Raw genomic sequence first — 59,404 nt, forward strand, 5'->3', positions numbered from 1 at the left:
AAAGAGGCAACCTCTATGATGATCTCTAACCAATCTAAGCATGGTTACCCCCTAAAGAAAAAAACAAAGAGAATAGAAACTTCTCTGTCTAAAGCTTACAACAATATCCTCCTCTCTCTCGTCACAGACTCAATTCTTGATTATCATCCTTTTTTTTTCAACTTTTCTTAATTGTGTTGGTTTCTTTATTTGATCATAACTAAATAATTAGATACTTTCCAATTTGATTGATTATTTTTTGGTTAGGATGATGTTTTATGAGATTCTAATAAATAGACAATTTGGGTCATTGAAGTTGAGCCTCAAGTTCGATTAGAGATCAGTTTGCACATATGCGCTCGTGTGACGAGCCGTACATCATGAGCCGAACTGTAGCCTCTAAATAGTGGGCTACTAAATTTCAAAATTTTTGTCACCATGGTATATGGTCAAAGTACAAAAGAATTTAAACTAATAGGTGAAAATTCGGGGATTTATTTATCCTAACACCCCCTGTTTCGTGTTTTCACAAAACTCCCTGAGGTCCTAATAAAAATTACACAAACACCCCTTATGTTTCAAACTGGTTTCACATAACTCCAAAAATCCAAAAGAACCTAAACCCTGATATAACAATACTTTTGCATGGACTAAAATAACCTTCATATAGTATTAGAATACTGTTTGGATAGAATTGTACCCTAATCTCTACCCAATATTATACTACAAATAAAATAGTAAAAAGAAAAAAACCAACCCATCAGACACGCATTGTACGCTTGCCCCAAGGAAAAAAAGATGTACGCTTTCCTTCATCCTCTCCATCTCTTCCATGCCTTCTCCAATATGTTACCAATCACCCCAAAAAAAAAAAAGATCAATCCTAACTCAAACCAAAAAATCAAACTAGAGCAACTTCTTCACAATGGCTGAGTACCAGCTTCTTCGTTTGCTATATGAGTTTTGCTCACAATGTCTTGACTTGGAGCAAGACCTTGACTTCCTATTTCTTGGCTTGTTGGATTAGCACGTCCCAACTTAAATCGTAACGCTACAAAGCAGAAAGATTAAGGTGCAATGAGATGGCCGGATATGAGAATTCTTTTTTCAAAACAACAAAGGATTTTGAAGATGGAGCAAAGATGGAAGAGATGAAGATATGGAAGAGAGGAAGCGTCTTCAATTTTTCTCATGAAATAGTACGATGCGTCTTATGATTTATTTATTATTATTTTATTTTTGTTAGGGTTTAGGGATTATAGTGCGACTGTATCCAAACAGTTCTGATATCATGAAGGTATTTTAGTCTATGGAAAAGTCCTATTACATCCAATTTTAGGTTTTTATTTTATTTTTAGAGTTATGTGAAACCATTTTAAAACTTGAGTGGGTGTTTGTGTAATTTCCAAGACCTTAGAGGGTTTTGTGAAAACACGAAAAACTTCAAGAGGTATTAGTATAAATAACTCGAATTCGAGACAATCAGCCAAAGGACTACAAACAAATGAGTTTCATAATTATGCGGATGTTGACACTCATCAAAGGACTAAAAATCAATGTTTAATTTTACAAGGAGGTTGAATGGAATTTTAATCTTATACAAGGACTAAAATTGAAAACATTGAATGTACACAAATTAGGAATTCTAATTTTGTATGTACAAAAATTTGGAATCCCTAGTATTATTGTACATACATAAAATTCACATTATTGAATTAAATACAAATATTGAATGACGAATATGATTTGAAGTTTTCAATACTTCTTAAGGAAATTTTTGAACCAGTGCGCCGAGAGTTTTGGGTGCCTTTTAAGCCCATCATTGTAATCTACATAGGTGATACCAAATCGAACACTGAATCCCGAACTCCATTCAAAATCGTCTAGCAATGTCCACGGAAAGAATCCCTTAACTTTGACACCATTGCTAAAAAGCAATAAAACGAAATTAAATATATTAATGTCAATAATATGAATCAATAACTCAAAATCTAAAGCTATACCATATACATATATATTTAAATATTATAAATGAATTTTTTAATACACTTACTCAATAGAACTTTGAACATAATGAAGGTGGCGATTGTAGTAGTCAATTCTATGGGTATCATTAAGGGCTTCAGCAAGTGATAATTTCGGATCATTCAACTCATCCACACCTACAATATATAATACATTATTATGTAGTTACAAATTTAGACTTTGTACCACTTGTGCATGTTTTACACCAAAAATATGTGAAACATTGATCATGCAATTACTTAAGGCTAGACAAAATTGCAATTACTTAAGGCTAGAAAAAATTACCATTTTCAGTGATGTAAATAATTGGATTATGATACTTTTTCTTTGTGTAGAGTAAAAGATGTTGAATTCCTCGTGGATAAATATTTAACCATTCCGAAGCACCCTACACCAAAATTTGAAGATTTTTAGATTTTTAGGAGTCACATTTGTAAGTGCAAAATGATTAATGGTCAAAATCAAAAAGGCTTAATCTAGTAATTTGATGTGTACCTTTGGACCGATGGGGACGCCATTACGCTCAGCTGCCACAACACATATGAATATCAGAATCTAATTAGTCTATAAACTTAAATTGCTTCAATTAAATTTTGAATTTGTACTCACATGAAATATTAACACCAGCATCTGTTGTGTAGCTTGCGTATACCGAGTTATTTTGAGGTGCATCACTTGCATAGTAACCTGTATAGTAATTTAGTCCAAGAAAATCAAATGACCCAATTAGCAACTTAGATTGTTCTTTCGTGAATTTTGGTAATCGGCTTCCGACAAGAGATCGCATGCTTTGCGGATAGTCACCACTTGTCAATGGCTCGACAAACCTATAAGAATGTAAAATTTTCAAGGATTAACTTGACATTATATTATGTATTGCTCGCTAGGAAGTAGTAAATATTATATTCATAATAAAATTCGAAATTCACTTGCCATCCGAACATAAAATCCAAAGCTCGTAATGCAGCATTTTTATTTTCTTTTTCTTCCGATAGGGGCTCATACCAATCTGAATTTAGGGTTATCCCTATCACTCCATTTTGAGATGCCTGAACAAGAACATTTAGTTAGTTTGTTTTAGAGTCACAAAAGGGTAAAGTAGTCGCTCTCTTGTTGCAACAAACTAATTAATTGTACCTGGTATCCATTTTTGTACAATTTTACGGCAGCTGCATGAGCAAGGAGTAGGTGGTGTGTTACCAAATATGGTTCAACGGATGAATCTCCACCTGTGCAGTTTAGCTGCTGCCAAGTGGAGCATCGTCCCGGTGCTTGGGACCCGGTTGCATAACCATAGTTACTGAAGGTATACGGCTCATTCAATGTGATCCAATGCTTTACTCGATCACCAAATTCCTTATAACAAAGTTCTGCGTAATCTTGAAAATGATTGCTGTATATACACATTTCAGAATGTAAATGTCACAATTGTATTTATTAATTAAATTATCAATACGATTCAAAGGACTAATTTCTTCACTTACACAATATGAGGGCTTAAGAAACCACCATATTCATCTTCTAACGTTTGGGGAAGATCCCAATGGAAGAGTGTCACAAATGGCGTTAAACCTATAAATAGCATCGTCAATAAAAGCGAGTTATAAGTTTGACAAAATGACTTTTTTTTATGAGTGCATGTAACTCTTATTTTGTATAAATTATTGATCATATAAGGTGGGATGACTCACCATTGCGTAGGAGCTCATTGATGAGATTGTTGTAATATTTGATTCCTTCCCTGTTCACTCCTCCACTTAACTTTCCATCTAATAATTAAAACAAAATCAGAAAATAAAGAAATAAGTGCACCGATAACATTTCAACTCATGAACTTTAAAAAAGTTGGACTATATGTTATCGAACTTGAACTTCGACTTCTATTTAATTTATGTTTGTAAAAAATATTATTTTTGCTTAAGTTATTTCAATTAAGTATTTTAATTGACGCAAAAAAAAAATTTGTTATATTATTCAGTAGACAACTTGGACACATTAGTTAAGTGAAATCCATGAAAGCAGAAATATTGAAGATTGGTCACAAATGAACTTACTTGGTAACAATCTTGACCATGAGATAGAGAATCGATAAGCATCCCACCCCATATTCTTCATAATCCCCACATCTTCCTACAGTGCATAACAAAAAAGAAATCAGATAAAAATTATCGGGAGCATCTTCAATGTGATGAGTTTTTCTTCATGCTTCAAAATTTAATATGTGCATATTGGGTCATGAACCTTATAGCGGTGATATTGATCAACAGTGATATCTCCATTGCTACTATCGTTAATCTTTTCTGCAATTAATCATAGAAAATTTATTTATTAGAGCATAAGAGTAAAACTAGCACGATTTTGTTATTTTAACTCATTGATGATTTGATTGGACAAACCTGGATATTTGTGGGTGAAGGTATCCCAAATGCTTGGTCCTCTACCACCTTCTTTTGCAGCACCTTCATACTGAAATACACAAGAGACACAAGGAAGAAGATGTCAATATTCTTGCTTGGATCGATGCTTAGTCTGAATTTGAAAGAAAACCCTAATCAAAACTCAAATTAAAGCCCAAAAAAGGACTTACTTGGTAAGATCCAGAACCTACACCAAATATGAACCCTTTTGGAAAACTGCTCCTATTGAGAGAAGCAGTGTCAAAATGTGTGGGTGGAGCTCTAATATCAGCTTCGCTATTCGTCAAAGCAAAGCCAATTAGTAGCAGTATGCCTAAGAGAAAAGAACGTAATTGCATTGCCATAACTTGAGGTTTTTTTTTGTTGTTGTTGGTAATAATCTTGAGAAGTATAAGTTGGCTCTGGCTGGCATGCTGCATGGCCTTTATATAGAGGAGGAAGTACGTGCTGCGCATGAGAATAGTAAACACACATGGGCATTGAATGGGTTTGAGGGGGCAACTACGTAGAATGTCATGGTACAAAGGGAAATGGCAAGTTTCATATTTGAATGAGTTTGTCTCCTTCCAAAACTCAACTGCTATATTCAAACACGCAATATAATGGTGTATATGTGTGAGTAGCCGCAAAGTGGAGTCTCCTAATAGCGGTTTGGGTCAAACTGTGAAAAGAAATTTGACACAGAATTGTTTTCTTCACAATGTAAATATAATATTTGGTGCATATGTGCGAGTAGCCGCTAAGTCTGATTGAGTCTCCTAATAGCCATTTGGGTGGAACTGTGAAAAGAAATTTGACACAGAATTGTTTTCTTCACAATGTAAATTTGTAGATTGTTTAAATTCTTGGGCATAGTATGTGATTATCTTTTGTGTTTGACGAACTAGGAAGCGTATAATAGAATTTTACTTTTATTTCTTTTAAACATCGAAAAAACATGTCCAATTGGTGGGGTTTTCACAAACGATCTTGAGGTTAGTTGAAACTTGAGCAATAGTTGGGCACCATTTCGGTGAAATACCCTAAATATATGTATATATATATATAAAGAAAATCCATTTATGGGTAGATGATAGATACTTTGTAGGGCCTACTCCGCAATTTATTTGAAGAATACCTTATAGGACCCACTTCGCATTTAACTTTTATGATATAAATGTTTGTTTTGTAAATATTCATGCATACATGATAGGTTGACTAATTTTTAATAAAATAGTTAAATGTTACATGGTCTAATTTATAAATAAGAAGCTATTATCTTCAAGGTGCGAAAAAAGAGATAGTTACTGAAGCTATTATCTTTGAAACCGTCAAAAGAACACAAGAAAACGTTGTGAAGACGTTTTAACTGCTGCAAGAAAAATAACGTAATGGCCAAACTCATCTTACATATTTATGGTCAAAGTAATGACATTGACAGTGTCAAGAAAATAATGGTCCGTCAAGTTCTTTTCAAAATTTGACCCATGTGGTTAATTAGGAGACTAAATCAGAATTTGCTGCTACTCACACTATTCGTGTTTGACTATTCAACCAAATATGAAACTTTCCCATTTGTACCATGACATTCTACAGAGTTGCGCCCTCAACACCCTTCTAATGGCATGCACAAGTGTTTTGCAAAGAAATTTATTTCACCATGCCAACCAGAGTCAACTTATACTTATCAAGATTTCCAACAAAAAACGTCTCAAGTTATGGCAATGCAATTAGGGTCTTTTCTCTAATTTCTATTTATCAATTCACTTATTTTCTCATTTTATGATGTTGGATTCATAATTAGATCTAATTATAACAATGAAGGAATTAAATATCAATGAGCTCATTCGCAATGGTGACTTTACATGATTAATCATCTATACAATAACATTCACATGCAATCATAAATAATCATTTAAACAAAACTTTAATATGCTTTTATTGATCATATTATTTATAGGTTTAACATCATTTGCGACACTCTTCCACTGGGATCTTCCTCCAAACTTTAGAAGTTAAATTTGGTGGACATATATAGCATACGATATTCAGCTCCTTATATTTCACATGAATCAAGGAAAAGATCTTGATCACATATTGGATAATAATTAATTAGAGAACATAGCACAGCTTACCACATTTAACTCTTGAGATTAATTTGGGTTCATGTAGCAAGTAAATTACATTGATTCAAGGAATGCTTTGAAATATTATATGAGATTTCCCTTCATGTCCTAATTCAAGGTACATCGTCTTTTGAAAACGTCAAAAGAGTAGCAAAAAGGAAAAAACGCCTTGAATTTTATTTTAATTTATTTAAAAAAGTCATCACTGCATGTTTATCTTATTGGACTATAAATATGCAAGGATGAGTTTTCCACGTACGCTAACTACGCAAATGTTCAAGCACATCTGAAAATTATTATCACTTCTTCACGTTCTTCTTTCATTCCAGATTGAAACTTACCATTCAAAATCATTTTTTTAATATTTTTTTAATATCCTAGAATTTTATATGGAAGACAGGCATCTACATGTAGAATAAATTTATTTTGTTACGACACAAAGTCATTTTGGTCCATGTAGCTTACCACTTTTACCACTAAGGTACATGTAGTTTTAATTCCGAACAATGCAAGGAAAATCCCCAATTTTTGTCAAATTACTCTAACATGGAGGGGCATTTCAGTCCAACTAACAGACCCTCCACAACCACCCCACAGCCACCCAACACCCCTCCCCAACAACCTTCTCCCATCCCTCCTCCCCCTCCCCACCCAACCTCTTCCTCCTAACTCAACCCACTCCCTACCCTATAGCGACAATCAACCCACCCCACAACCACCTATTCCCCCCCCTCTCTCTCTCTCTCTCTCTGGCTAGGGAATGGTTGTGGAGGGGATGCAAGATTGGACTGAAATGCCCCTCAAACTACAGGGACAAAATTGATCAAATTAAAACTACAGGGACCTTAGTGATAAAGGCCAAAAATGACTTTTTGCATTTTGTTAATATTAAATATTAAATGTAAAAGCACCGGTAGAAGATGGATTGTGAGCCTATGTAGTAATCCAAGTGTTCAGCTTCTTTGTTTCTCTTTGTGCTCTATTGTCTGCAAATTTCTTCTTCTCGCATTGTTGTCTCTTTTTCTCTTTTCATATTCCATCTCAATTTCACATCGTACCATTATGTACTGAAACATTGAAAATTCTCTAATTTTTGTTGCTGCCTAGATTTCTGCGTAATTCATGTAACATCAAACATGCATGACTCGAATAACTTAAGATATTTTTGTCTTCATCAATTATAAGATTAATACTCTGAAACACTGTGGCCTTCTGCTTGCTTTCACATCGTCATAGGCTTCTGCTTGCTTAGGCATTGTCACAGGCTTCTAGTTTTTTTATTACTCCTTTGTCTTTTAGAATTGTGCTTTTGTAATTGGTATTCGTTCCTCGCCCTGGTTTAATGATGATATTACCAGATTGACAAAAAAAGGGGCAACCTCTATGATGATCTCTAACCCATTTAAACATGGTTACCCTCTAAATAAAAAAACAAAGAGAATAGAAACTTCTCTATCTAAAGCTTACAACAATATCCTTCTTTTTCTCGTCACAGACTCAATGATTATCATCCCTTTTTTTTTTTTTTTTCAACTTTTCATAATTGTGTTGGTTTATTAATTTGACCATAACTAAATAATTAGATAATTTCCAATTTGATTGATTATTTTTTGATTAGGATGATGTTTTATGAGATTCTAACAAATAGACAATTTGGGTCGTTGAAGTTGAGCCTCAAGTTCAATTAGAGATCAATTTGCGCATATGCGCTTGTGTCACAAGCCTTACTGTAGCCTCTAAACAGTGGGCTACTAAATTTCATAATTTTTGTCACCGTGGTATATGGTCAAAGTACAATAGAATTTGAACGAATAGGTGAAAATTCGGGAATTTATTTATCCAAACACCCCATGAGGTTTTTCGTGTTTTCACAAAACTCCTTGAGGTCCTAAAAATTACACAAACACCACCTTATGTTTCAAATTGGTTTCACATAACTCCAAAAATCCAAAAGAACCTAAACCCTGATATAACAATACTTCTGCATGGACTAAAATACCCTTCATATAGTATTAGAATACTGTTTGGATAGAATTGTACCGTAATCTCTACCCAATATTATACTACAAATAAAATAGTAAAAAGAAAAACACCAACCCATCTTACACGCATTGTACGCTTGCCCAAGGAAAAAAAAGACGTACGTTTTCCTTCATCCTCTCCATCTCTTCCATGTCTTCTCCAATATGTTTCCAATCACCAAAAAAAAATTTGTCAATCCTATCTCAAACCAAAAAATCCAACTAGAGCTACTTCTTCACAATGGCTGAGTACTAGCTTCTTCGTTTGCTACTTGGGTTTTGCTCACAACGCCTTGACTTCTTATTTCTTGGCTTGTTGGATTAACTCCTCCCAACTTAAATCCTAACGCTACAAAGCAGAAAGATCAAGGTGCAATAAGATAGCAGGATCTGAGAATTCTCTTTTCAAAGCAACAAAGGATTTTGATGATGGAGCAGAGATGGAAGATATGAAGATATGGAAGATAGGAAGCATCTTCATTTTTTCTCATGGAATAGTAAAATGCGTCTTATGATTTATTTATTATTATTTTAATTTTGTTAGGGTTTAGGAATTATGGTGAGACTATATCCAAACAGTTCTAATATCATGAAGGGTATTTTGGTCTATGCAAGAGTCCTTTTACATCCAATTTTATGTTTTATTTTTTATTTTTGGAGTTATGTGAAACTATTTTGAAACCTGAGGGGATGTTTGTGTAATTTCCAAGACCTTAGAGGGTTTTGTGAAAACACGAAAAACCTCAAGAGGTGTTACTATAAATAACTCAAATTCGAGACAATCAGTCAAAGGACTACAAACAAATGAGTTTCATAATTATGTGTATGTTGACACTCATCAAAGGGCTAAAAATCAATGTTTAATTTTACAAGGGCATTGAATGGAATTTTAATCATATACAAGGACTAAAATTGAAATTATTGAATGTACACAAATTTGAAATCCCTAGTATTATTTTACATACATAAAATTCACATTATTGAATTAAATACAAATATTGAATGACGAATATGATATGAAGTTTTTAATACTTCTTAAGGAAACTTTTGAACCAGTGTGCCGAGAGTTTTAGGTGCCTTTTAAGCCCATCGTTGTAATCTACATAGGTGATACCAAATCGAATAGTGAATCCCGAACTCCATTCAAAGTCGTCTAGCAACGTCCACGGAAAGAATCCCTTCACTTTCACACCATTGCTAAAAAGCAATAAAACGAAATTAAATATATTAATGTCAATAATATGAATCAATAACTCAAAATCTGAAGCTATACCATATAAATATATATTTAAATATTATAAATGAATTTGTTAATACACTTACTCAATAGAACTTTTAACATAATAAAGGTGGCGATTGTAGTAGTCAATTCTATTGGTATCATTAAGGGCTTCGGCAAGTGATAATTTCGGATCATTCAACTCATCCACACCTACAATATATAATATACATTATTATGTAGTTACAAATTTAGACTTTGTACCACTTGTGCGTGTTTTACACCAAAAATATGTGAAACATTGATCATATACAATTACTTAAGGCTAGAAAATATTACCATTTTCGGTAATGTAAATAATTGGATTGTGATACTTTTTCTTTGTGTAGAGTAAAAGATGTTGAATTCCTCGTGGATAAACATTTAACCATTCTGAAGCACCCTGCACCAAAATTTGAAGATCTTTATATTTTTAGGAGTCACATTTGTAAGTGCAAAACAATTAATGGTCGAAATCATAAAGGCTTAATCTAGTAATTTGATGTGTACCTTTGGACCGATGGAGACCCCATTACGCTCAGCTGCCACAACACATATATGAATATCATAATCTAATTACTCTATGAAGTTAATTGCTTGAATTAAATTCTCAATTTGTACTCACATGAAAAATTAACTCTAGCATCTGTTGTGTAGCTTGGGTATACCGAGTTATTTTGAGGTGCATCACTTGCATAGTAACCCGTATAATAATTTAGTCCAAGAAAATCAAATGAACCAATTAGCAACTTGGATTGTTCTTTCGTGAATTTTGGTAATCGGCTTCCGACAAGAGATTGCATACTTTGCGGATAGTCACCACTTGTCAATGGCTCAACAAACCTATAAGAATGCAAAAATTTAAGGGATTAACCTTACATTATATTATGTATTGCTCGCTATTAAGTAGTAAATATTATATTCATAAGAAAATTCGAAATTCACTTGCCATCCGAAGATAAAATCCAAAGCTCGTAATGCAGCATTTTTATTTTCTATTTCTTTCGATAGGGGCTCATACCAATTTGAATTCAGGGTTATCCCTATCACTCCATTTTGAGACACCTACACAAGAACATTTAGTTTGTTTGTTTTAGAGTCACAAAAAGGTAAAGTAGTCGCTCTCTTGTTGCAACAAACTAATTAATTGTACCTGGTATCTATCTTTGTACAATTTTACAGCAACTGCATGAGCAAGGAGCTGGTGGTGTGTTACTAAATATGGTTCCGTAGATGAATCTCCACCGGTGCAGTTTAGCTGTTGCCAAGTGGAGCATCGTCCCGGCGCATCGATCCCGACTGCATAACCATAGTAACTGAAGGTATATGGCTCATTCAGTGTGCTCCAATGCTTTACTCGATCACCAAATTCCTTATAACAAAGTTCTGCGTAATCTTGAAAATGATTGCTGTATATACACATTTCAAAATGTAAATGTCATAATTGTATTTATTAATTAAATTATCAATACGATTCAAAGGACTAATTTCTTCACTTACACAATATGAGGGCTTAAGAAACCACCGTATTCGTCTTCTAAAGTTTGGGGAAGATCCCAATGGAAGAGTGTCACAAAGGGAATTAAACCTATAAATAGCATCATCAATAAAAGCGAGTTATAAGTTTGACCAAATGACTTTTTGTTATGAGTGCATGTAACTCTTATTGTATAAATTATTGATCATGTAAGGTGGGATGACTCACCATTGCGTAGGAGCTCATTGATGAGATTGTTGTAATATTTGATTCCTTCCTTGTTCACTCCTCCACTTAACTTTCCATCTAATAATTAAAAAAAACCAGAAAAAAAAGAAATAAGTGCACTGATAACATTTAAACTGAACTTTAAAAAATTTGGACTATATGTTACCGAACTTGAACTTTGACTTCTATTTAATTTATGTTTGAAAAAAAAATTATTTTTGCTTACGTTATTTCAATTAAGTATTTTAATTGACACAAAAAATATTTGTTATATTATTCAGTAGACAACTTGGACACATTACTTAAGCGAAAACCATGAAGGCAGAAATATTGACGATTGGTCACAAATGAACTTACTTGGTAACAATCTTGACCATGAGATAGAGAATCGATAAGCATCCCACCCCATATTCTTCATAATCTCCACATCTTCCTATAGTGCATAACAAAAAAGAAATCAGATATAAAAATTATCGAGAGCTTATCTTCAATGTGATGAGTTTTCTTCATGCTTCAAAATTTAATATGTGCTTATTGGGTCATGAACCTTATAGCGGTGATATTGATCAACAGCGATATCTCCATTGCTGCTATCGTTAATCTTTTCTGCAATTAATCATAGAAAATTTATTTATTTAGAGCATAAGAGTAAAACTAGCACGATTTTGTTATTTTAACTAATTGATGATTTGATTGGACAAACCTGGATATTTGTGGGTGAAGGTATCCCAAATGCTTGGTCCTCTACCACCTTCTTTTGCAGCACCTTCATACTGAAATACACAAGAGACACAATGAAGAAGATGTCAATATTCTTGCATGGATCGATGCTTGGTCTGAATTTGAAAGAAAATCCTAATCAAAACTCAAATTAAAGCCCAGAAAAGGACTTACTTGGTAAGATGCAGAACCTACACCAAATATGAACCCTTCTGGAAAACTGGTCCTATTGAGAGATGCAGTGTCAAAATGTGTGTGTGGAGCTCTAATATCAGCTTCGCTATTTGTGAAAGCAAAGCCAATTAGTAGCAGTATGCCTAAGAGAAAAGAACGTAGTTGCTTTGCCATAACTTGAGGTCTTTTTTTTTTATTGTTGGTAAAAATCTTAAGAATTATAAGTTGGCTCTGGCTGGCATGCTGCATAGCCTTTATATAGAGGAGGAAGTACGTGCTGCGCCTGAGAACCGTAAAGAAACCCCCCAAAACTCAACTGCTATATTCAAACACGCAATATAATATTTGGTGCATATGTGTGAGTAGGCGCATAGTGGAGTCTCCTAATAGCCGTTTGGGTCAAACTGTGAAAAGAAATTTGACACAGAATTGTTTTCTTCACAATTTAAATTTGTAGATTGTTTAAATTCTTGGGCATAATATGTGATTGATGAGATCGTTGTAATGACATTATGGTCAAAGAAATGACATTATAACCGCTGAAAGAAAAATAACGTAATTGACAAAGTAATGACATTGTCATTGCATGTTTATCTTATTGGACTCTAAATATGCAAAGGATGAGTTTTCCTCCTACGCTAGTTACAGACTTGTTCCAGCACATCTGAAAATTATTTTCAGTTCTTCACGTTCTTCTTTCCTCTTAAATTGAAACTTACCTTTCGAAATCATTTTTTAAATATTTTTTGTAATCTCCTAGAATTTTATACGGAATCAGTGCTATTATTAATTTTGACATGCATCTACATGTAGAATTAATGAATTTATTTTGTTGAGGCAGAAAGTCATTTTGGTCATTATAGTTTACCACTTTTACCACTAAGGTCTCTCTGTAGTTTCAATTCTAAGCAATGCAAGGACAATCCTCAATGGTTGTGGAGGGGATGCAAGATTGGACCGAAATGCCCCTCTGTATTAGAGTAATTTGACAAAAAAAATTGAGCCTTGTCCTTGAATTGCTCAGAATTCAAAGTACAAAGACAAAATTGATCAAATTGAAACTGCAGGGGCCTTGGTGGTAAAAGTGGTAAACTAAAAGGCCCAAAAATGACTTTTTCCCTTTTGTTAATGTGAAAATTTTAAATGCTAAAGCACCAGTAGAAGATGGATTGTGCGCCTCCATAGTAATCCATGTGTTCAACTTCTTTGTTTCTCTTTGTTTCAAGCACAAATTCTCTATTGTCTGCAATTCTTCTTCTTGTATTGTTATCTCTTTTTCTCTTTTCATATTCCGTCTTAATTTCACATCTTACCATTATGTACTGAAACATTTGAAGTTCTCTTTCTTATTTTTTAGATGCCTAGATTTCTCCGTAATTCAATATAAAATCAAACATCATAACTCGAATCACTTAAGATATTTTTTTCTTCGTTAAGATCAATACTCTGAAACACTGTGGCCTTCTGCTTGCTTTCGCATCGTCATTCTAGGCTTTTGGTTTTTTTTTTTTTTTTACAAGACCCGCCCTAGCTTTCCCCTCGGAATCCGTGACGAACATTGCTTCCCTAAAAAGCTACGTAACCCAATTTTAAAGGATAAACTATTTGACTCCTGTCGAAAATTCGGCAGAGTCTCTTCTGTAACTCGAAGGATTCCCACATTTTAAACCTGTAGAAAAACAATAAAATAACATCCCAACTTTCAGCGAACCAAGACTACCAACCATGCACAAATGCAAGCAATTCTAAAGACTCAGGCCAAAATCAATCATCAATCCAAAATAGGTTTCAGACCCGTCATAGCCACAAACACATATTAACCACATCCGTTCAGTAAAACTGGAATATAAACAAGCATTTAATCTCATCTAAGTTTCAATCGGGCTTCAGGCCCACCTACATAATCAAAACCAAACTCAACAAAAATAATAATTTAATTCACAGCTGCACCTAGGTGGAACCCCAGGCTACCTACGTACCCCTTTGTGAGGGATCAAGCCACACATAGTTCTTATGACAAAAAAAGGGATCTCAATTCAGAAACATACAGATATTGTCCAAGTAAAACCAACAATTAAATTTAGATTCATTCTGAACTTCAATTACCACAAGGCATATAACTAAATATTTAATAAATTCCTTTTTTCCCATGATTCATAACTCAAAACCATTTCCCTGTAAAAACTCACATGTAATATGCATAACTCTTTTAAAACTAACCGTTTACTCTAAACTCAAATTACTTTTCCAAAATCATTTCTTTCCGGCAACCATACCTTATCCAAGGCGTATATTACAACAACAAAAAACCTGTCCAAAAAACATCATGACAATGATCACACCTGTGCAGAGCAGTCACCATGCACATGCTCAAGAAACTCCAATCCGGAAATAAATCCACATATTTTCCCACATATATAAATATATATACACACACCCCACACCATCATCATGTAATAGGGGAAAACAATCCAACACGGGGATTGTTTGACTAAATCACATGGAAGAATCCTCAATTGACCATGTGGCTAAGGACTGAGCCGTCCAACAAGGGGGACTAGGCTCACCAGCCCGCACAACAGAATTCTCAATACTCGTGCGTCTGTGAAAAGTCCTACGCCCGCAGACTGCCCAGCTAAGGGCCTTCGGTAACACCCCGCCAAGGGTGCCCGGGACATAACCACAAACCAATCAATTCCATCATTTCCGATGTGCGTAACCAAGTAACCAAGTGCATGTGGAGGTACATATGATGGTGCAATTCACAAACCCATATAATATAAAATAATATACCCTCCCTTAATTCAATTTCCCAAATTCTCAATTATCTAAATAATCTAAATTATATAAATATGCAAGACAATTCAACACTTTAATAATCAAACCCCATATCACCCAATCCATATATTTTAATAATAATCATAATAACAATAAAAATTCATGGAAAACCCATATCACATTCCGATAAAGTCATAGTCAAAACTAGGGCTGGCAATGGGTCGTGTTCGTGTCTGGTTTGTGTCGACCCATTTATTTCCCGTGTCAATTTCGGGTCAACCCGCTATAACCCGTTTAATAATCGTGCGGGTTTCGTGTCGACCCATTTATTTCCCGTGCGGGTTTCGGGTTAACCTATTAACCCGCTAACGGCGCTAAGTAATAGCAAATTTAAAAAAATAAAAAATTCTAAATGTTGATAATTTAATCAAGTAATTATATTTTTTAATATATAAAATAGTTATTTCATTTTGCCTCTCTCTATATATAAAGATTGAGAAAGAGAAATTAAAAAATTAAAAAAATGAAGAAAATGAAGAAGGAACAAAGAAAATAATTATTGCATTTTGAACAACGCCATCAATTGTTTTTTTAGTGGGAGAAATCAAAGAGAGAACCTAGTGTTTAACTATTATAAATAGCCTTCTCCAACAATTCGGCAAGGATGACCATGAACTTATTTGGATTTTATTTGTGTATTCTTCACATATCAATGCATCACATACTTATTGGGGTTTTTGCTAAGCTAATAGAGTAACGAAATTATTAAATATCCTCACTAGTAACATGTCCTTGATTAATTTCGTTTGCAATGTTCACAAAAGGATGTGTTACATGTCCTTGAGGGTTTAGGATTTAGGGTTTAGAGTTTAGAGTTTAGGGTTTAGAGTTTGGAGTTTATGGTTTAGGTTTTAGGTTTAGGGATTAGAGTTTAGGGACTAGGGTTTAGGGTTTAGGGATTAAAACATTAAACCCTAAATCCTAGATACATAATTAACTCAAATTATAAGGAATAATTACTAACAAATATAATTTAGGGATTAAAATGTAATAATTAAGTGCTCATCAGTTTGTAAAGACATTATAAATATCAAATGTTGTAACATATAATCACAAAGTTATCAGCACCAAGATGGATAAGGTGCAAGGAGAGGTGGAATTGGCTGGGGTTCGAAACCCATTGGGTGTGCTGAAGCTTCAATTTCTTTAATTTTTTTCGCGGGTTGGCAGGTATTAAACGGGTTGACACGACCCATGACACGACCCGTTTAATAAACGGGTTAAACAGGTATTTAATCGGGTTGACGGGTTGACTCGAAACCCACCCGTTTATAAACAGGTGAACCATGGGTTGACCAGAAAATTACCCATTTATAATCGTGCCGTGTTTTTCCCGTGCGGGTTTCGAGTCGTGTAACGGGTCGAGTTGGAAATTGTCACCCCTAGTCAAAACATATATATATATATAAAACATCAATAAACCAAATAAGCCAAGTTCTAAATCAAATCTCATTTATGCATGCAATTCCATATTGTTAAAGTAACACTCAATTAAAATAGTGTCCACTCACTTCTTAATAATCATAGCCAAGTCCCAAGACTCGCTTTCACAACCAATTAATTAAGCATCCCACAATCATATATTCCATAACTTCAAATACCAAATATATAATCTCATAATCCCAACAAAATCAAAATAACCCAAATAACAATCAAGACTCATTTATAAGGTCATTTTAGTACTTTTCGAAGGGTGAAACTACCTCGGAAGACTCACAGTCAACCAAGGGGTCAAACTTCCCATATTGGTCAATCGGGCCCACGGGGCCCACGACCTCCGATTTCCGATCCGAAAGTTCATACGAGTTCAACAAAGCCTACTCAACACGTCTTGTAAGTTTGGTCTCGATCGAGTTGTCGGATCTAAGCCAATCGCATGATCGGACGGCGATCGCTTCACCTAACACTAGAATCATTGATTCAAAGTAACCGGAACTCCGATTCTCGATCCGAGAGTTCCTGCACGATCCTAGAGATACAGATGACGACATACTTGAAATTGGGATCGATCGAACGGTCTGAACCTATTGAATCTGGATATCGCATATTAGGTGCAATATCCGTTCGACTGTCAAACGGTAACCCATTCAAAATCTGAGCATACCGTCGTGCTCAGGACGACAAGGGGAACATTTTAGAACCTAATGGGCCGACACCTAGTGGTCCACGGGCCGCCACCCGCCGCCGGCAGCGCATGGGTGCCTTGAGTAATTTTAGGCAACCAGAAAACTCCAAATCGACATGCAATACCCATACCATTAGAATCATAACCTAGGAGATCAACTTTTGCACTTGGACCAAGGCCAAAAACTAACCGGAACTAGCCGGAATGAAGCCGAAATTGTCGGCCAAAAATGGGTATTTTGAACTATATGCAAAACCTCAAAATCGATCTACAATACCTACATAAATAGATAGAGCATGATGAGGGGATGAATTTCCATACCTCACTCGATGAAATTGGTTGTCGGAATCACCGGAAAATGCAAGAATGCCACTGGAAAAACCTAACCTTTCTCAGCTTCAAATCGAGCTCACCATCAACAAATCTAATCGGGTTTTGGGTGAGTTTTGTAGAGGAGGACGAGAGGAACATTTTTTGTGAAGGTGGCTCAGTCAACCGGTGCATGGCGGCGTCGATTGGTGGCCTGGAAGTCGAACAGTCACTACTGCTATAATGATTGTAGCGAATGACAGAAAGAGAGAAGAAAGTCGTGGGGGATAAAGAGAATTGGCCCACTTACGGTAGCAACGGCACTGTAGCGGTATTGTTTGTACAGTAACAAATTTCAAAATTTCCTTTTTGCCAATTTCGTTTCTAGACCTTTACGCGGTCAATACAACTCGAAATTGAGCGTATCGTCTGTCTGCGAACTCATATCGACGAGCTCTATGCAATGGTGCCATTCATTTCCCCAAAATCCTTCCGGAACAAAAAGTGACTAAAGTGCCCCAACCACCCAAGAGCAAAATTTTAATTTCACAAATAGATAAATTGAATAAAACGATTTAATTGGGTCAAGGGTGTTACATTTTTATTGCTCCTTTGTCTTTTAGACGTGTGCTTTTGTAACTGGTATTCGTTCCTTGCCCTGTCTTAATGATGATATTACCAGATTGACAAAAACAAAAAAAATACAAAAACAATACAAAAAAAGGGCAACGTCTATGATCATCTCTAACCCATCTAAGCATGGTTACCCCCCTAAAGAAAAATACAAAGAGAACAAAAACTTCTCTATTTAAAGCTTACAACAATATCATCCTCTCTCTCGTGTCACAGACTCAGTTCTTGATTATCATCCCTTTTTTTCTCTTCAACTTTTCATAATTGTGTTCGTTTATTTATTTGACCATAACTAAGTAATTAGATAATTTCCAATTTGATTGATTATTTTTTGGTTAGGATGATGTTTTATGAGATTCTAACAAATAGACAATTTGGGTCATTGAAGTTGAGCCTCAAGTTTGATTAGAGATCAATTTGCGCATACACGATCGTGACTCGAGCCATACTATAACCTCTAAATAGTGGGCCACTAAATTTCAAAAATTTGATCACTGTGGTATAATGGTCAAAGTACAATAGAATTCCTAATACTCGTTGAGGTTTTTCGTGCTTTCACAAAACTCCTTAAGGTCCTAGAAATTACACAAACACCCCCTCATGTTTCAAATTGATTTCACATAACTCCGAAAATCCAAAAAAACCTAAAACCTGATATAACAATACTTCTGCATATACTAAAATAACCTTCATGGTATTAGAATATTGTTTGGATAGAATTGTACTGAAATCTCTGCCCATTATTATACTACAAATAAAATAGTAAAAAGATAAAAACCAACCCATCAAACACGCATTGTCCGCTTGCCCCAAGGAAAAAAAGACGCTTTCCTTCATCGTCTCCATCTCTTCCATGCCTTCTCCATATGCCAGATTCGGAATTAATATGTTTCCAATCACAACAAAAAACAAAAAACAAAAAAAAAGTCAATCCTTACTCAAACTAAAAAATCAAACTAGAGCAACTTCTTCACAATGGCTGAGTACCAGCTTCTTCGTTTGCTACATGGGTTTTGCTCCCAACGTCTTGACTTGGTGCAGGGGCTTGACGTCCTATTTCTTGGCTTGTTGAATTAACTCCTACCAATTAAATCCTAACTCTATAGAGCAGAAAGATTAAGGTGCAATGAGATAGCAGGATCTGAGAATTCTCTTTTCAAAGCAACAAAGGATTTTGATGACGGAACAGCAATGGAAGAGATGAAGATATGGAAGAGAGGAAGCGTCTTCAATTTTTCTCATGGAATAGTACGATGCGTCTTATGATTTATTTATTATTATTTTATTTTTGTTAGGGTTTAGGGATTATGGTGCGACTGTATCCAAACAGTTATGATATCATGAAGGGTATTTTAGTCTATGCAAAAGTCCTATTACATCCAATTTTAGGTTTTTTTTTTTGGATTTTTGGAGTTAAGTGAAACCATTTTGAAACTTGATAGGGTGTTTGTGTTATTTCAAAACCTTAGAGGGTTTTGTGAAAACACAAAAAACCTCAAGTGGTGTTAGTATAAATAACTCAAATTCAAGACAATCAATCAAAGAACTACAACCAAATGAGTTTCATAATTATGCGTACGTTGACACTCATCAAAGGACAAGGGGGTTGAATGGAATTTTAATCTTATACAAGGACTAAAATTGAAATTATTGAATGTACACAAATTTGGAATTCAAATTTTATATGTACACAAATTTGGAATCCCTAGTATTATTGTACATACAGAAAATTCACATTATTGAATTAAATACAAATATTGAATGACGAATATGATATGAAGTTTTCAATACTTCTTAAGGAAACTTTTGAACCAGTGCGCCGAGAGTTTTGGGTGCCTTTTAAGTCCATCGTTGTAATCTACATAGGTGATACCAAATCGAACACTGAATCCTGAATTCCATTCAAAGTTGTCTAGCAATGTCCATGGGAAGAATCCCTTCACTTTGACACCATTGCTAAAAAGAAATAAAAGGAAATTAAATATATTAATGTCAATAATATGAATCAATAACTCAAAATCTAAAGCTATACCATATACATATATATATATATATATATATATATATATATATATATTATAAATGAATTTTTTAATACACTTACTCAATAGAACTTTGTACATAACGAAGGTGGCGATTGTAGTAGTCAATTCTATGGGTGTCATTTAGGGCTTCAGCAAGTGATAATTTCGGATCATTCAACTCATCCACACCTACAATATATAATACATTATTAAGTAGTTACAAATTTAGACTTTATACCACTTGTGCATGTTTTACACCAAAAATATGTGAAACATTGATCATATACAATTACTTAAGGCTAGAAAATATTACCATTTTCGGTAATGTAAATAATTGGATTGTGATACTCTTTCCTTCTGTCGAGTAAAAGATCTTGAATTCCTCGTGGATAAACATTTAACCACTCTGAAGCACCCTGCACCAAAATTTGAAGATCTTTAGATTTTTAGGAGTCACAATTGTAAGTGCAAAACGATTAATGGTCGAAATTATAAAGGCTTAATCTAGTAATTTGATGTATACCTTTGGACCGATGGGGACCCCGTTAAGTTCAGCTGCCACAACACATATGAATATCATAATCCAATTACTCTATAAACTTAAATTGCTTGAATTAAATTCTTAATTTGTACTCACATGAAAGATTAACGCCAACATCTGTTGTGTAGCTTGCGTATACCAAGTTATTTTGAGGTGCATCACTTGCATAGTAACCCGTATAGTAATTTAGTCCAAGAAAATCAAATGAACCAATTAGCAACTTGGATTCTTCTTTGGTGAATTTTGGTAATCGGCTTCCGACAAGAGATCGCATGCTTTGCGGATAGTCACCACTCGTCAATGGCTCAACAAACCTATAAGAATGTAAACATTTCAAGGATTGAATTGACATTATATTATGTATTGCTCGCTAGTAAGTAGTAAATATTATATTCATAAGCAAATTCGAAATACACCTGCCATCCGAACATAAAATCCAAAGCTCGTAATGCAGCATTTTTATTTTCTTTTTCTTCCGATAGGGGCTCAAACCAATGTGAATTCAATGTTATCCCTATCACTCCATTTTGAGACGCCTACACAAGAACATTTAGTTTGTTTGTTTTAGAGTCACAAAAAGGCAAAGTAGTCGCTCTCTTGTTGCAACAAACTAATTAATTGTACCTGGTATCTATTTTTGTATAATTTTACGGCAGCTGCATGAGCAAGGAGCTGGTGGTGTGTTACTAAATATGGTTCAGTAGATGAATCTCCACCGGTGTAGTTTAGCTGCTGCCAAGTGGAGCATCGTCCTGGCGCAAGGGACCCGAGTGCATAACCATAGCTACTGAAGGTATATGGCTCATTCAGTGTGCTCCAATGCTTTACCGATCACCAAATTCCTTATAACAAAGTTCTGCCTAATCTTGAAAATGATTGCTGTATATACACATTTCAGAATGTAAATGTCATAATTGTATTTATTTATTAAATTATTAATACGAATCAAAGGACTAATTTCTTCACTTACACAATACGAGGGCTTAAGAAACCACCATATTCATCTTCTAAAGTTTGGGGAAGATCCCAATGGAAGAGTGTCACAAATGGCGTTAAACCTATAAATAGCATTGTCAACAAAAGCGAGTTATAAGTTTGACAAAATGACTTTTTTTTATGAGTACATGTAACTCTTATTGTATAAATTATTGATCATGTAAGGTGGGATGACTCACCATTGCGTAAGAGCTCATTGATGAGATTGTTGTAATATTTGATTCCTTCCTTGTTCACTCCTCCACTTAACTTTCCATCTAATAATTAAAACAAAACCAGAAAATAAAGAAATAAGTGCACTGATAACATTTAAACTGAACTTTAAAAAAGTTGGACTATATGTTATCGAACTTGAACTTCGACTTCTATTTAATTTATGTTTGAAAAAAAAAATATTTTTGCTTAAGTTATTTCAATTAAGTATTGTAATTGACACAAAAAATATTTGTTATATTATTCGGTAGACAACTTGGACACATTACTTAAGCGAAATCCATGAAGGCAGAAATATTGAAGATTGGTCACAAATGAACTTACTTGGTAACAATCTTGACCATGAGATAGAGAATCGATAAGCATCCCACCCCATATTCTTCATAATCCCCACATCTTCCTACAGTGCATAACAAAAAAGAAATCAGATAAAAATTATCGGGAGCATCTTCATTGTGATGAGTTTTCTTCATGCTTCAAAATTTAATATGTGCATATTGGGTCATGAACCTTATAGCGGTGGTATTGATCAACAGTGATATCTCCATTGCTGCTATCATTAATCTTTTCTGCAACTAATCATAGAAAATTTATTTATTAGAACATAAGAGTAAAACTTGCACAATTTTGTTATTTTAACTAATTGATGATTTGATTGGACAAACCTGGATATTTGTGGGTGAAGGTATCCCAAATGCTTGGTCCTCTACCACCTTCTTTTGCAGGACCTTCATACTGAAATACATAAGAGACACAATGAAGAAGACATATTCTTGCTTGGATCGATGCTTGGTCTGAATTTGAAAGAAAACCCTAATCAAAACTCAAATTAAAGCCCAGAAAAGGACTTACTTGGTAAGATCCAGAACCCACACCAAATATGAACCCTTCTGGAAAACTGCTCCTATTGAGAGAAGCAGTGTCAAAATGTGTGGGTGGAGCTCTAATATCAGCTTCGCTATTCGTCAAAGCAAAGCCAATTAGTAGCAGTATGCCTAAGAGAAAAGAACGTAATTGCATTGCCCTAACTTGAGGTTTTTTTGGTTGTTGTTGGTAATAATCTTGAGAAGTATAAGTTGGCCCTGGCTGGCATGCTGCATAGCCTTTATATAGAGGAGGAAGTACGTGCTGGGCATGAGAATGGTAAACACACATGGGCATTGAATGGGTTTGAGGGGGCAACTACATAGAATGTCATGGTACAAAGGGAAATGGCAAGTTTCATATTTGAATGAGTTTGTCTCCTCCCAAAACTCAATATAATATTTGGTGCATATGTATGAGTAGCCGCTAAGTCTGATTGAGTCTCCTAATTGCCATTTGGGTCGAACTATGAAAAGAAATTTGACACAGAATTGTTTTCTTCACAATGTAAATTTGTAGATTGTTTAAATTCTTGGGCATAGTATGTGATTATCTTTTGTGTTGGACGAACTAGGAAGCGTATAATAGAATTTTACTTTTATTTGTTTTAAACATCATAAAAACATGTCCAATTGGTAGGGTATTCACAAACGATCTTGAGGTTAGTTGAAACTTGAGCAATGGTTGGGGGACCATTTCGGTCAAAAATCTTAAAAATATATATATAAATAAAGAAAATTCATTTATGGGTAGATGATAAATGCTTTGTAGGGCCCACTCCACCATAAACGTCTGTTTTGTAAATATTCATGCATACATGATATAAATTGACCAATTTTTAATCAAATAGTTAAAAGTTACATGGTCTAATTTATAAACAAGAAGCTATTATCTTCAAGGTGCGAAACTCATCCTTACTCATCCTTACATATTTATGGTCAAAGTAATGACATTGACAGTGTCAAGAAAATAATGGTCAGTCAGGTTCTTTTCAAAATTTGACCCATGTGGTTAATTAGGAGACTAAATCAGAATTTGCAGCTACTCACACTATTCGTGATTGAGTATTCATCCAAATATGAAACTTTCCATTTGTTGTACCATGACATTCTACAGAGTTGCGCCCTCAACACCCTCTAAGAGCACCTCCAGCGCTCGACACCAACCCGGTCAACAGCCCCCCCAAGCCCAAGTTAGGTCCTCCAGCGCACAGCCCCAAGCCCGAGCAAGCCCTGGGTCCCACCAGCTCGGGCAAGCCCAAGGGCAATTCTTGACTGGGCTCTTGCCCGACTTTGCTAATGTCTTGCGTGACATCACGATGACGTCAGAAACCAAAAAAAAATGGAAACAAAGTTGGAAAAAATACCAAAAATTTCATAATTTTGTTTAATAAATACCTGGCCATATTCTTTACTTCCCACACCAAAAAACTCTATACAAATTCATCTCCTCATATCTCATGTGAATAGTAATTGCTCTTGTCCTTATCTTTTGGGGTGGAACCAAAAAAGGCAAGGCTGTCAGTATTCACATGAATAGTGTCAAACCTTGCCTTGCCTTGCCTTTGCATTGCCCTTGCCCTTTGGGGTGGAGGTGCTCTAATGGCATGAAACTTTCCATGTGTTTTGCAAAGAAATTTATTTCACCATGCCAACCAGAGTCAACTTATACTTATCAAGATTACCAACAAAAAAACATCTCCAGTTATGACAATGCAATTAGGGTCTTTTCTCTAATTTCTAATTATCAATTCACTTATTTTCTCATTTTCTGATGTTGGATTCATAATTACATCTAGGGTTAATTACAATTTAGTACCCTGTACTTACACTCTTAAGGCATGTTAGTCCCCGTCTTTTCAATTTTAACAATCGCATACCCCAAGTTTGTAAATTTTTTACAATCTGATTCCACCGTTAGGTTTCCGTCAGATTCCACCGTTAGTTGCCTACGTGGCACTATGAGTCCCACTTTTTTTTAAAATTTAAATTTTAAATTGATTAAAATATGAATAAAATATTAAAAACCATAAAACCAAAAAAAATTAAAACAAAATATCTCTCTTTCTCTCTCTCTCTCTCTCTCTCTCTCTCTCTCTCTCTCTCTCTCTCTCTCGATCAAGCTCCAACACCCCAACCTGCAGCCATATCCCACGAACCCAGAAACCCAGACTCCTCCCCCCTTTCTTCTCCATTCCTATCCCGACCAGCCTCCACCCCACCATCATACCAACCACGAAGACCTTCCCCATCTCTCTTTCAACTAATCTGCAGAACCCATCACAAGCGCTCCCCCCCCCCCCCACCCCCCAAAAGACGATTTCTTGCGATTTTTTCTCCCCCATCACAAACCCAGACCCATCCCTCCTCCCTCCTCCTCCACCCCCCCCAACCTCCGAATTTCTTCTCCGCAACCCTCAATCTCCACCTAGCCCCACGAACCCAACCACCAACCGCATCTCTCTCTCTCTCTCTCTCTCTCTCTCTCTCTCTCTCTGACTCTCTCTCTCCGATTCTCTCTCACAGTCACCTCCCAGATCTAGGCACCATCTCACTCATCGGATCTCGCCGAAGTTGTTTTGAGTTATTGGGTCGGGTATGGGTGCACTAGGGACCTGGGATCTGGAGTTTGAGTTCGCAAGGGAGGATGAAGAGTTTGACCTCTCTCTCTGAAATTTTTTGCGTTCAAATTAAACTGCTGATGATCTTTCTAGGCTAAACACGTTTAGGAGTTGTTAGGAAATGGGTTCGCAGTTAGTTTTGATGCATGCTTCCTAACAACTAATAATAATCTATGTCGCAAGTTTCTGGTTCCCTTCCCCAAATTCTTTGATTTCTGGGTTTAGTTTTTGCTTCCCCATTGCTTGAAAATAGGGGAAATAAAAAGAGTCTCTGGAAAATTAGGTCTTGATAAAAAGGTTGCTTCTGACAGAGAAGAAGAAGAGGGTTCAGATATGAGGAGAATGATAAAAAGGTTGAAGAGGGTTCAAATCTGAGGAGAATGATAAAAGGGTTGCAACTGACAGAGAAGAAGAAGATGGTTCAGATCGGAGGAGAAAATGGGTGGTGTGGTGTTGGTGATGAAGACGAACACTTGTTTCTTTCTTTTTCCATTGGACAATGAAAAAAATGGGTGGTGTGGGTTTTTTGCCCAATTTTTTAATTGATTTTTAAAAATTATATGAATATTTTATTACACCTAAATAAAAAAAATTAGATTTTTTGAGAGATAAATTTTTTGATTTTTAATATTTTATTCATATTTTAATCAATTTTAAATTTTAAAAATTTTAAAAATGTGGGACCCACAATGCCACGTAGGCAATTAACAGAGAAATCTAACAGAAACCCTAACGGCGGAATCACATTGCAAAAAATTTACAAACTAAGGGTATGCGATTGTAAAAATTGAAAAGACAGGGACTAACATGCCTTAAGGGTGTAAGTATAGGGTACTAAATTGTAATTAACCCTTAGATCTAATTATAAAAAGGAAGGAATTAAATATCAATGAGCTCACTCACAATGGTGACTCATCCCACTTTACATGATTAATCATCTATACAGTAACATTTACATGCAATCATAAATAATCTTTTAAACAAAACTTTAATATGCTTTTATTGATCATGTTATTTATAGGTTTAATATCATTTGCGACACTCTTCCGTTGGGATCCTCCCCAAACGTTAAGAAGGTAAATTTAGTGGACATGTATAGCAAACAATATTTAGCTCCTTATATTTCACATGATTCAAGGAAAACATCTTTATCAAATATTGGATAATAATTCATTAGAGAACATAGCATAGCTCACCACATTTAACTCTTGAGATTTGTGTTCATGTAGCAAGTACATTACACTGATTCAACCATAATTACCATGATAATTATACTTAATATCAATTAAGATTGGTGAGCAAAAATGCTTTGAAATATTATATGAGATTTCCCTTCATGTCCTAATTTAAGGTACATCAATTATCTTTTGAAAACGTCAAAAGAGTACCAAAATGAAAACGCTTGAAGACAAGAGTGTTAACTTTTATGGGAAGAAAAATGGCCTATAAAATTATAATATAATTTTTCGGGAGTGCTGCTATTTCCACCTACTTGTCCTATTTCCCCACCCACCTTATTTTCAAAATTTAAAAACAAATTTATTCATTTGTAAAATGACTTTTAAGGACTTTAGATTTAAAAAAAACACCTATTCTCATTCATCCTTGTCAAATCCCAACCCCTCCCTCTCTCCCTCATCCCGACCAAACCCAAATCAAAATTCCAATAAAGCTTCAAAATTTCCAATTGGGTGCAATCCAATTCCATCAGATTTCTCCTCAGTTTTTGAACCCAAGGGCACAGGCTTTCTGTTCCATTTGCTCAGTTTGCTCTTCATCTTCTTTCTACTTCTGGCATTTCTCTCCGTTATTGTTTTCGTTCGGTGGAGAGACGATGAACATTGAGAGCGATTTTCTTTATTTTTTAATTTCCAATAATACTTTACAGAGGATCCCACGCGTTCTGATTGACAGGGGTTGAATGTTTGAAGCATGCTTTGAATGAAAGTAAGGAGAATTTGCTTGAATTAATAATTAAAGGGTATTTTAGGAATAATGGTGGGTGTAAAAATAGGATTATGTTTTTTAAAATTTACATAGTGGGTGGGAAGATAAGGTGGGTGGGAAAATAGGACTGGGGGGTGGAAATAGCAGCACTCTTTTTCGGGGTAGTGTTTTGGTTTTAATAGGAGAGAGAGAGAGAGAGAGAGAGAGAGAGAGAGAGAGAGAGAGAGAAGCGTATTTTGGCATTTTAAAAAAATTAAATATGGGTATTTTCAGCATTTTAAAAGTTTTATTAAAGGGAGCCAAGTGCTTCCCATGTTTTTGTCTTGCAACGCTTTTAAGAAGAAGCACCTCTCAAGTGCTTGTGCTTCTTCCAAAACCACTCCAAGTGCTTTTGGATCTCACCCAAAGTGCTTTTGCAATTTTTGCCAAACACCATTTTTAAACGACGGAACGCTTTCACCCATTTAGAAATGCTTTTTGCTGCTCAAAAAGCACTCACAATCGAGCCCAATATGCAAAGGATGAGTTTTCCACCTACGCTAGCTACAAACTTGTTCAAGCACATCTGAAAATTATTATCACTTCTTCACGTTCTTCTTTCCTCTAAAATTGAAACTTATCTTTCAAAATCATTTTTAAAATTTTTTTGTAATCTCCTAGAATTTTATAGTGCTATTATTAGTTTTGACATGCATCTACATGTAGAATGAATTTATTTTGTTAAGGCAAAAAGTCATTTTGGTCCTTATAGTTTACCACTTTTACCACTAAGGTCCCTGTAGCTTCAATTCTAAGCAATGCAAGGACAATCCTCAATTTGTTGTCAAATTACTCTAATATGAAAGGGTGTTTCGGTCCAACTTACAGCCCCTCTACAACCACCCCACAGCCACCCAACCTCCTCCTCCTAATTCAACCCACTCCCTACCCTATAACTACAACCACATTTTCCCTCTCTCTCTCTCTCTCTCTAAATGATATGCAAGATATTCCAGACCTCATGGAGATGTTCAAGCCTCATGGGACTATTCTCTCCATTGAGGTTTCTCGGGGCTCCGAAACCGGCCTCAACTGGGGTTGTGGGTACGTCACAATGGGTTGTGTTTTCTTCTCTAGCTTTCCTAGAATGCTTGTTACAATAGGAAATGGTGTATTCAATTAGGATTCTAGAGCATTTTAAAAGAATTTTTTAAGTGCCAAATTTCATGGAACTCTATGAAACTTTTAGATTTCTCATAGACTTGAGAAGAATTCTATATAATTTTATTATAAAATTTGTACGGCTTTTATTCCAGACTTCCATAATTCTTTAACATATTTCTTTATACGAATGCTAACTTTGGCATCCTTACCCAAATATTGTTTTTTATTTCTTTGTTTTAATTTCCTTTTCCATTTTCAGTAAAAGTTCAAGAACATATAATTTTATTATAAAATTTGTACGGCTTTTATTCCAGACTTCCATAATTCTTTAACATATTTCTTTATACGAATGCTAACTTTGGCATCCTTACCCAAATATTGTTTTTTTATTTCTTTGTTTTAAGTTCCTTTTCCATTTTCAGTAAAAGTTCAAGAACTCCATGTGTATGAGATCAACGAGAGAGACAGAGGCAGCCCAGCATACCTAAGACTCAACAAAAAAGAAGTCAACAACTCACTTGGTGACCTTGTCCAGGGCCGGCCCTGAGCCTGGGCACCGAGGGCGACGGCCATGGGCCTCCAATTTTTGGGGCCTCAAAATTTTTTTTAAATATTACTGGAGCCCAAACTTAAAATTTTTTTTTATTTATAAAAAACACATATTCTCTTTGCCCATAAAGAGCTTTTCTGCTTCCAAAAAGTTTGTCCCTTTCCCACCGTGTTCTCCTCTCTTTTTAGTTGTTAATATATTCCCTCTCCCACGCTATGTTCTTTGTCTTTGCCCATAAAAAGCATTTCTGCTTCCAAAAAAATTGTCCCTTTCCCACCGTGTTCTCCTCTATTTTTATTTGTCAATACATAATATATTACCATTTTCTTTTCATTAAAAAAAATATATTACCCTTCTCCTCCCATGCTCTGTTCTCCCAAGTTATATTTTCCCTTCTCTTCTCCGAAGCTCTCTTCTTGTCTGTCTTTGACCCAAAAGAAAAGCTCTCTTAAATTTATTATTTCCAGTTTTTCTCTCATCCCTCTTTTATCTTTGTCTTTGAATTGATCTATCCAAAGAAATATTTGTAGATTTCTTTCTTCTACACTACAGACTCTAAAAGATTATCTGAGTGAGTGAGGATGAGGTTCGTCAACAATAACCCCATATTTGAATTATTTCCATTATCTTTATACATATTTTTTATATAGATTTGAATTCTTTATACATGTCTTTATACATATTTTTTATATTATTGCAGATGTGCAAGTGCAATATAGATCAATTGAAGTGAAAGCTCTGCAAGAATGAAGCAGTTTAATACAACTTAAGCATAAAACAGGTTGTATTGCTTTTTTTTTTTATTGCTTAAATTCAGTTTTTTTCCTTTGCTGGTTGAGTTTGGTTGCTTTGTTGGTTGTGTTTGGTTGGTTGCTTTGCTAGTTGTAGTAACAAAAATGGTTAGGAAACATGAATCTGGAAGTCAGAAAAGAAATAAAGAGATTGTAGACTATAGGGAAAATGGGTTCACATTGGCCCTACTTTCTGCTAAAGAGATTGCATCAAAGATGGAAATTGACCCTGTATTTCCTGAAAAACGTCAAAGTCGAAGAAAAAAACAATTTGATGAAAATGACCATAAAGAGACATTTCAATCTGCTGAAGAATCTTTTAGGGTTAATTATTTTCTTGTTGTAGTTGATGCTGCAATTTCTTCTTTGAGGAGTAGATTTGAACAATTAGAAATATTTGAAGGCATTTTTGGTTTTTTGTTTGATCCTCAGAATTTATTTCAAATGAATTATATTAGATTGCGTGAATGTTGTAGAAATCTTGAAGCTGCATTAACACATAATAATGAATCTGATATTAATGCTGATGATTTGTTTTCTGAATTGGAAGTGTTACAAATGTATTTACCGAAAGAGACAAAGACAGCCATTGAAGTTCTTGAGTTTGTAAAAGTTGTGGATTGTTTTCCAAATATCTCAATTGCTTATAGAATTATACTGACTCTGCCAGTAACTGTGGCATCTGCAGAAAGAAGTTTTTCAAAATTAAAATTACTAAAATCTTATTTGCGATCAATTATGTCACAAGAAAGGTTAAATGGATTGGCAATCTTATGTATTGAAAAGAATATGTTGGAAAATATTGATTTTGAAGAGGTTATTGATGATTTTGCTTCTCAAAATGCTAGAAGATCAAGAATTTTTAATGTTGGAAAATATTGATTTAATGTTACTGCTTTTGTGTTTTGATTTATAGATGATGGAGTGGAAGTCAAAGCAGCATTTTGTTTACAATTGAGCCATTTGAGAACTAAGCCCTATTGAAGAGCCACTAAGCCACTTGAGAAGCATTTTGTTGTTTATGGATCATGTACTTTTGGTTTTTTTTCGTTAGTTGAATGAAATTATTATATTTAGCAACCTTAGTTATTTTCGGAGACTTTGCCCCCCTATTCATAAAAAGAAAAATGAATGAACACATTCAAGAAAAACATATATCTAAGGGCCTCATTTAATTTTTGGCCATGGGCCACCAAAATGTCAGGGCCGGCCCTGACCTTGTCCCATTCAGCAACAAGATCTACTCTGGGGACTTGGAGAAAAGGTTGGGCGTAATAGTAGGCCTATGTGTTCTGATCCAAAACTTACCAGAGAAGAAGGGAGACAAGTATGATGGATAAAAATCATGGAAAAAGAAAACCCAGCGAGGTATTGATCAAAGAAAATATAGGGAGCGTATCTTCACAGATGGAGGAAACTGTAGAGAGAAAAACTAGTGTTTGATGAAATCTTTTAGGGGAGGTTGGATTTATTATGGTCTTTGTTATTTATACCTCTCACCTTAAAACCTACCAAAATTTATCACTCAATGAAATCCTTCCAAATATATGAATTTTTTAATACACCTAGATTTTATTGAACTTTTTTATAATCCTAATTGAATACACCCATATTTGTATGGACTTTTTAAAAGTTAATACAAGTCCGAATTGAATACACCTAGACTTGTAGAAACTCTTTTAAAATTCGTATAAATCCAAATTGAATACTCCCGAATTTTTTAAATCTTTTTAAACTCTCTAGAATCCTAATTGAAAACAAACGCAAAGCAAGGCAGGGCAAAGGCAAGGCAAAGCAAAAGCAAAGACAAGGCAAAAGTAAAGGCAATGGCAAAGGCAACATCAACAGCGGCAGTAGTGGCAACGACAATGACAACAACAACGACAAATTCTTCCATATCAACTGTAGCTAATTCACGTAGACACAACTTCTCTTCACTCCCCCTGAAGAGAAGGTCATCGGAGTAAAGAAATATGCAATATCTTCAAGGGAAAGAGAAGCATATCCTCTTCACTCCTCCTCCCTCCTTAAAGAAGAGGGGAGGAGAACACTTAAATTGCAAGGAGAATGGAAGCACAAGCATTGGCGGATCCATGACTTTTTTAGTGAATTTTTAAACAATACCAATGTCATTCATAAGTTCTAGAAAAAAAATAGCATTACAAATAACCTATAATTGTTTGTTTTTTGTTTTAATCCTTGTTTAAAAAATAAATATTTATAAAAACAAAATAAATAAATAAAACTTGTTAAAAGCCCTAGAGGTTAAAGCCATTTTTTCAAAGCATTTTTTCATTTATTAAGCAGGCCCTAGAATGCTTGTTAAAGCCCACAAAACACAATTTATCTTCCTCCACTTTCCGCCCCCTCATTTTTTTAAAAGTATGGTCCAAAACAACGTTGTTTTGGTTTTTTTAAAAATAGGCGTTACACTAAGCACATCACAATTCAGTGCCTTCGACATTCCAAAACATGTTAGCCAAAGATATAGGGGATCAATCATCGGAGCAGTGACAGAGAAAAATGGGTCACAAACATCGGAGACACAAAATAGGAAATACACATTACCAACCGAAAATAGAGGAATATAATTGCCTGAAGAAAAAAAAAAAAAAAAAACTTCAGTAAAGATTGCCTTGGAATCGACCACGTGTCGACCTTCACAACCATGAGATCCCAAGTACTTGTGGTTGCGCAAAGCGGACGTGGCAACGCTCCTCAAAAATATCCAGCCCCGGAAGCCCCAGCTCTCAGACACGTGTCCCGTGTGGACCCCGCACGCCGAAGATGATCAGCACAAGCGAGAATAAATCAAAACAGGTGGCCGAAAACGCTCCACGTCAGTTCTCCACCCAGAAGCCAATGACGACCCTCCTTTTGATCGGGGCATCGAGAGCAAAGCAAAAGATATTTACTCAGGTTTTTCGCGGCTGTGAGCCTCCCTTCCTCTCAAAATATTAAACCGAAGCTTCTCTGGCGAATTCCAAGGAAGATTTTTAGATTTTTTTTTTTTTCCTACCATCTTCTTCTTCTTCTTCTTGAGCTGAAGAGGATGAGGTAAAGTTTAAATCTTTTTCTCTCTGCAACTTGAAAGTGTTAAACCCTATTTCACTTTGACTTTTGCTTTCTAGCTTAGCTCTGTGAAATTGTGAGGATTTAGCCGTGTGCTTTCGGTTTTTGGTAGAGTTCATGAAAATGGGTGAAGTTGTGGTTAGTGAGGATATGGAGACTCTGAAGAACGAGAAGAACATGGAGGAAGAAGAGAGTGGTGGTGGTGGTGGTGGTGGTGGTAGTGGTAGTGGCTCTGCAGAGGTGGTGAGCTGGGGGAGCTATCTGCCGAAAATGGTGCTCAGGGTTCTTCTGGTTGAAGCTGATGATTCGACGCGTCAGATCATCTCTGCGCTTCTTCGAAAATGCAATTACAGAGGTTGATTGCTCTGTTCCCTCTTTTTGTATTTGAATTTCCGTTTTTTGGTTGTGAAAAATGCGATGATTTGACTTAATTTTGATATAAAGTTTCCTTCTTTTTCTCATTTAGTGAATTTTTTTTTTATGACAATCAAGGTGTTGAAATGATATAATTGTGGTTGTTTGTAGTCATTTAAATGTTTGTAGAAAGTGTGGATCTTCACTTTCTGACAATATACTGTCTCCGTGTGTTTGGATTAAGCAGTTGTTGCTGTTGGTGATGGATTAAAGGCATGGGAGGTCATAAAGGGGAAACATCATAAGATAGATCTTATATTAACTGAAGCAGAGCTACCGTCAATATCCGGATTTGCGCTCCTTACTTTAATCATGGAGCATGACATGTGCAAGAACATCCCTGTGATAAGTATGTTACTCTTACCTAACAATGTGCTCTTTCTTCCCTATAGTTGTTGGTCTGAAAATGGATTATGAAACAGTCCTTTTTTAATGTCCTCTCTTTCTTACTTATAGTTGTTGGTCCGAAAATGGTATGCGAAGCTAACCTTTTCTGATGACCATGCAGTCATGTCCTCTCAGGATGCTATTAGCACGGTTTTGAAATGCATGCTAAAAGGTGCAGCTGACTATCTCATTAAGCCTGTCAGGAGGAATGAGTTGAGGAACCTTTGGCAGCATGTTTGGAGAAGGCAAACTGTATGTTCCATTTTTCCACTTTGCCCTTTTAGTACTTTATTGGATTGCTTATCTTTATTTAATTTCTGCAATGATTATTACAGTTTAAATGATACATATCTTTTTCTTTCTTTATATTTTCTATCAACAGATTGGTGCACAAGTTCCTCAAAACTCAACTGTTCCACAGCATAAAGCTGAAGCCACTTCTGAGAATAATGCAGCAAGTAAACATTCAAATGATTATGCAGTTTCTATGCGAGGAAATAAGGAATGCAGTGAGAAAGGAAGTGAAGCCCAAGTAAGTATATTTAATTAATATAGCGATCTTGCCATTGCTTGTATGTTCAAGGGCATCAATTCTGCTTGAATCTCTATAACCTCTTTCATGATACATTCATGCTTTTAGGTGTACACTTAAATGTTGTATTGCTAAGTATGCCAGTTTCTCATCTCAAATTTAGTACATCTCAGATAAGGAAAGTATCAATTGTCAAATGTAGTACATCTCAGATAATATATCAATAAGTATCAATTGTTTTTTTCCCATGTTAACTTGCCTAATTGAATTAAAAAATAATAACTTTTTAGAAGTATGTATCCAGGATTATGCATATGTGAGGTCAGTTGTTGGTTGAGAAAATTTCCTATTTCGAGAATAGGTTGGTTCCATGGAGTTTCATATACAAACGGCATGTTTGTCTACCTCTTGTGCAGAGTTCTTGTACAACGCCTTTCTTGGGAGCTGAGAGTGCATTCATGCAAAATATGCAGGATATTTCACAACTGAAGTATGGGAGTGCTTCTAATTTGAGCAATACAGATATTGAAAGGCTTGAAGAGTGTGCTAGGCTAGAGAAGGAATCTGTTATGCATGAGAGTGAAGCAAAAGGTACGCCATATCTTCTTGCTTCCTCTCTATTTTTGTTTGTAGTTTTTTCTTCTTTCAGTAATTTTAGCATGGGGTATCTGACAAGCCATTGGTTGCAGATAAGTCGGGTACATTTGGATCAGATGATGTACCTTTGAATGGTCATACCTCAACTGCTATAAGACTGAGAGAGGACCATGCTTCTGCTATAAAAATGGTTGAAGGTGAAGGTATCCTACCAGAAAGTTACGAAGGAAATGCTAACATCTCTAGCGAAACTCACAGCTGCTCTGATGAACTGGATGAACCATCCAGTGGAGCTATTGACTTCATTGGCACCTTTGACAATCCACCCAAGTGCACTGTTGGACACCCAAAGAGTAGAGAGGATGGTACAAAGCACATGGGATGTGCTCCACAATTGGAACTTTCTTTGAGAAGTGGTCTGGGTAGTTCAAACAAGCAAGCGATTGATGAAAGGCCTTTGCTGAACCATTCTGATGCTTCTGCCTTTTCATGGTGAGTACTTTTGTTCCCTGTCCGTTGTTAAATTTGAGAGATGATGAGAGAAAAATAAAGCATATGTTTGTGGTTTTTTCTTTTGGCTCCCTGTTTATTTGTCTGAAATGCAGTTATCAATTTGGTGAATGAAGATATATACATACATATATATATATATATATATATGATAGTGATTGTGATGTGAGAAATCATATATCAGTAATAGTGACTATTACAGCGGTAATGCTGTTGGGTAGCAGTAAAGCTAATGGTAGAGATTTCGGAGATTTCGGAGAGTTGTAATGACATAAATTAATTGACCTCTCATTTACAATGGAAGGATGATCAATTCAATAGTAATAAAACAAGTAGCCTACTGTATTTGTTGCTTACAATAATATAGAATCCTAAGACCCTCCCTAAGAAAGAAAACAAAATTTGAATAACTTGTAACTTGTTCAAAATTTTAAATGCAAACTAGTGGTTATATCACTGATTTTTCTGATCAAATTAATGTGCATGCAGGTATAATAATAGCAAGACATTGCAATCCCTTTTCCCAACATTTCCCAGTACTAAATCAGAGGTTGCAAGTAAATCCCATGATAGCCAAGAAATGTCTACCTTGGTATCCCGTCAAACTAAGCAAGCTGATATATCTCTGCCAGATCCTCAACTTGGGATGATTGGGGTAAGGTCTGATAATATTTGTGCTGGATACGATCATTCTTTCCCATCCTTGTTTGTTAGACAATCAGATTTAACCCCGACATGGAGTACCAAATCAGTTTGCCATGGAGCACAGTCCTCCTTCCCTGTGAAAACTTCAAATCATTCAAATCCTGAAATTCACCACTCAGAACAAGATTGTCTCCTGTCTGATAAAACTACCTATAAATCTATTGACCAAACCGTGCATGAACAGAACAAACTGGAGCGCATGGAGGAATCTAGACCTGGCTCTCCTGCTACTGGGCAGAGTGCTTGTAGTAGTTTGGGCAATGCTGTTGGCAATAATATTGGTAGCGGCGCATATGGAAGCAATTGTACTAGCAATGATGGAGATGCCACTTTGGCTGTGGCTAGTGAGATTACCACGGCTTCTGAGAGCTTGAATGGCAGTGGTCGCTATATTCATGAGGGACTTGGAGTAGCTGATTCTCTTCGTTCCAGCCAAAGGGAAGCAGCTCTGACTAAGTTCCGACTGAAGCGGAAAGATCGATGCTTTGAGAAGAAGGTATTATCATCTTCTTTAAATTTTGCAATCATTCTTGACGCTTGTTGGCATTTGAGGCTGGACACAACCCATGTTTATGGAAAAGTTTGGTTTAACTCCATTTGCAATTATTCTTGTTCTACATTAGGCTTCTTACTACTACTAGTAGAACCAAGTACCAACTTGGATACTTCCATTTTACATTTTAGATTGAATAACAGCTCCGATAAACCTAGATTTGGAAACCTCCAATTTTTGAGCTGCTAATACCAAACCACTCACAATAACTCATATCATCATAAGATGTTTTCATTCCCTTAACATCTCATGTTTATATGCAGGTCCGATACCAAAGCCGGAAACTACTGGCAGAGCAGCGGCCCCGGGTGAAAGGTCAGTTTGTGCATCGGGCACAGACTGATTCTCCAACTGCAGATGCGGCTGTTGAGTTATAACACTGAGTTCTGGCGCCTTAAACTGAACGTGTGTAAGTTTAAAGCGAAGAATCTTTGGTTTGTGTGGTTTAGGATTCCTTCTATATTCTTGAAGCTTTTGTAAAGAAGCACAGAATGATGCAGTGAATGCTGAAGACTACAATTTGCAGGTTTCTTTGGCATCATTGCCATTGGGTTTTTGTTTTTGTTTGGGATTAGAAAAGAGGTAGTGCTGTAATTAAGTATCGGTTTTATCTCTACATAGTATGCTTTGTAATACATGCACCTCATATAAGTGATTGTAGTTAGAGAGGTTTAACGCTATAATATATATATTTTTTGGTCGAATGGTATAATAATTTGCACCAAAATGTTGTTTTGCCTGTTGGATATTTTCTCCACCTCTCTTGCTTTCTCTGCTTTTCACTCCACATTTGTGGGAAAGATTCTGAGTCTTGTCTCCATGCCTTTCCCAGAAAAATAATGAGAGAAAAAGGAGCTTTTAAGGCTGTATAGCACTAAACCACTTAACCAAGTAAGTTAAGGAAAAAGCTTGGTTTATTAAAGTTGAGGAGCAGCTCCTTTTTAGTACCACCAATGTTGTTTTGTTTTGATACCAAGTCAATGTTGTTTGAATTTGACAAGTATCAAAACTCCATTGGTTTTTAAGGAAGAGATATCAATCTTAAGTTAACTGAGACAAATGCAAGAAAGGTCAACATTTACTTTTGATCTTAGCATGGGAGATGAAATGGGGGCCCATGTGACGTGTCTGCAATATGTAACACGTGGGATGACGAGGCAGGACCCAACAATAGGCAAGCATGTGGTGATGGCAAAACAGAGCCACCTACTGTCTCCATGCAGATACATACAACTTCCAGAACTTATCCTTATGTTGGTAAAGTGCAGTACGTACGTAAGCTAAAAGCTAAGGCTTCCTCTCTAGAGAAATACAGAAGCTTTCCCCATCTCACAATTTAGACTTGAAAAACAAAAATATATTAAGTGGAGATAATTAAAATGTTTTAGTAGCTTACTCTTCTTGTTGAATTCTCTTAGCTTATTTTTGTTCTAGTTTAGAAACAAAGGAAACAAAAAGGGAATAAAATTGTAAAAAGGACCGTCCCAAGCAGTAGTGGGTCGGCCTTTTGAAATCTCCAACTTTCACTTGAAGTTGGTTTCTTTGAAAAGCTTTTGGCAGCTTAGGCTAATACTTAACCACAAAGCAACTTAGCTATTGCCATTACCAGTCAAGAAAAGAAAAGGGAGAAAATGAAATTGAAATTGGTTAAAGTTGATGCGCTCCCTATTCTGCACACAAGTTTAAATCTCCTTTATCGTAGTTTAAATAAATAGAGAAATTTAATGTGTTCCACTAAAATGTTCATTTAATAACTAGTTAACCTTTTCTTTTAGGATTTAAGTTCAAAATAAAAACATAAACTACGTGATAAAACATGGGGATTATCCGAAGGAATAATATAAAGGGCACAAGAAGTAGTAACAAAGCACCCTTGGTTTCAAATCAAATTAGAAAAAGACTGAGAATAGTTCTCTAGAAAGCGAAACCCAACTCTCTCCCTTTCTTTTTCCTTCACCTTTTCTGTTCCAATTGTCACACAGATTCTTCTTCCTTCAACTTTTTCTCTCCAGCACTTGCCACATCCATGACAGAGGTGCACTCTCCAGATAAAACCCATCACCACCTCCCTAAAATGACCGAAGAAGAAGATCATAAAAAAACCCCCACAAAAAAAGAAAGATACATGGCTTCCTCACCAGTTCACACCAGCGGCCCCTACAGATCCATCTGCACCTGCCTTTCCATCTTCCTCCTCCTCGCCGGCGTCACCGCCCTCACCCTCTGGCTCGTCTACCGCCCCCACAAACCCCAGTTCACCGTCGTCGGCGCCGCCGTCTACGACCTCAACGCCACTTCTCCTCCCCTCATCTCCACCAACATGCAGTTCACCCTCGTCACCCACAACCCCAACCGCCGCGTGTCCATCTACTACGACCGCCTCTACGCCTTCGTGTCGTACAAGAACCAGGCGATCACACCACAGGTGGCCCTGCCGTCACTGGTGCACGAGCATCGGAGCACGGTGGCGGTGTCACCGGTGTTGGGTGGCGGGGCGGTGCCGGCGTCGTTGGAGGTGGTGAACGGGCTGACGATGGACGAGGCGTACGGCGTGGTGGGGCTGAGGGTGGTGGTGATGGGGAGGCTGCGGTGGAAGGCCGGTGCGATAAGGACTGCGCATTATGGGGTTTATGTCAAGTGTGATGTTTTGGTTGGGTTGAAAAGAGGGTTTGTGGGTCAAGTTCCTTTGCTTGGAAATCCTTCATGTCAAGTTGATATATGATAACTTGTTTAAATTTCATGTCTCACTTGAATGTTTCCTTTTCTTTTTATTGTACTTATGATCATCCCAAGTTTTTTTGTTCTTCATTTCCCTTTGAATCTGTAAGAGTAATTGAATCAATTTGAGCTCTGCATATCTTCAATTTTGCTCTGATTTTGGTTTTAGTGTTCACAATTGGCATTGCCACATGCCATGGGTGTGTTTCCATGCAGTTGATTAGGTAACACTTGTCTTTACTCTCTAAAAATAATTTTTTCTTTAAATATTTAATATTCAAGGTGGAGCATTTTTTAATTCATATAACAACAACAACATTCAAGGTGGAGCAATACAAGCCCTACTTTTAGTTATGTTATTTTTTGTTTTTAGATGACGCATTTAAGGATACTGGAGATTTCCACGCACACATCTGCAAAAATAATTCAACTGGAAAAATAATTCAAAAATAATTCAACTAGAAGTATTGTAGTTTCTTGGAGTGAAAGGAGGACCATGACATAGGGCATGTATAATAAAGTGAGGTCCATCCATGACAATGGAGGAATGGCAATGGCATGGCTTGGTTCACATATTTTTTTTATAAATATCTGCATCTGCATTTATGTAATCTGGTTGAGTTGAATGGGCATCGAATCGAAATCTCCAAATTCCCTCTTCCATGCATCTATCGATGCTTTGATTATTTATTTATTCTCAGTGTCTAGTAGTAGTGCATGCAGCATGCAGCATGCAGCAGAGCTTAAGGGCATCAGATTCACATCTTAATTAAAGTAGCTAGCTACTTAATTAATCAATCTCGAACCTAAACCAATCAACGAAAACTTAACATGGGATCACTTTTCAACTTGTGAGGAGAAAAAGCAAAAACATAAAAGGGGATAAGAAAGAAAAAGATATATGTGAATTTAATCAACTTGTTCGGATAAATGATTCTCGTTTAATTTGCATGAGCCATTCTTTAGTGAGCGTCTTATTTAAGACCCTTTGATCTCTTAATTGCGGGATCAAATCAACGATTAAGAGATAGGGCATCATCTAAAGGCCGTAAATAAGACTCTCGCTATAGAATTCTACAAATTTGCATACAGTACAGTTCTCGACTGGTTTACAATCAAATGCTGAGCTGCTTCCAATTTCACAAGTCCGCAGACAAAATTCAAGTGGCAAATCTGGGCTTTGCTGAAAAACTACAACAAGTATTTATTGGCCCTTTTGATCAATGGGCTTAGCCTACACACATGCCGCCCAGTCACGTGTCTCATGATGACCCATCCACAATCCACCTATCTATGGACCACGTGCTCTCTCTCTCTGTGATCCATTCCATGCAATGCATGCAGGTGCAGCAAGATCAGTCTGTTTTATTCAAGGCTTTGTTCTTTTTCTTCAAAAAGATGACGACTTTTGTGTACGTACTGATAATGAAACCCATCTGAAATTTACTATTTCCCTCTCCATATTTTATCGGTTGAAGCTTACCCATTACTTCAACACTCACAATTTCACAACACAAAAGGAGATTAATAATATCCAACTTCCAAGATCAAAATTGAAACCTCTTCTTCTCTTCTCTTTTCTTGTCAGATCTTTTGGTCTAATTTATACCAAAAAAACTAAAAATATACCAGCAATTCAGAACTTCTTTATTGGCTGTACAACCTATAAATGTTTAGAATAAAACCCAGAAACAGAGATGCAACCCTGGGTTGCATGTTTTACTAATTTTGGTTTCATTAAAATTGTTGGTTTGACATGATTTTCGTTTGAGAAATTGTGGAAGGGAATCTTGATGCATCCAAGTGTTTTTGGGTTGTATTGTAGTCTTGTTTGACAGGTTGTTCTGTCACAAGAATTCTACAGTGAGGGCCTTATATATGATCCTTAGGTGAGATCCTATTTTTTAACTGTTAGATCAAATTGATTAGCCGGTTGATTAAATTAGTCAATCTGATCCAACAATTAAGAGATAGGATATGACCTAAAAGTCATAGATAAGACCCTCATTATAAAATAACTTTATCATGTCGTTGTAGTGCTCTATTTTGGGGCCCATAAACTTTGTCATTTTGAGCTTTTGAAAAGAATCTCAAGTCCGCCCAAAAATCTTTGTCGTTTTGGGGTTTGGAAGATAGAATCTCTCTCTATCTTATCCACCCAAATAACCTAAATTTGACAATGCAATACAGGACCCATAATTAAACACATGATTAACAAAATTACAAAAAACTCAAGGACCCAAAAAAAATCCAACATTCTGGTTTTTGGAAACCCAAACTGACCAACAAAGGTTCGAATTGGCTACCAAAATCAGAAATACAAAATCAATGGCGGATTCAGGATTGTTAATTTAAGGGGGTCTTAGTGTAAAAGTTCCGATATTTTTTTAAGATGAAAATAATACTAAAAGATAATTTTCTATTACTTTTCTCTTATTGTTTAATAATTCTACACATGAACTAATCAAACCAAACAGTCAATCAATTTTTTTAAAAAGAAACAATTTTATTAAGACAAATGAACAAACAAAGAGAGGACAAAAAGTCCATCACAAAATTAATCATAAACCCTAAATTCCAACAAATTAAATAATCATATATAGTCATCCGATCCAATAAATCATCCACACACAAAATCATCAATATTCACCCAATCCAATAAATCATTATCCAACAAAAATATTAGGCATTATCATAATTTACAGTTTAAAAATTACTTGAATATGAGCTTTTCCACACCACCAACTAGAATCACAAATCTCCACCTCCTAGAAACACAAAAAACCCCATTATATAACGATCCAAAAGATTAACTTCCTTAAAAATCAACAAAAGAATGTAACACAGAAGTTTAAGTACACCAAGAACAATAAATTTATAAAATCAGAGATGGAGAGGGAAGAGAATGAAAAACCTGGCGAAGTATGTCAAAGCCCACAAGTCAAATAAATGAGGCTCCAAATGCAACTCTTAACCTTTTCAGCCATGTTGAGGGTTTGGTTTGGTTTGGTTGGGGGGGGGGAGATTGAGTTGGGAACTTAGGGTAGAAAATAATAGAATTTGGGGGTTTTAGGAGTTAAGTATCGGGTGGGTTTGGGGGCTGTTGCTGGGTCAAGTCATTTTTAAAAAATTCCTAGGTCAAAACAACGTTGTTTTGCTCAGGAAGTTATAAAAAATAAAATAAAATAAAAAAAACAGAAGTGCGATGTGCTTCTTCTTCCTCACGCAGCTAATTTCTTCCTCAGGAAAAACGTCGAGCACCTGGTGTGTAGTTCCAACTGGTCTCTCCCCCAGCTCTTGTATTTTGAATTGTAAGTTATCAATACTATAAAGAAAAATACTTATTTATCTCAATGTCATTGTCTTTCTCTATCTCTTTTTGAACTGTCATTCCATTATAATCTATAGACACTCCCAACCAAAAAAAAAAACAGCTACATCATGAGACGCAGATTGCTCAATCATAACCAGCAAGCATCATTAATTAAGGTGCTACAACAATCCAACAAAGCCTAATTAGTCACTCTGTGTATTCTAAAAATAAACTAAAATGAATATTCTGTGAATTTCATCAGAATATAGATACAAACTTCAAAGCAGAATATTGTTATTGTAAATCGTTTTGTCTATGCCTAATTAATCTGTCCATTGCCTGCGACATTAACTGACTCGACAAAGTTTGCCCCGACCGTGAGACCCATGTGGGCTCCACCACCTACTCAAAATACAGCATTGACTGAAACTTGTAGGTGCATTTGGAATATCTGGTGGAGGTTAAAAGGGTAGTTTCCGCGGATGCAGTTGAAGTTGACGCTGCAGAGCTCCATTTGAAGCAAGTCCTAAATATATAAGACTCTCAAGGCCACAAGGTTTTGATGCAGAAGCTGCTGCTGGTGCCCATCTGAGTTTTTTTTTGGTACGCCACCGCCACTGCCATAAGTAGCTACGACTAAAAGGTAAGATTCTGAGTCCTTAACCTCTTACTTTCTGTTAAAATCCTGATCATCAACTTCCTCTGTATTTCATCTTTTTATGGATGTTCTTTCTCATTCTTGTGAACTCATAAAGCTTGTGTTTTTTTTGTTTTTTTTTTTCATGAGAGAGAGAGAGATAACAGAGAGAGAGAGAATGCTGTGGCTGAGATGGTTTGCTGGTCTTATAGGCTTTACACCAAAGATATATAGTTTATTGGGTTTCTTTTAGATTGTGATTTGCATATTTACTTTGGTGTTGTTCATATATTTGATTGGAGTCTGCTTGCACAATTGTCAAAGGCCTTTGAGATAAATGTTTTGGCATATCAACATTTCTGCTTGCAGTGTACCTGCGTAACAATTTTGTCATTTTGATCAATAAATCTGATCTGATCATATAGCTTGTTATTTTTTTGTTGGTTCTGATTTGACGCTAAGACTTCCTCCTGGCAACCCTAACACACTCTAAGATACTATTTTCAAACCTGCTCCTATAGTTGTTGGTTTGGCTAAATTGCCTTCTTGTAGTAGTTTCATGGGTCCTGAGTTTTCGAGTCCATATCCCATAATGAAAATGCAACTGTACCTCCTAATTTGGGTGCAATTGAGCTTCACTAGTTGTTTCGAACCATGTCAGGGTTGTAGCTGGTAGTTTGGGTACAATTGAGCTTCAATAGTTTTTCAAATTACGTTAGGGCTGTGAGAAATTGGGAGTTGGAGGAGAGAATCATTCTTCTTTTCTTTCTAATTTCTATTTCCATATTTTGAATAGAAATATGGAGGATGAGATAGTTTTGGAAGCTACTAATTAGAAACTTTGTAAGCTTGATCCTCATAAAAGTAATTTGGCAAGCTTTGCTCCCTCCTAAGGTTGCTAAGGACAATGGATAGGCATATAAAAATATCAGTTTTTCTTTGAGAAAGCGAATACTTTAATTTCACCCAGTAAGTCTAACATCCTTATAGCGTGTTTGGAAAAGTAAGGATATTGAGAAAGATTAAAGTTTCTGAGTTAATGAGGTTCTAGAAGTCTGTCTCAGTAAAGACTGCTTTGTATTCTATAGGATGACTCATTTAAAAGGGATTTCCGTGGTCGATTGATTGTTAAGTCTACAAATTGTAGTGGCCGCAAGCATTTCAAGTCCAGCCAGAAAACTGATTAGCAGAATTCCTTCCCTTGATTAGCATCTTTCCTTCTATGTTTTTACTGGTTTTTTCAATAACTTGAGTTGTTTGTTTAGCATGTCTTCATTGCACTTCTGTTTTCAAAGAGATTTGAGGTTGCAGGAAATTGTAGTTATTTCAATAGATTTAACAGTACACTTGTATGCTCTGCTCTCCTTTTAGTGCTCTGGTCTTATCAAGCTCATAAAGCTACTCTAAGTTAGTCAAAATGTTCTTCTGTATTGTGTTACAAATGAGCATTTCCTGCTTAAGCTTATGCTTGTATAGATGATGCATATTTTTTGTTAGCAAAGATGACAGCAAAGATAACGTAATCTTATTGCGGTTTTTGATTGTCCAATTTCAAAACCTTTTGTCTTGCTACTTTCCGTACGCACAGTATTAAGCATTATTTTAATGGATTCTTGTTGTGAATTTTCAGATGGAAGCACAAAATACTCATCATGCACAGGTTATTGAGATCCATCGAGATGGTCATGATGGTGAGTCGAGTGTTGGTGGGAGTAAGATTTGTGGGGAAGCACCATGTGGACTCGCGGATGCTAGATCCAGCTCTAAAGATGCCAAAGAGCGATCAGCCTCCATGCGCAAGCTCTTAATTGCAGTGGTACTTTGTGTTCTGTTCATGGGTGTTGAGATTGCTGGTGGCATTGAAGCCAATAGTTTGGCAATATTGACAGATGCAGCACATTTGCTCTCGGACGTTGCAGCCTTTGCCATCTCCTTGTTCTCTTTGTGGGCTGCTGGTTGGGAAGCCACTCCCCGTCAGTCTTACGGGTTTTTTAGGATTGAAATTCTTGGTGCCCTGGTTTCCATCCAGATGATATGGTTGCTTGCTGGGATATTGGTGTATGAAGCCATAGTTAGAATGATTCATCAGACAACTGAGGTGAACGGCTTTCTAATGTTTCTTGTTGCCACATTTGGTCTCTTGGTTAATATAGCTATGGCCATACTGTTGGGCCATGATCATGGGCATGGGCATGGGCACGGACATGATGGACATGATCATGGTCACAGTCACGGAATGACAATTTCTACTCGTGATCATCATGCTCATGATCATGAGGAACACTCACATGAACATGAGCACCATCACACTCATGAAGATCATAAAAATCATCATGCTAATGAAGATCATGGACACCATCATGCTGATGAAGCTCTTACTGAGCCACTGTTGGATAAGCCAAAAGATGTACTTGGGCAGAAGAAGCAAAGGAACATAAATCTACAGGGAGCTTATCTCCATGTGCTTGGGGACTCTGTTCAAAGTATCGGGGTAATGATTGGAGGGGCAATCATATGGTACAAGCCTGAGTGGAAGATAGTCGATTTGATTTGCACTCTAATCTTTTCGGTCGTTGTTTTGGGGACAACGATCAATATGATGCGGAACATACTTGATGTGCTGATGGAGAGCACGCCAAGAGAGATTGATGCAACGAGACTTGAAGAGGGGTTGCTGGAGATGGATGAAGTGGTGGCTATCCATGAGCTGCATATATGGGCTATCACAGTGGGGAAAGTCCTGCTGGCTTGCCATGTGAACATCAGACCAGAAGCAAACGCAGACGTGGTGCTGGACAATGTGATAGATTATATCAGAAGGGAGCATAACATCAGCCATGTGACCATACAAATTGAGCGTTAGAGGGATGTTTGGACAAGATGCTCACAGAGGAAAGGTCTTTAAATTGGTTATATCGCTGCATATTCTCTTCTTAAAAGGGGTTTATAGTTTTAGCATCAAGATTGTATTTAGGCAGGACAGTGGTTACACTGCTCACATGTTTCTTCTTTTATTTAGAAAGTTGCATGTTTGGTGCTCCTAAGCACTTGATATTTGGGATTCAAGATGCAGATCCAATAGAGTGCTTGGTTTTATGAGCATTTCCTGGAGCCTTGCTGTCACAAGCTTACAAGGGTAATGGTTCTCTTTCAGTTAGCTCATATATTGAAGAAGTAAATAATGCACAATAATAGTACGGTGCACAACCGTCGGATTGGTAATTTGTAACAGTTTGTGTAGCTTTGTAATGTTTGGCTTACAATCTGAGTGGCCCATTTTTCTACGGTACACATACAAACTAAGTACGAAGGGCAACAAATGACCAATCAGATGGTGTATTATACCTTTAAAGTGGTGTTACATTACTCAATTCGCCAAATGTACCACTCAATGCGCAATGAGGACTCAACTCAACCGATGTAGTATTTCCCGGTATTCGTATTGAGGATGAGTTGGGTGTTATAGCCGAACCCAAATCCAAACCTTGAGTGATATAGGATTTCTTTTTCTTGCAAATTTGTCTAAATTTTAGGTAAAATACTATCCAACCTAAAAGGGAACAATACACACACATGGGCTCTGGTGAGAAAGTTGGGCTCTTAGATGGATTCAATTGTTATATGTAAGGCGAAATTCTATAGTGAGGGTGTTATATATGGACTTCTCATGTAAACCTTCATATTAGTCACTGGATCATTTCATTAAACTCAAGTGAAGTTACTATTCAGATGAATCATGTGGCTAATATGAAGGTCCATATCTATGGTCAATATATGGCACCCTCACCATAGAACGAAATGAACCCAAAGTCTTATATATGCTTGGAGAAAAAGAAAGGGGCTAATATCTGCTTCCAAGAATCTTGTCTACTGTCTCTTGTGATCCCTTCTTGATAGCAAACAGAAGTTTTGCTTATGCAGCACAAGAAGATATATACATATATGATGTGTGTGTATACAGGCCTCAAAGCCATTTGGTAATAGGTGTGGTTAGGGGTGAGCATCGGTTCGAAACCAATGATTTTTTACCAACTCAATCTTTTATTGGATTACAAATTTTACAATTCAATTCAATATGGTCGGATGGTAGGATCCAATCCAATCCAATCCAATCCAATTCAGTGTACATTGGATTGGATTGGATTGGATGATCGGTTTCTATGAAAAAATAATCACCACAAAAAAAACTTCATAATCTTTCATTATATATAATACAAAATTCAATCCGATCAAAGATATGACATTAATATATTAATATTTTTAATATATTAATGTTTTAATTTTTTCGAAAATAAGATTAATATATTAGTGAGAAACAAGATGAAAGTGCAAATATTATACAATATGAGTGTATGCTAATGTGTATATTGGATTGGTTTGATTTAGGTTGGATTTTCAATTCTTGATCTGCTATACGAATCGATCCAATTGAATTTCTATTTTTATGATCCAATTCAATCCGCCAATATTGTCGAAATCAATGAAAATTAGATTGGATTGGATTGAATTAGTTGGTTTTAGCGGATTGATTTGGATCCTGCACAGCCCTAGGTGTGGTGGTTAACGGGTAAATATTGAAGATGCATGTGTGAAGAGTGTCGGCCGCCACGTTGAAGCTAAGAGTCTATGCTGGGCGCTGGGTATACATTTAGCCTGGTGTTCTTTAACCTAATCATCACGTACCTGCCTGCATTTGGTGTGACAGGATTTTGTCATCTTGACTTGAGCTAGAAGCTGCCTGTACAACTTTACCTGTCCTTGAGCTAGCTTTGCTACTGTTATGAACCATTATGTAATTTGTCAATTTTGAGGAGGTATCATTAAGTATATTAAGTTAAAAGACTATCAACTTCAACCAAACATTTATGTCATAGTCTAGCAACAAAATAATTATAATTATGTATCAAACAATTGAAATACATAGCTAGATATCTCTTGTTAATCTATATATATATATATATATATATATATATATATATATGAAAGCAGGCACAGCAGATTGATTTGGCAGTATGTGTAATTGCAAGAACGAAAGGGGCCGAAGCCTGCCGATGTGAAGCTTGACCTTGTAAGTTGTAAGTCAGAGGAGATAAGATTTTCAACTTCCAAGTATTGGGGTTACAGGAGACTCTACAATCCACAACCAGTTTCTCAACTGATAGCAGGATAATGCTAAAATTTCTTTTGTGTTATAATATTTGAATGCTGCTACTTCTCAATAAGTTTTTTATTTTATTTTTTTATGTTTGTTTGCTTAGGAATTCCAAGCTTGAAGAAGACAAACGAATTTTAAATTCTGCCATATATTTTAGGACTTGAAGCAGATGCTTCTGGTTGTGTGGCTACAGATCTGCAATATAAACTAATGTGAGGAGAATAGAGGCAGTGTGGCTTGGATAAGATAGACTTTATCTTATGTATTAAATTGAATTTGTCATCCTCTGCATATGCACACATCAATATCCTCCATGCCTAAAATTGTTTGTAGTGACAAATGAGGCCAGACAATATTTCAAAAAGATCCTACATCATGACACTGGAAATCCAAGTATCTAGCTTATCAATTTGAAGTAGCATAAACTTCCACTCATATTCCTAATATCTTAGCATAATCTTCTATATTCGTATTCCTACATTCCTACGTACGGTAACATCGTATGAGGTTAGCTCAGATACTACTTGTCACGATTTTGAGTATGTACGTATTATATACCCGAAAAGTTCTCTTGCCACTTATGAATTGTAAAAAATGGAGTTCCGAGTCAGTTGTTGGCATAATCTTCTATATTCGTATTCCTACGGTAACATCATATGAGGTTATTAGCTCAAATACTACTTGTCACGATTTTGAGTATGTACGTATTATATACCCGAAAAGTTCTGTTGCCACTTATGAATTGTAAAAAATGGAGTTCCGAGTCAGTTGTTGGCATAATCTTCCACACTCATATTCCTAGCTAATATCTTAGCATAATCATATTCTTACGGTAAGTTAAGATCGTATGAGATTAATTAACTCTGATACTACGTGTCACGACTTTGAGTATGTGCGTACTATATACCCGAAAAGTTGTCGTGGCGTTTATGAAAGTTCTAAGTGAACTGTTAGGTTACATCCGTGATCTTTACTTTACGCAATAATAAGAAAGAAAAACCAGGAGAAGAAAAGGAATCACCTTATAGGACAGAGTACATATGCTTAGCGAAGAGGTGACAATGTGAGTGGTCTGAAAGCAACCCTAGAAAGAAAAAAGAAACACGATAAGAGGTTGCCTTTCAATTCATATATATATGCTTATCGATGTTAGGATCTTGTGGAGAAGGGTTCTTGAGCTGTAGTGTGCCTTGAGAAGTAGGAAATGTTACAGAAACTTGAAAAGAACCATTCGCATACATATACATGTGAATGCATGATTTAATTTGGGTTATTTGGTTTGTATTGTATGAAGACAAAAATGGGAACATATTTAGAAATTCTTAGGCCTGAGCTATGACAAGGTATCTCAATCACTATGTACCACAAGCTGGAAGCAATAACATGTCTGATATGGAGACAGGGCCCAGGGCAAATGTAAAAAATGAGACCTCTATATATATAATTTTTTTTTTTCACTTACGTGTTAGACTCACTGTTATTTTTCAATCGAGATTTAACTTATTTGAATGTTAAAAATTTAACATTCAAGATAAATAAATTATATAAATTCAAACTTTAATATATAAAAATCTAAAATAAGATGTTACGCTTGATACATTCAAATATAATGCATGAACAAGATAAATAATTGTAACAATTCAATCATTTCATTTTCTTTTTTAACTTCCAGATTGTTGTTTTTTCAGGAATCATTGCTATTTGAAATAAAAAACAGTACAATGAAATCCAATGAAATTTTAATACTTCAAATAATAAACAAAGAACAACATAACTTGGAATTTGAAAAATCTCCCTCCACAACAACAAACTTAAAACTTCCAAATTTGCAATCAATATGTTACTTTTTTAAAAGTATTAAAATAATATATAATAAATATAATATGCCTCTTTATAAAATATTAAAAAAAATTTGTACCCCCTGGACATTGGGCACACGGCAGTCGCACTAACTGCCCTTGTCTAGGACCTGCACTGTATGGAGCTTTCTATTGAAACAAAAGCCATATGGGTTGGCTTGGGCCAACCTTGTGGGAAGCCTAGTGGTGCAACCGTCTCAGATTTTGTAACTTATGAAAATTATCTCATATTTTAATGTAAAAGATATTATACTTTAATTTAATCTAAATTATGAGGAGGGGATTAACTTAAGTGCATAGTGAAGAGACTATTATTATTTTTTCTTAAATAAAGATAATTTTGAGTTTTCTTAAAAAAAGCATCATTTTTTTTTATGAAGGAGAGGCTACCCTCATACCTAGGGCCAAGGCAAACTCTAGACCTTTACCTAAGAAGGAGTTACGCAAAGGTCTCTACGCCTCGTAGCCACTTGTATGGATTTACAGAGGAATTTTATAGATTACTCACCAAACACGGAACTGCTGGCAGTGGGACTCGAACACTAATGGGACATCACACAAGGCGGGGACCTTACCAACTAAACCAACCTGTGTTGACAAAAAAGCATCGTTTTGAGTTATTTGAAAATTTACCCATAAGGTCTTTTGGTTAATATTTATAGACAGAGACTTTTTTTCCTAATGTCCAAATTCCCCTTCTTTATTAAGGAAAAACATTAGAAACACAAAAGCAACCTTCTTTTATAAACAAAAGCAACAAGTTAGAAAAACAAAGCACATCAAATTTCCTTTAAAACCTCAAATAATTCCATTTTCTTTATCTTCATATGAATATAGAGAGGGTTCATTTTAATAAGGTAGCCAATCTGCCATCATGGACGTATAATCTTTACTTAGATCACTGCAAAATGTGTGGTGCTGTGAAAATGCTACAGAATTACAATTGACTGCAAATTTGATTAAAAAGGAGGAAATGCAATGGGAAATATATGATTTGAATCTAGGATTCAGTCCTATCAGTACTTACTTAGAGACAAAATTTGTGTCCCGACATAATTATTGCGAAACATGCTCACACACAGAGTCACAGCTAGTGGCTCTAGGCCCAGCCAAAAACAGAAGAAGAAGAAGAACAATCATAGGTTTTTTGTTTTGTTTTCAATGTGAATTAAATGGAAGGGAATTTAACTTGCAAGACGTTCGAGACTTGAAACACAAACATCTTACTAGAAATTTAAGCCCTAAACCAGTTTTAGACAAGTTCATGAGAAGTTAATTTTTGTTTCAACTTCAAAAACAAATCAATTTGGACTCTGACAGTGACATAGTTGAGATAGAACTAAAATAGTGGTTGAGATGGGAACACGATGTCTCAATTCATGTATTAGTCGCGGTGGAGCCAAAAACTTGAAAGAAAAATTCCACTACTTAGGTCCAAATTGCAAATTTACTAAATGGAAGGTCAAATAAAAAAGTTATTTAAGGGAAAAAAAAAACTTAGTTTTCCTATTAAGTAAGCATGTAAAGGGTAATTTCTTTGACAAATTCATTCAATTTCTTGAGTTTGATACAATTAAAATAAAATAAAAAATTTCAGAAAATACCAACGTATTTTTTTAGAATTGCAGCCCAAGTGCAACTCGGGGGTATTTGCAGAGGGTACAGGTAAAGTAGTAAATAAGTGATGAAGTATGGATAAAATTGAGATTGGGTTGGGCGTTGAGTTGGGTTGGGCTGCAGGGCTGGCTGGACATGTGTGAAAATGGGAAATGACCCATCGTCAGACAAGTGACTCAATCCATAGAAGGACTTTCCAAAGCTTTTCTCTTTCTTTCTTTCCTGTGCAGTGTGCACTGAGAGAGAGAGAGAGAGAGTCCCCACAACTGTCTGTCCTCGCAGCTGGACAAAACTGCCACCGCCAATAATGCTTGGGACCTTGTAAACCAGACAACCATAGCCTTCTCACTCTCTCTCTCTCTCTCTCTCTCTCTCTCTTCTGCTAACTCTCACCAACTCTCTCTCAGTTTCATGTATATCTAAGCATTACTATTAGCATATCCTCTCAAAATCAGTTTGAGAGTTTTCCACCCTTCATTTCTTACCACACCCGTCCTTAGTACATTTCCATTTTCTTCACCCCACCTTTGTTTTTAACCCATCTTCACCTCTCTCTCTCTCTCTCTCTCTCTCTCTCTCTGAGGCCCATTTCAACCTCTTGTGTCAAGTACTCTCTACCTCTTTCTGATCTCCTCAATTAGTTAGTTCTTCAATGCTAGCACACAGCATTAAATATTGTTCTATTTAGGAGCATCACTAGCCATCAAAAAACAAAGGAATATTTATTTTATGGTGTTGGATTCATGGGGTCTCAATCTGCTTCTTATTGATGGGGCTTCTTACATTTATTGCAATTGTTCTGTTAGCATCACAATGGAATGTTGGTAACTTGGTATAGCCAATATATCTAGAGAGAGAGAGAGAGAGAGAACAATTTAAGGCACAGTTCACCCAACAACTGCTCAGCTCAGCTGCAATGGAGAGGCTTCAAGGACCCATTAATCCCTGTGTATGTTATGTTATTTTTGCTCAATTTGTTTGTACTGCCCTTTCTTTTTCTCTTTCCCCTTTCTAGAACCCCTTCCCTGGCTTCAAGAAATGCACTGCATTTACTTCTCAAAATGCTTGCATTCAATGCAATGTGTGTTGTTTTCCTGGAAATACTAACACCGTGCTACACTGTTTTCCTCTTTCACATTCCATTCTCATTCCATTTTTATTCTACCTTTCCTTTGTTGAAAGTTGAAACTGTACCCCCCACTAAACCCATGTCAGTTTTGTTTTTATTTTTCAGAGCCTTCTTTAATAGAAAAAGGTTAGGTGTGAAGCCCAGTAAAGTTCTCACCTTTTCCAAACTTTCTTTCTTTCTTTATTCACATTTTTTATAATTATTTCTGGGTTTATGGTTTGTTGCAGTTTTTTGGTGAGCATTTGGATTTTCAGTGCTTAGAACAAGGATTGAGCATCACCACAGAGACAACCTTGAGATTTGAGGAAGAAGAAGCGGCACATCTCTCAATACCAAGCTTGGAAGACAGAATGCCATTCCTTCAGATGTTACAAAGTGTTAACTCCCCCCCACCTTACTTTCCCTTGAAAGAGCCAAGCTTTCAGGCACTCTTGAGACTACAGCACCTAAAGAATCCATGGGAGTTGGGCAAAGCCTACATGCCTGAAATGGAGACCCAACTTCAGACAGCACTAGAGATTGAGAGCTGTGTGACCCATGACATGGTTGAGTTGCATTCACCTGTTAAATCAGAAGCCAAGGACCTTCATAATCACCCACATTCAGTTTCTGCTGGTAATCTTGAGGCTGTGAGTTCAGAGTGCAACCAAGACCAGGAACAGCCCAACTCAGCTGAAAATAACTGTTGTAGGAAAGGCAATAACTCATCAGGATCTCCTCCACCTACCTGGGCTCAAGTACAAAATGAACCTGAGCAGTCCCAGTACCCCAAATCCGCTCCAGTCACCAGAGAAAGAAGAAAGCGCAAGAGAACAAGGCCAACCAAGAACAAAGAAGAAGTAGAGAGCCAGCGCATGACTCACATTGCTGTTGAACGCAACCGCAGGCGCCAAATGAATGATCATCTCAATGTTCTCAGGTCCCTCATGCCCACTTCCTACATTCAAAGGGTAAGCATATATATGAATTTTTAATCTTTAGCTTCTTACAATTTCATGAGTTAACTTGAAGAAGCCATGAAATGTTCTTTATTGAAATAAGCTTTGTTTTTCAAAGGGTGACCAAGCATCTATTGTGGGGGGTGCAATAGACTTTGTGAAGGAATTGGAGCAGCTGCTTCAATCCCTTGAAGCCCAAAAGAGAATGAGAAGAGCTGATCAAGGGAGCAATGGTGACAACTCTTTTAGCTCATCATCATCATCCTCCTCTGCCAGTATGGCAATGCCATCCAATGGAATGTTCATGTCTCTGTCCCAATGCAGAATTGGGTCTCATGAGGAAGGCACCACCACCACCACCCTTGAGGATGAAGTCACAGCACAGAACAAGTCTGAGGCTGCAGACATAGATGTCACAGTGATCCAAACCCATGTGAACTTAAAAATCCAGTGCCAAAGAAGAGCTGGGCAGTTGATGAAAGCCATTCTTGCATTGGAAGATCTTAGGCTCACAGTTTTGCACCTCAACATTACTTCTTCACAAGATACTGTTCTTTACTCTTTCAATCTCAAGGTATTATTTATCTTTTACAATTTTTTTTTCATTCTGTCTTATCTGTTTGTTTTTTCCTAGTCAAACATTCTGACTTGGATCTCAAGCTACCCTAGCTAGCAGGCTAGCATATATGATATAATATCACAACACCCCAGTAAAGCTTCTTTTTCATTTGTTATTTTATTGCTCTTGTTTTGAGGAGAGGTGTGTATGGATATAATATAATATTAACACAGTTTGGAATTTAAATTTGGTGTGTTAGTGCAGATAGAGGAAGGATGCAAGTTAGGATCAGCAGATGAGATTGCTAGAGCTGTACATCAAATATTCAGCTTCATCAACGGCTGCAGCTGATTGGTTTAATGAGTCAAGGCAGTGCTTCAGAAAGCAGCTAACCCCATTTCATTTCTTAGAGAGAGTAGGGAAAGGAAAGGAAAGGGAAAGTGACCACATGAAATGAAAAATGTAAGGTGGTCTTTCACTCTTTTAGGATATTGGGATGGAGATGGGGTAGCAGAGGGAACCTCCACTTTAAACATTGTTTCCATCTCCTAGGATGTAAATTTGTGTGTTTTAGTTTTACCCGCTGAGGTTGTAGTGACAATGCTGCAGATGATGTCTATTTCTTCCTCTCTTTTTTTTTGTTTTTTTTTTTTAATGGGGGCCCACCATGCTTGCTGGAGAGTTTAGGGCTCATTTTGAAATATCTGATTCTCATCATCATTACGGCTTTGCAAAGGATGCTTCTCTTTCTATATTTGACTTTTGGGGCTTTCCATATGGACTATGAGTCCGTAAGGTGCTTCATCATTGCATATGGCTTTATGCATGTCCTTAAGCCAACACTTTTACCTGCCTCTAGGGTTTCTTAAGTCTGTACATTTTTCTTCAGCCTCCATGGATGATATGATAATCTTTCAAATTTCAAGCTTGAATCATGAAACACCCTTCTAATTGCCAAATTATATAGTTTTGGGAGGGGAGGTACAATTAGTCAAAGGCTCCAACCCCAGCCAGCTCAGTTATTTTCCTCTTTTTTTACTGTTCTAGGAGCTAAACCTAAGGGCTTGTGCTAGTTAAATTGCCCTAGAGAAATGACATGAGAGAGAGAGGTAGGCTACAGAAACTTGAAATGTGAACCCAAGTTGGCAGTATATGCAGCTGAATTTGGCTCACTCCCATGTGCCCTCTGGAAGCTTGTGAAAAGAACTTGTTACAGTTATTGCCAAATAAGTTCATGCTCACTGTTATTGCTAAAGATAAATATATTGTGGCCAGAAAGAAGTGGTACCACCCCCACATGTATTGCACCTGCTGCTCTTGCTGGTGGAATATTTCAACATTACTTCCCCATACTTCAAATTCATTTTTGCCACCCAATGATTCCATTTGCTTATAGAAGGATAGCTACAAGTTTATTGCACTTATACAATGATTCAAGGTCATTTCATCAATTTGCTCTCCATTTCTAAGTTTCTAAGGTCGTAGCTACCAAATAAAAGGCCTGTTCATGAAGGCTGTCAATATCCTATATATATATATATATATATATATATATATATATATATGCTTTAAGATTTTAGGCTACAAATATTTTGTGCATATTTTTGTAGCTTTCCCTTTGTGTTTACATATTGTATATAATTCATGACACGATGAAATGAAGTTTAAGGGAGACATGGGCAGAAGATTTTGTGTGAGGACATGGGTTTGAATGATGGGATGGAGGAAAGGCAAAGTCAAAATGGTGGTGAGGTTAAAGAGAGAAAAAAAAAAATAGAAATCCCACTAAAAAGTTGCCTGAAAATTGTCATATGGATGATGAAGACTGGAGAGGGCAAAGGCAAGTGTGCAAAGCTGCACCACATATCCCAATGTGAAAAGCCAAAGTCCTAGTCATTTTTGCCTCTGCATTTCTTATTCCTTTCCCACAGCCTTTCTTCAAGCTCAGTCTCAATCTACATCATTTGGTTTTTGGTTTATAGCTCCCTACATGTTTCCCTTTCTTTTTCTCACTTTTTGTTTGAAGTCAATCTTTAATCATTTTCTTAAACTCTGTGGACATTTAGCCTAAGTATCATGATTAACCAATTCAGATTCCAAGTAATTAACTTCATTAACAATAATAATATGCGATTAAAAGGCAAAACAAAAGAGAGAGAGAGAGAGAGAGAGAGAGAGAGAGAAGGCACCCAAAATTAAGAAATAGAGAAACTTTGCCAAGGCCCTAGGGCAACTCTATCTTCAATAACAATGGAACCCAAAAAGGAACATTTGTCTGAAATTATCAAAGTAAGTGTTTGTTTTATTTGGAAAAACGAGCCTCTAATTCTATAATCTAATTCTACAAATCTCACATTTCCAGAGATTGTCTTTGGCATTAGATTAATAAAGCATATTTAGCTTAATTTAATCACTTCTCCTTCTTTGAAATGGCAGAGGAAAATTGAGTGTCTCAATGTGGTTGGTCTTACCAAAGAAAACGCCGTCAGCTGGTTTAGTTAGGGTTTTGCATACTTGCATGCCAAGGGTTTTGAGATTCCATCATTTTGGTTAACAGGTCCTTTGTTTTTTCTCCTTTTGGTTCTTTTCCAACATTAGACCAGCTTTAAATTTACCTGGCAGGTGACATGTCTGTGTGACTACGTTCACCATGGTTTGATGGGACAATGCATTTCAATGTCCTTTTTATTCATTTTTTTCCACCTCTAAGAGCATTTCTAGTCGGAGGGACTAGCTCAGGCAAGAGGCCCCTTAGGCCCCAATCCCGTCAATCCCGTTTCTAGCGGTCAAGGCTTGCCAGGGCAAGCATTGGGCTCCACCAGCCACCAGGCTGGACAATATTAAATAACAAAAAATTGAAAAAAAAAATGGGGGAAAAAAAAAAACTAAAAATTTCAGAATTTAAAAAAAAATAAATACCTAGTCATATTCTTCACTTCCCATATCAAAACTCTATACAAATTCCTCTCCTCATATCTCATGTGAATAGTGCAAAAGTTAGACACATTGTTATTAATTGATGATTTAGGGACACATTAAAAACAATGATCCATTCAGATTAACAATGCAGTGTGTTTTATAATCTCAAGATTGTAAGGCAAAATACCATTTCTCCTGTTATTAAAGAGGCTTCAATCTTCTTTGTTCTTATCCAAAGACAAAACCTTCCAAAAAAATCTTCCAAGTTCCAAAGAAAAAAATAGGGTTGTGATTCAGATGCTGCAAATATTTGTACACTCTACTTCTACGACAGCCAGAGAGTCTTCACACACTTCAAATTCCAAAGAGAACCTCTCTGTCCTCTCTAATGACTGCAGGCTTGGGCTCTGAAAACTGTCCATCATGAAATGCAAAAAAAGTTGGCCCTAATCCCAAATTAAAAACACCCCACAATAAATCTAATTTTTTTAATTTTCTCCTAATTAACACCAAGCCAAAACCATCTCACATCCTCTGTGTTTGTGTTGAGTCTGAACTTGGGTAACTGGGTTTTGTCCATATAAGGCTGACATGCACTTTTATTTGTTAACATTATCAATAATATAATTGTATCTTATATATAATCAATTATATATATCTTTTGCTTGGTGGGTTTGGTGTTTTGAGAAGGTTGGGGTCAGAGATTTATCAGAGGGCAAGAGATTCCTCATTGTATGGCATCCAAATCTCAAGAGAGTGCCAGAAATCTCCTTGGAGACTCTGTAAAAAGACCCACATTTTTTTTTTCCGTTGGCCCACCACCTCCAAATTTCAAGATCTACCTTTTTAAGCTTTCATTTTAACCTAGACATCAGAGGGATAGCATAGCACCCCCATCATCACCGTACAATCAATCAGAATAGAAAATCAGAAGTCAGAATCCCCAAAACCCAAATTTTCATCATACCAGCCATGCTTTGACCGATGGTCACCCCTCATTTTCATTTTTCTCTTTTGAAGTCAACACAAGAAGAAGAAGAAGGGATCAATCAGTCAAAATTTCAAAGGGGTCAAAGTAAATTTCTAAAGTAAATTTCTTTGATGAGGTGAGGGGCTTGTCCAGTCAATCAGTCTTTGACAGCCTGCGCATGTGTGCCTTGCTTCTGCGTACTTTTTTAATGCAACGATTCTCTTTTCTTTCTTCTTTCTATGTTACATGATTATTGCACGGTTGCACGAAAGAAGTTGGTAAGGGGCTGTGATGATCGATCGGCAGCAGAAGAAAGGCCTGTAATCTATTGTTTTCTTTTTGTTTGTTGTTATATAGCTTTCGGCTTCCGAGTTGTCCCCAAGTGGCTTTTCGGCCACACCATGAAACAAGGCCTTTTTCTTCATATTATTCAAGGACATCTTCTTTTTTAGCTTTCTATATCTCCCTTTATTTTTCTAGTACATGTTTAGGGTTAGTGTGATATTGTATCATTGTATTGTATGTGCAGTAGGAGCTTTATTCTTTATCAATAATTCTATATAATTGTTGGTCTAGTCGCTTTATAATGAGAAATAAATACATAATTGTATATAAACTATGATAAAAAAGAAGAAGATATTATTCGTGAAATAATGAATAGTGAATCAAGAATACACACATTACACATAGTTCGTGAAATAATGAATAGTGAATCAAGAATACACACATTACACATAGTGGTATGCAATCAAAGATTGAAAAAAACAATATATAAAATAGACACATAATTGTATCCTATAGAATCATATATGGGATTTGAGT

At 36.1% G+C, this 59,404-nt stretch overlaps 8 protein-coding genes across 12 annotated transcripts; 4 read left to right on the forward strand and 4 right to left on the reverse strand.

The window, feature by feature from the left end:
• Window positions 1-1,716: 1,716 nt before the first annotated feature.
• LOC148296951 (beta-glucosidase 12-like) lies at window positions 1,717-4,795 on the reverse strand. Its single transcript, XM_088248204.1, has 13 exons — window positions 4,592-4,795; window positions 4,401-4,470; window positions 4,246-4,304; window positions 4,059-4,134; window positions 3,696-3,773; window positions 3,489-3,576; window positions 3,142-3,397; window positions 2,938-3,053; window positions 2,614-2,831; window positions 2,500-2,531; window positions 2,290-2,392; window positions 2,033-2,141; window positions 1,717-1,906 (listed from the first exon to the last, which is right to left on the reverse strand). Exons 1-13 carry the CDS (start codon window positions 4,763-4,765, stop codon window positions 1,735-1,737), a joined length of 1,551 nt encoding a protein of 516 aa, XP_088104330.1. The 5' UTR covers window positions 4,766-4,795; the 3' UTR covers window positions 1,717-1,734.
• A 4,605-nt stretch (window positions 4,796-9,400) lies between these two features.
• On the reverse strand, window positions 9,401-12,618 carry LOC110764041 (beta-glucosidase 13-like). The gene is made up of 13 exons (XM_088248247.1): window positions 12,405-12,618; window positions 12,214-12,283; window positions 12,058-12,116; window positions 11,868-11,943; window positions 11,511-11,588; window positions 11,306-11,393; window positions 10,959-11,214; window positions 10,755-10,870; window positions 10,431-10,648; window positions 10,316-10,347; window positions 10,106-10,208; window positions 9,871-9,979; window positions 9,401-9,744 (listed from the first exon to the last, which is right to left on the reverse strand). Exons 1-13 carry the CDS (start codon window positions 12,576-12,578, stop codon window positions 9,573-9,575), a joined length of 1,551 nt encoding a protein of 516 aa, XP_088104373.1. The 5' UTR covers window positions 12,579-12,618; the 3' UTR covers window positions 9,401-9,572.
• A 7,311-nt stretch (window positions 12,619-19,929) lies between these two features.
• On the reverse strand, window positions 19,930-21,320 carry LOC110764043 (beta-glucosidase 12-like). Its single transcript, XM_088249295.1, has 6 exons — window positions 21,295-21,320; window positions 20,971-21,188; window positions 20,857-20,888; window positions 20,647-20,749; window positions 20,414-20,522; window positions 19,930-20,265 (listed from the first exon to the last, which is right to left on the reverse strand). The coding sequence occupies exons 1-6, from the start codon at window positions 21,303-21,305 to the stop codon at window positions 20,094-20,096; spliced, it is 645 nt and encodes a 214-aa protein (XP_088105421.1). The 5' UTR covers window positions 21,306-21,320; the 3' UTR covers window positions 19,930-20,093.
• An 807-nt stretch (window positions 21,321-22,127) lies between these two features.
• Window positions 22,128-23,103, reverse strand: LOC148296952 (non-cyanogenic beta-glucosidase-like). Its single transcript, XM_088249296.1, has 5 exons — window positions 22,936-23,103; window positions 22,749-22,818; window positions 22,594-22,652; window positions 22,383-22,483; window positions 22,128-22,197 (listed from the first exon to the last, which is right to left on the reverse strand). Exons 1-5 carry the CDS (start codon window positions 23,101-23,103, stop codon window positions 22,128-22,130), a joined length of 468 nt encoding a protein of 155 aa, XP_088105422.1.
• A 9,759-nt stretch (window positions 23,104-32,862) lies between these two features.
• On the forward strand, window positions 32,863-37,507 carry LOC110764052 (two-component response regulator-like APRR9). 3 transcript variants are annotated; one of them, XM_021966962.2, is made up of 9 exons: window positions 32,865-33,055; window positions 33,183-33,425; window positions 33,672-33,833; window positions 33,993-34,123; window positions 34,254-34,403; window positions 34,820-34,994; window positions 35,093-35,492; window positions 36,000-36,711; window positions 37,032-37,507. In XM_021966962.2, the coding sequence occupies exons 2-9, from the start codon at window positions 33,188-33,190 to the stop codon at window positions 37,143-37,145; spliced, it is 2,082 nt and encodes a 693-aa protein (XP_021822654.1). In that variant the 5' UTR covers window positions 32,865-33,055; window positions 33,183-33,187; the 3' UTR covers window positions 37,146-37,507. The 3 variants fall into 3 exon arrangements, with proteins under 3 accessions (XP_021822655.1, XP_021822654.1, XP_021822656.1); XM_021966964.2 differs by having other exon boundaries at window positions 32,866-33,425; window positions 36,000-36,165; window positions 36,400-36,711; XM_021966963.2 differs by having other exon boundaries at window positions 32,863-33,425; window positions 34,877-34,994.
• Window positions 37,508-38,628: 1,121 nt separating this feature from the next.
• Window positions 38,629-39,632, forward strand: LOC110764065 (Late embryogenesis abundant (LEA) hydroxyproline-rich glycoprotein family). Its single transcript, XM_021966978.2, has one exon. It carries the CDS (start codon window positions 38,795-38,797, stop codon window positions 39,488-39,490), a length of 696 nt encoding a protein of 231 aa, XP_021822670.2. The 5' UTR covers window positions 38,629-38,794; the 3' UTR covers window positions 39,491-39,632.
• A 3,651-nt stretch (window positions 39,633-43,283) lies between these two features.
• On the forward strand, window positions 43,284-46,661 carry ZAT (zinc transporter). Its single transcript, XM_021966980.2, has 2 exons — window positions 43,284-43,442; window positions 45,067-46,661. Exon 2 carries the CDS (start codon window positions 45,067-45,069, stop codon window positions 46,297-46,299), a length of 1,233 nt encoding a protein of 410 aa, XP_021822672.1. The 5' UTR covers window positions 43,284-43,442; the 3' UTR covers window positions 46,300-46,661.
• A 5,653-nt stretch (window positions 46,662-52,314) lies between these two features.
• LOC110764071 (transcription factor bHLH67) lies at window positions 52,315-55,306 on the forward strand. 3 transcript variants are annotated; one of them, XM_088249551.1, is made up of 4 exons: window positions 52,315-53,016; window positions 53,424-54,146; window positions 54,253-54,708; window positions 54,953-55,306. In XM_088249551.1, exons 1-4 carry the CDS (start codon window positions 52,984-52,986, stop codon window positions 54,959-54,961), a joined length of 1,221 nt encoding a protein of 406 aa, XP_088105677.1. In that variant the 5' UTR covers window positions 52,315-52,983; the 3' UTR covers window positions 54,962-55,306. The 3 variants fall into 3 exon arrangements, with proteins under 3 accessions (XP_088105677.1, XP_021822675.1, XP_021822676.1); XM_021966983.2 differs by having other exon boundaries at window positions 52,317-53,016; window positions 54,958-55,306; XM_021966984.2 differs by lacking the exon at window positions 52,315-53,016 and adding an exon at window positions 53,042-53,322 and having other exon boundaries at window positions 54,958-55,306.
• The last annotated feature ends 4,098 nt before the right edge of the window (window positions 55,307-59,404 follow it).

The sequence above is a fragment of the Prunus avium genome, chromosome 2 (assembly GCF_965620075.1).
Source record: "Prunus avium chromosome 2, drPruAviu1.hap1.1, whole genome shotgun sequence".
In the NCBI taxonomy this organism is placed as follows: Eukaryota; Viridiplantae; Streptophyta; class Magnoliopsida; order Rosales; family Rosaceae; genus Prunus; species Prunus avium.

Excerpts from the sequence above, each read along its gene's own strand:
- LOC148296951 (XM_088248204.1), bottom strand. The coding sequence starts at position 4,765 with ATGGCAATGCAATTACGTTCTTTTCTCTTAGGCATACTGCTACTAATT. Across the intron at positions 4,135-4,245 it reads ATCAATATCACCGCTATAAG|GAAGATGTGGGGATTATGAA; the intron begins GTTCATGACCCA and ends TATGCACTGTAG. Across the intron at positions 2,142-2,289 it reads TATTTACATCACTGAAAATG|GTGTGGATGAGTTGAATGAT; the intron begins GTAATTTTTTCT and ends TATATATTGTAG.
- LOC110764041 (XM_088248247.1), bottom strand. The coding sequence starts at position 12,578 with ATGGCAAAGCAACTACGTTCTTTTCTCTTAGGCATACTGCTACTAATT. Across the intron at positions 11,944-12,057 it reads ATCAATATCACCGCTATAAG|GAAGATGTGGAGATTATGAA; the intron begins GTTCATGACCCA and ends TATGCACTATAG. Across the intron at positions 9,980-10,105 it reads TATTTACATTACCGAAAATG|GTGTGGATGAGTTGAATGAT; the intron begins GTAATATTTTCT and ends TATATATTGTAG.
- LOC110764043 (XM_088249295.1), bottom strand. Across the intron at positions 20,889-20,970 it reads TGTTGGCGTTAATCTTTCAT|CTGAACTTAACGGGGTCCCC; the intron begins GTGAGTACAAAT and ends GTGTTGTGGCAG. Across the intron at positions 20,750-20,856 it reads GGGTCCCCATCGGTCCAAAG|GGTGCTTCAGAGTGGTTAAA; the intron begins GTATACATCAAA and ends ATTTTGGTGCAG.
- LOC148296952 (XM_088249296.1), bottom strand. The coding sequence starts at position 23,103 with ATGCAATTACGTTCTTTTCTCTTAGGCATACTGCTACTAATTGGCTTT. Across the intron at positions 22,819-22,935 it reads TGGGTTCTGGATCTTACCAA|TATGAAGGTCCTGCAAAAGA; the intron begins GTAAGTCCTTTT and ends TATGTATTTCAG. Across the intron at positions 22,198-22,382 it reads TTCATTTGTGACCAATCTTC|TTTTAAAGTTCAGTTTAAAT; the intron begins AATATTTCTGCC and ends ATAGTCCAACTT.
- LOC110764052 (XM_021966962.2), top strand. The coding sequence starts at position 33,188 with ATGAAAATGGGTGAAGTTGTGGTTAGTGAGGATATGGAGACTCTGAAG. Across the intron at positions 34,124-34,253 it reads ATGTTTGGAGAAGGCAAACT|ATTGGTGCACAAGTTCCTCA; the intron begins GTATGTTCCATT and ends TTCTATCAACAG. Across the intron at positions 36,712-37,031 it reads ATCGATGCTTTGAGAAGAAG|GTCCGATACCAAAGCCGGAA; the intron begins GTATTATCATCT and ends GTTTATATGCAG.
- LOC110764065 (XM_021966978.2), top strand. The coding sequence starts at position 38,795 with ATGACAGAGGTGCACTCTCCAGATAAAACCCATCACCACCTCCCTAAA.
- ZAT (XM_021966980.2), top strand. The coding sequence starts at position 45,067 with ATGGAAGCACAAAATACTCATCATGCACAGGTTATTGAGATCCATCGA.
- LOC110764071 (XM_021966983.2), top strand. The coding sequence starts at position 52,984 with ATGGAGAGGCTTCAAGGACCCATTAATCCCTGT. Across the intron at positions 54,147-54,252 it reads CCACTTCCTACATTCAAAGG|GGTGACCAAGCATCTATTGT; the intron begins GTAAGCATATAT and ends TGTTTTTCAAAG. Across the intron at positions 54,709-54,957 it reads TTTACTCTTTCAATCTCAAG|ATAGAGGAAGGATGCAAGTT; the intron begins GTATTATTTATC and ends GTGTTAGTGCAG.